Consider the following 72,089-nt stretch of genomic DNA (forward strand, 5'->3'; position numbering starts at 1 on the left):
GATATATTGAGAGACTTCCTCATCAATAGTTTATCCTTCTTCTGAACCACTCCCATCTGAAAGATCATCCAGCTGTTCCTCAAGACACTTTTCCCAGTTGAAGTCAAATTCAGACACAGAGGCAGAAACAAGAGATTTCTTAGATGTCTTAGGATTTTGAAACATCTATGGGGAACTCTGATCTGGTGTTGCGTTATCAGAGAGATTACTGTCCATATAGTCAGATCGCTATAATCACAGACTTATAAGGTATTTAGACGTATTTGCCGCTCTGATACCAATTGAAAAAGCGGGGGTCTAACAACCACACCCAATATTTCGCTTAGCAATCTGTACGGACAAACTCCAATATACTTTTGAGAGAATCAACTAGACAACCAGACTCAATCTTATTAAAAGTATATCAAAGAGTTATATCTCACTTTCTCGATTCAATACTTACTCAAGCAAATAGAAATCTGCGGGTCTAATTGAATACAAGACAAATCACTTGAACGGTACCAAAGACCAATGTTAAAGGATCAATCAATTTCAATCAACAACCAAAGGTTGGATTTCCCAATTGATCGATTCAACGCACAACCTGTGATATTTCAATTATATAACAAAATATAATGCGGAAAAGAAATAACACAGACACCAGAAGTTTTGTTAACGAGGAAACCGCAAATGCAGAAAAACCCCGAGACCTAGTCCATATTGAACACACATTGTATTAAGTCGCTACAGACACTAGCCTACTACAAACTAACTTCGGTATGGACTGTAGTTGAACCCCAATCAATCTCACACTGATCCAAGGTACAATTGCGCTTTTTACGTCTCTGATCCCAGCAGGATACTACGCACTTGATTCCCTTAGCTGATCTCTCCCACAACTAAGAGTTGCTACGACCCAAATTCGAAGACTTTAATAAACAAATCTGTATCACACATAAAAGTCTATGGTAATAGATATATCTTTCTCCCACAGAAATATCTACGAGTTTTTATTCCATCTTTTGATAAATCAAGGTGAACAAGAACCAATGGATAACCCGGGTTTATATTCCCGAATAACAACCTAGAAATAGCAATCACCTCACAATAATCTTAATCGACTAGCGAAACAAGATATTGTGGAATCACAAACGATGAGACGAAGGTGTTTGTGACTACTTTTTTATCTTGCCTATCGGAGAAATTAATCTCAAGCCAATCTTACGATTGTACTCAAATACGATAGAAACAGCAAGGTCATATCACACAACTACAAGGAAAATAGTTGGGTCTGGCTTCACAATCCCAATGAAGTCTTCAAGTCGTTAACCTACAGGGTCTCGATAGAAACCTAAGGTTAAAGGATAATCGACTCTAGCTAATACAACTAGTATCACACATGAGGTTTGGAGATTAGGTTTCCCAGTTGCTATAGTTTTCCTTATATAGTCTTTCAAATCAGGGTTCGCAATCAATGTTAGCTTAGTAACAGAGCATTCAATATTTATCGTTAAATGAAAACCTAATTAGATTCAAGCTAATATCTTTCAACCGTTAGATCGAACTTAGATTGTTACACACAAATGAAATGCATGTTTATTTAGGTTTCTTTAACCGTACCCAAACATGTACATTTAGTTGGTTCAACAATAGTTAACCAAATGGTTAGCCATATGAGCACTTTCATATCAACCATATTCATCTTAACCGTAACTAGTTCAAATGACTCAAGAGAACTAGTTAGAGATTTTTTCAATTGCTTAGATCTCATAGAAGTATATAAGACACAATCGAAGAAAAAACGATTTGATTCACTCGAATCAATTCATGAACTTTATAGCCACGGTTTGCAAGTATGCATTCCTTAGTTTATATAAGTTTAAGTTCACGAATAATCGCTTTTAGAAATTAACCCACTTAAGTACGCATACTGGTACACGGACTTAAGTACCCGGAATAAGCTTGTTTTCAGTTCACAAACTCCAGCAGAAATTCACGGTATGTGAACTTCCGACAGTGCGCGTACTGGTATGCGTACTTCAGTTCCGGTTTCCTGAGCAGTAAAGTACGCATACTTTGGTTCAAGGAATAAAGACTTACACACGTATGAGTTATCACACAATGTTTATATCCTTTCAAGGTTATATTCTAAAGACTTCACAAGCTATTTTTTCGTCAAAGCGATTTTCAAATAATTGAAACTAATATGACTTTCGTCACTAGTAAAGATGAACTTGGCCAAAGCGAAATCTTACCAACACATATTTCGAGAAATAGATAAGCGAGATAAACTCGGCTCGAAATAGCAAATGTGTATAATCATAGTCTATATAGAAATATGACTTTTGTCTCAAGATAGGAGATAAAGTAGATAGGATTTTGAGTGATAGATAAGTTCAAGTCTCCACATACCTTTTAGTCGATGAAGTTCCACCAATTCCTTGAGTATTTCTTCGTCTTTGTATGATGATCGCCATGGAGTCTAGAGCTCAACTACACTTTCGATCCTAGTCCGAGACTTAGCTAATAGTAGACTAGAAATCAAGACTTACAGTTTTGATCACTAATATTGACAAACATGCTTGAGATAGCAACGCATGTGAGTTTGACCGAGCAGTGCTCTAACAGGGTTTGACTGCCTAGTTGATTCTCTTGGAATTATATTAGAGTTGGTCCATACAGATTTCCTAACGAAATATTGGGTGTGGTTGTTAGACCCCCGTTTTTTCAAGCCTCAACTGATTAACTTAATAGTTGAAGTTCTGATGCATGCTGGAACAGAAACATTCTCTGTGGATCATAGACGTTGAAATTAGGTCATTGATAACTATGACATATATATCATTATGCTAGATAAAGCAGTAATGATAATTGAATGACTTGGATTGATAAGCATAGGTTAATGAGATTACTAAATCGAACATAAATCATCTTGCTGGTGCGTTGAGCACTTGACAGGAATTTGTAAAATAATCAATGTTGAATGACCATAGGAGGTTCGTCTAGATCCATGTGTCATGACTCAGTCAAATGACAAGGAGAGATTATAATATTAAAATAATGGTCGACTGATGAACGAAATGTTGGTTGATGGATCAATTGAGTATTGGTCGATGAACCAATAAAATATTGATATCTGAATCAATATAAAATACTGATAGATGAATCAATGTAAAATATTGTTTCTCAAATATTGATAGTTGCATCAATATTATGCAGGTGCGGTAGGTTCTGAACCTTATTGGTCGAGCCAACGCATTGCTAGTTGAAGCAATTAGGGTATTGATACATGGAGAATTGATAGTCAGAGCAAATACTGCTTGATCAATGAATAATTGGCAATACAACCAAATAAAATATTAATTAAAAAATACTGGTAGCTGGGCCGAGTATTATATAATTCATTAAAATATTGATTGTTGGATCAATACAAAAAATATTGTTGTTTGAACCTATTCATAATTATGCTAGACAAAGCATTAGGTGCAAAACTTTAATTTTGATCAATGGGCGATTAACTGAGAATTAACCAATGGACGATAGAGGGACATGTTACATGAGGTGATGAACCTACCATGTAGTGTATGTGCGCAACTAAGCATTCACCAAAGTCCTTTGCAGAGTAGTTGGAGAAAGGATGATTAATTGTTGTTTAATCATTATTAAAATAGTGCCTGACTAAGCATTAAGTAGTAAAACCTAATTATGGAGAGAGGAAGGACCGACCAAGGGGTGTAAAACCGGTCCTTGTTGGTCGTGGGACCATCCGATGATAAATGGATCTAGTTGCGAATGATTAATTAGGTCATTAATTACTGGAGGATTTGTGACCAGCTTCTGCAAGCCAAGGGGCCGATGATGGTGGCATGCCCGTGTCACCATGCTGTCAGTGGACCAATCCTGAGAAATTTGGTATTTTCTGATGGTCCATCGAGCATTATTTCATCCTTTTATGAAGAATTTGAGTTTGACGGAAACTCTTAATCTTGGTTGAAAGACCAACTATTAAATATTAAAATATTATTATTTAAATATTTTTTATGGTGTAAATTCATAATGGTTACAGGACCACTTGATTTGCTAACTATATGATACATGAAGCAGTATCTGGAAAGATATGGAAACTAGGAGTTTTGATCGAAAGAGGAAGTCCTTGAAAGAGAAAACTCTAAATAATAATAATAGGGTGGATATAACTATCCAAAAAGGTGTTGGAGCGCAACTTGTTGCTAGGCCCCCAACACTATCAATCCGGTGGAATATACTATTTGTGATTCAATAAAAGCCCTTGTTGGCAGTCTCCTTATCAGCGCGTGAATATACACCATGGCAATGCAACCGTGCAAAACATGTTATGGACTTTCTTAAGGAAATTCCTATACATGGGATTAATCAAACAGTTGGACCTAGGCAGTTCATCTCTATCCTGCAGTATCGTCTGGGAATACCTTTCTTTGCGAAAAAAAGCTTATTCTCTTGCTACAACAGACCCATGGATGTCTTTGGTGATCATGCCATCCATTTCACCAGTGAGGTCGGGCTGAAATTTCGATGTGACTTGGTCAAAGATGTCTTGACTGACATGTGTTTAAAGCAAGTGTCGCAGCTAGGAAGGAAGTTTCGTTGGGCTTCCTTTCGGAGAATGATAGTAATCTCAGGCCTGCAGATATTATGGTTTACAATTGGGAGGATGTAAGGATGTATGCATGGATGTTACCGGTGTCTCGCCTTTCACATGTGCTCATACCCGTAACTTTTCCCCGGGCCATGCTATCTCTGCTGCTATCATTCGTAAGAATGAGAAATACTTAAAAAAATGCTCTTCACATGGCTATGGTTTTGGTGTATTGGCCTTTTATACTTTAGGTGAGCTCAGAGTAGATACAATTTCTTTTCTTAAGAGATTAAGAAATTGCATGGCTAGACATGAAGCAAATTTCAAGTTAGGAAATGCTCTATTTCATAGACTAGGGATTGTTATTCAAAAAGGTGTTGGCGCCCCAGCTTGTTGCTAGGTTGCATGCCATTCCTTGTAATGTTGTTCCTTCTTTTTAATAAAAAGCACTTGGGGTGTGTTTTATTTTTTATTTTTTTTTGTAATAATAATAATAATATACTTTTTTGGGACGCAACTTGTTGCTAGGTTCTCAACAAACCATATATAATATACTTTGTTTTAATAAAAGCCCTAGTGGCATTTTTTTAATAATAATAATAATAATAATAAAATGTCAGCTTGTTGCTCGGTTGCCTTCTACCGACTTGTAATATACACACTGTCGTCTTGCTAATAAAATGTCCTGAGTGGCTCTTATAATAATAATAATAATAACAAAAAAAAAACCCAACATCTTTTCACTATACAAAGCTTTTGGTTGGTAACCTAGCAACAAGCTGGGCTCCAACACCTTTTTGAAAATAATAATAATAATAAGTCGCAAGAATAATAAATATTTGGACGTCTGCTCTTCACTCGGGTATGGCTTTGGGGTGCTGGCCTTTTCCACCTTTGGTGAGCTTGGTACGGATTTTGTTGTTTTTCTGAAGTGAATTAGGAATTGTATGGCACGACATGATGCCAATTTCAAAATGTGCAATTCTCTTTTTCATCGATTAGGAATCGTTATTCAAAAAGGTGTTGGCGCCCAACTTGTTGCTAGGTTGCCCACCATTCCTTGTAATGTTGATTTTGATATTGAATAATAATAATAATAATAATAATAATAATAATATGAACTACTATTCATAAAGATGTTGGAGTCCAACTTGTCGCTAGGTTTTCAACGAACTCATTGTAAGAACCTTCATTATTTGCTTTATAATAAAAGCTTTCAGTGGCAGTCATTATTATAATATAATAATAATAATAATAAAATAAAAGGAAAAAGAGGGGGCGAGCCAGCCAAAACCGTCGGCATGGCCGGCCGGCTAGCCGTGTGGACCCATCCTTCACAGTTTCCTATTTTATTATTATTTTATGGGCATTTTACAAATCTAGGCCTATTTTTTATGGTTCACAAAACTAAACCTCTTTTTTTATTTCTTACAAAACTAGGCAAGTCCTGACCAAAAACGGTGGATGGAAAGTTATCATCGTTAAGTGAAAGTAAAATGACATAATAGTCCCTTGATACTCTAATTCAAGTCTGTATCACCTTTTTTTTTTCAAATCATACTCAGTCAGCTAGTCTGGCTCAGCTGATTGGTCTTCGTTCACATCCAAGCCATCATTCATGGAGTAATATCTTTCATCTTCATGCATGTCTCAAGAACCGATTATACGACCGCCACCACCATTAGCAACCATTCTTCAACTGCTTCATCTGTTTAGTATATCTCACAAAATTCATTTCACAGATACTGCAGCAACATCATCAATCACATACAAATTAAATTTGTGGCTAATTGAGACACCACCAGCTGCAATCATTTATCAAGCACAGTCAGTACTCCATATCAATTCATCTTGAATTTCAGTCTTTATAATTTTTCTTTCAGGCAATTCTCTGAGCAATTGCAGCGCAGTTTCAGTATGTATAGAGGTAGCCTTCAACTGGTTGTATGAAGCTCCTCTTACAGCTTAGTTGCACCTGCAATTTTAAATTCACAAGAACACAAATTTTCTCAAGCATAACAGGACCCTAAAACAATCAAAATTCATGTCATTCATTCTCCCAATTAACTGAAGCAGCAGCTAGTATCCCTTCTCAATCTCTCGTAAACAACCACCAGAAATCCCTTAAATTCAGTACCAATAACCACTATTGCTATTGTTAGAAGAGGACCCGAACTCCATCGCAAAATAGTTGTATTAGCAGCTACTTGGTTAAGAAATAAAACCCCAAAACTTCACTAATTTAACCCCTAACTTGGTCACTATCGATCATTTCTCAATCAAATGCCGAGATGCTATATGAACTTGCACTTCACCCATATTGAATGATCCATGTATCATGTCTTCACTGCATCACCAGCTTGACAGAGAAACGAATCTTGATGTAGTGCTGATAAGAAATAAGATAGTGGAAAATCCCCATCTGTCTCCAAAGCATCGTCATTAGATTCAATCATCACTACATTTCTGTTTTTATTAAGAGTTGATCCCAGGACACCCAAAATAGCTAAACCTAAAAGTGGACTCACAAATAACTAGTTGCGACAATGTCACAAACAGTAGGGGGCGAGAACAATGTATCAATTTGTACTTATGCATTTTTTACGCAGTTGAATCACATACCTCAACTTGCCTTTGCAGTGACTGCACATAATTAATAATCTCATCAAGCATCGGTGCTTTGAGCATATTAACATTGGTTTCGCATTGAAAATAAGAAGCAAGTCTAAATTGATTCATCCAACTAACAACAAGAAGATTCATTTCTTCTTCTCTAATTCGAACTCTATCTCAATTTCAATTCCTGCGCATTCCCATAAATTTCTCCATCTTCAATCCATTGTTCTTCTTCATCTCCACTGAACCAAACCCATCTTCTATTTCATCAATTAAAACCAAAAATCAGCATCAATCTTCTTTTTGCTCTATCGGGTAGAACGAATCACCAGAGTTTGTTGACTGGTTCTAATCTCTCTTGTTTTTAGAAACGACTGGTGAAGAACGGAGATCGGAAGAAGAACAGATATGGAAGAGAAGAACTGAATGAATGGATTTTAGAGTAGCGATGTATATTGGATTAAGTCACAGCCGTCCAAAAATCTTCGAGATTTCCTGAGTTTGGATTAGGAGTTCAGGTTGAAACACGTGAGAAACAATACTATGCCACTAATACGCGTACAGGGCATTTAAGTAATCTCAGCCAGCTCATGAGATCTCCCTGTACGAGATTTTGACGATAAATTGATGGTCAACGCGATAAATTGATTGAGATGACAGATTTGGATGGAATCCGTCCTATTGGCTTAGATTTGTAAGAAATAAAAAAGAAGCTTAGATTTGAAAACGAGGTCCTAGAACAGACCTGTTTGTGTATATCTTATTTTATCTCTTTTCATTTTCGTTCTTTAATCAAACTTTCATGTCCTTGTTCTTCCATGTTTTGGATGCCCTTTGAGCGTTATTACTAAATACGCTCATGCCTTTTACTCGGGGGTGGTCCACATGTCCGAAAGGTAAATATCCATTACTGTTTCATGGAATTCAGCTGAGAAAAACCATGAATCCAGAGTAAGTGAATATTAGGGTTTAACAAGTGTATTTTTTTTCTAAGAATTCAAACGGTGAATACTGCAACTAGATTTAATTAAATAGTCGCTCTATACTAGCATGCAATATGTCTAAGAGCATTTAATTGATTTAGATAAGATGTGATCAGCATCATATTTGTTCTGAATATCATTCTATGTAAGTTGACACCAGAGATGAATCCCGAATTCAAAAGAGACGTCGAGTCTTTCAGCTTAATCTTGAAATATATGGAATATTAAAAGCTCTGCCTCGGAAACCCTAATATCGCCAACATATATTGCTCCTTTTGTCCTAAATTATTTGTCCTAATTTCTACTTTGGTATGTCCATTTTTATCTGTCCGCTCTGTTTATATACATACTTTTCCTTAAACTATCAAATATACCCTTTATTTTTAATAATTATAAAATCATTTTTAATATAAACTTAATTCAAAATCTTAAATATTATCACCATATATATATATTCAATATCTTTGTATTAATTGTCATTCCTATTTTATATAAAAACATTTATGGGTATGTATAAAATTCCTAATAAAACTTCTACTTATTCTTACGTAATTTTAGTTTTGATAATAATGTAACATTCAATAGGGCTAGTCAAGGGTTAGTCATGACATTTTATAGGATTTCCTTAATATTTTGACAAAGTCAATTAGGACGGAGGGAGTATTACTTTCATGAAGCTGCAGAACTGCAATTCACTTCTCTTGCGGAAGGTGAAGACATGGATTTCTTATGATTCCGGTGCTGATCAGAGATGCATATTTTCCGAGGTGATTTTAAGAATATAACCTTCGTCAAAAATCCACCATCAACACTTGTTTTACAAAGTTACTTCAGCTGCTTCTTTGTATGTTCCTATCTATGTAGATGACATTCTTGCCACAGGTAGTTTTGACTCAGCTATTCAACTGCTTATTTCTACTTTGGGATCAAATTTTGTTATTAAATACCTGGTCACCTTCATTTTTTCTTGGGCATTCAGGCTATGTATGACAATAATGGTCACTTAAGTCATAAACAATATGTTCTGACTCTTCTTGACAAGACTAATATGCTTAATGCTAAAACAGTGTTGACATCCATTATTGTTGCTAATGCTCATGATACATCTCCACCACCTGCTTTTGCTGATCATCGGCTCTACAGAATTACAGCTGGTGCTCTGCAATATGTGACCATCACCAGATCATATATAACTTTTGCTGTCAGTAAAGTTTGTCAGACTATGTGATAGACACATTTTTGTGTCTACGTTGTCCTTAATTTCATGTATTGTTGGTACTCGATTTTCTGTATTTATTATGGTATTTTTTGTGTTTTTAGGTATTTTTGGAAATAAACATTCTTGGAAAAATCGGCTCGAAAAGTCGTCTAAAGCACCGGAAGGAACGTGTTATTCAGACTCTCACTTGTGGATAAGGGGCGCCCAAATGATAAGGGGTACCCAAAGGATATTTGCACCCAAGCAGCTGATCAGAGATACCCCTCATGGAATCTACTATTCGCACCACAGGACCGGATAAGCGGCACCCATCTTCTTCTTCTTCACGGGAAAGATATTTGGCGGGAAAATAAATCTCAACTGTGTGAGATTCTGGTCATGATATTATGGGGATATTTGTGTCTTTAAGACATGATTATCTTCTTACCATGATAATAAGATTTTGTACGTGTCTTGAATGGAAGGAAATCGTATACTTTTGGATATTTTCGAAAACAGGGAAGGAATTATTCACGGAATTAATTGAAGATATTCTCTTCATTATTTGACTCTTTTAAATGAGAAGATTTGGATATACCATACAACTCAGAAGACGTGTGAAAATGGAGAGGAAATATTCCCGTGAAATACTTTCATTAACTGCAAAGATCTTTTGGAGTAATTGAGATGATTGTCGACCTAAGATTGACTTCACAGTATAAATAAGAGTGTCTTGGGTATCAGTGAGGGGATGGAGAGTTTGGGGATCGTTTAGAGCAAACCCGGTTTAATCATTATTTTCTCCCATTTCATCACTTGTAAACACTTTTGAGCAATGAAAAATTATTCTGAGTGTGTTTCCAATATGCAGAGCTAAACCCAATCCTTGGGGCTATGGAAGAAGCCGTTGTTTCGGTAAAAGTGATATATTTTTATTAATTAATTATAACAACTCTATTATGATTTTTGCATTGAACTAAAAATTGTTTATATGCTCTTGATAGAATATGCTTGCTTTAGGGTTTTGATATTCTATGCTTGGATTAACATCTATTCTTTTGGAAATCTACATGTCTAGGCAATACTATTAGAATCAATCTGAATGTTGAGTTGCATAATTATTGTTTTATTAAATCACTAATATCAACCATGGTGAAATCCTAGTCTTATTCTCTCCATAATTTTCACAACATCTTTTTAATTTAGTTCGCTATTTTTATTTATTAAAAAAAAATATCCAAAAATCCGCTTTCACAAATACTAGTACAACAACTTTGAAACCCCACCACTATGCATTCTTTTTTAGTAAAGAGGAGTAGTGGATTTCCCGTGCCATAATGGCACGGGGTGGAAGGGGTGCTGGTGTATGGCCTATGGGTTGATATTCACCGTAATGGCACAGAGTAATATGTATGGACACGTGCTTATGTTGGGAACAGACGTCCACATCCTAGTTAGTAATTAGCGAACCGAAGGAATCCGAACCAAACGGCTGAATTAATGAAACCCCGAACATAGTACGCGGATTTTATGGAGCGGCCGAATTAGCCGCGAATAATTCGGTATCGCAAATAGTTCCGACTTGAAATTCGGATGGCTTAGTTATAAATTCCAAAAACTGAATTAGATGGGGTTCGAAAGAGAGACCTCCAGCACCCAAGTCCGACGCTCAACCACTGTTCTGTGTGTTATTTTTTGGACATATTTTGTGTATATATTATACTTAACGATATGTTATTAGAATTTGTGTCTTTTATCCAACTAACCATTGTTTTTATGCTGGTTTTTGTTTAGCAGTCGACATGCTTGTTACACAACCATGCTAAAATGTTCTTTTTTCAACTAATAAGTCATATCATATATATATATTTCACCGCAGGATGACGTAATCGATATATAAATTAGTCATGTAAGGTCATAATACTTATCAATTTATTATGAACGCAAGCCGAAATTTGAGTACCGAACTCACATTTCTAAAACGAATTATACACGTATGTAAGCCGTTCCGAACTACCTACCGAACAACGAACCGTTGACCGACTTTTTGACCGAATCCGACCTATCCGAATCTGTATAATTTCCGAATGTATGCCGTCCCGAACTTGTCCCGGTACCCCGAATTACTAATTAGGGATCACATGATAAGGGTGATCTGGTACTTTGAAAATCACTTTGTTTTATGCGCATAAATTTAAAGTTCTTCTCTGCAAACTTTAGCTGTCCCCTGTGCTTGCAAGTTGCAACTCCATGGAACTTTTTTTTTTCATGAACTTATTTCCTAAATCAAAGTCTAATTAAAACCCACAAAAGAATTGCACTTCATCCATCGATTCTATTTTTTCTTCATCCAACTATTCCACTGCCAAAGTTTGTAAGGACCGATTTATCCTTCTTAACCAAACTTCTACTCCTACAAATTACCAGTTCTGAATTTCTTCGAATCATGTGTGAAGCCACAATCAAAGAAATTAAGACTTTTCGTTATTTTTATGCAAGAAGCTGACTTAAATTCTGTGATTATCTTAATAGGTTAATTTATCATTTTCAAATTGAGAAACAATTTTTTTTGAATTTGGAAAAATAAGTGATCTGTTTTCAAGAATTGGAACCTTACACTGTTGTTTGTAATCGTATGTGATAGAAATTAAAGAAGAAATAACTTTGATTAGCTTTATTTTATTGGAATTGGATCCAAAAATTGAATATGAAAAATATGGCGGTGGTGCCAGTGACAGTCGAAAATAAACGGTAGAGGAGGTTGTCGAAGGAGAATAGATTTCAGACTCAACTGTGGAAGAATTTTGATTGTGGTTTGTGCATGATGATTTGGTGGTGCTGCTGCTTATGATTTGGTGGTGGTGGTGCCGGTAATGGTGATGGTGGTGCTGGTTACGGCAGAGGTGGTGGTGAAGGAAGAGAGTAGCAAAGGTGGTGAGGGAAAACAGAATTTTAATTTTGAAGTTTCGTTCGAAGATTCCGGGGCAAAATTTTGGCTGGTGTATAATTTGGTGACGGTGTTGCTCGTTATTACGGTAGTGGTAGTGGTGAAGGTTTGGGGGAGGAGATGGCAACACGTTGAGTGAATGAGTCTCTCTCAGTTGAAAGAAAATTTTGTTTTACAAATCTATCCTTCTTAACTTTACGTTTTTTAGGAAGGCCCTGGCAAGATCCTTAAAAACACGGAGGGATATTCGGGTCATTCTTTCTATCCTGTAGTCTCTTTCAAGGTTTGAAAAACGGCCGTTTTTCCGAAAAAACGTCCGTTATAACGCTCACGCCCATATACCGTGCCCGTAAGGCTCACCAACACGCTTACCTAAATAACACCGATAAATAGAAAAAAATGGCGTTATTTAGACCCGTTATAACCGTTTTCACACCTGTGATTACCGTTTTTCTAAAATTAATATTTCAGTTTTTTTCTTCTAAATAACATTTTAACACACGATTTTTACACCGTATTTTCCGTTTTCATACCGGTTAAACCCGTTTTTAAGGAAAAAAAATTTGAGTTGGAGAAATTCTTATACAATTTTTAATTTCAAACTTACAACTAAAATTTCATAAATAACATTAAACACTTCAAATTTTATAAACTTACAATAAGTAACCTACTGACAGTAGTGCTTGAAATTTTAAACTTAGACAAACCAACTTGTACCGGCATTTTTTTCCGACTTATTCAAGTATTTTCTGTTTTCTCGACGATTCTCAGTTGATTCCTCCTCTTCCTCCGCCTCATATTGGTTCGCGTAATGCATTTGGCTGTCGTAATAAACAGTATCGTCATCTTCATAACCATAGTCTTCTTCCTCATTATCATTACGATTATCTACTTCATTATTGATATTAATATTGGAATTATACTCTTCATTAATTCCTCGGGTATCTTCTTCTGGACGATCTTCAGTGTAATGAGAATTGTATATGGGATTTTCATTTTCATGACCTTGTGTATTGTCTCCAAATGTTAGGTTACCAAAGTCATAAACAAAGTTACTCACTGGCAACCTTTGATATGAGATTTCAACTTCTGGATCATGCCATTCGTATGGTGGAGGGAGAGGCTCTGGATTATTAGCTGCCTCCTCTTCCAATTCATTTAACCAATGTTCTTCCTGAGGTAAAACTAGTGTTTCATCATCCCCTGCTATCCAATCAAGCATATTTTCATCTGTCAGCAGGCTATGAACATCGTGGACATCGATGTTATGTCGCTTTGCTTTACCTTGAACTCTTTGCTGCTCCAATCTTAAATTGTACTGAACATATACCAAATCGTTTATTCTTGACGAAACTAAACGGTTGCGTAGTTTGGTGTGAATTCTTTCAAACACACTCCAATTCCTCTCGGATCCAGACGATGTGTTTGTCTGGCTTAGTATCTTTACCGCGATCCTCTGGAGTGATAGAAACTGAGCACCGTATGACAACCACCAGCTTACAGGATCACCTTGCAGAGCAGCCAATCTTGCTGATGGTGATGCAAATTGGCCTTGCATCATTTGCATTCTTCCCGCCTAAAAATATCAAAAACTGTGAATAGAAATTCATATAATTATGAAATTAATTGTTAATAAAAATTCACACCTCTAGCATGCATGTCGCTTGTTCTTGAGGGCTACTAATCATTTTTGATATAACTTCACTGAGACAAATTTGGGGCTGAGAAATTTCATTGTTGGTGAGATTGGCTGCTGGGTTGTAGATATAATATGGATTCAGAAAATGCGTTGCAACATGAAGAGGAGAACTCAACTGATCTTTCCATCGTCGGTTAATCACACCTACAATAGAATTATTTCGAGTTTTACCCAAACCCCTTTCTATAGTTTCCACACATGTAGCAAGTGCATGAAACAAATAACCCATGGTAGGTTTATCTGAATCCAAGAAACGGATCATTTTCAATAAAGGACCAACCATCATGCATGCATTTTGGCATGTGTGCCAAAACATCTCATTCAAAATAATGTTTTTCACATCTTTAGCCGTACGAGTTTTTCCTTCTGGCGAGTTCACAAATTCTTGGTCTACAAAAAGACTCTCGATTGCATTACGTTGATCAATGATACTTTTGATTGCGATAAAATTTATCGCAAACCTTGTTAAGCCAGGGCGCAATAGATTGCGTCCCCCAGAATGTTGTCTGAATCTAGCAAGAACCCAACCATGATTATAAATAAATTTACTGATTCTTCTAGCTTCTGAAATCACACCTTTAACAAAGGGGAATTTTTCAGTATCTTCCAAAATTAAATCCAACACATGAGCTGCACAAGGTACCCAAAAAAATGTACCATACTCTATGGCCAATCTCATACCTATTAAAACAAAATGAGAAATGAATTAATAATATATAAAAATAAACAACTGTAATTAAATTAAGTTGTAATAGTTACCTGCGGCTTTGAATTGGGATCCTTGATCAGTTACTATTTGAACAATATTTTTCGGACCAATATCTTCTATAACCGGTCTGAACAAACTCATCAAATATTCTGCTGTCAACCGATTATGCTCGATGTCAACCCTTTTCAAAAATGATGTCCCATGACCACTGTAAACTAAGAAGTTTACAATCGTATGGTTATTTTTGTTTTTCCAACCATCTGACATGAGTGTACACCCATACTCTCTGCAATAATTTCGTTGGACCGACACCACATCCTTCTGAATCCTTTGTTTTTCCTGCCTTAATAATGGGTTCGACAACTTATAGGAAGACGGAGCTCTGTATGATTTTCCGAAATTTGCAACTGCATTGAATGCCTCGTGGTACTGAGTTGAGTTGGCCACATTGAAGGGAATATCATTAGCATAGAAAAAACGTCCAACAAAAGAATCAACTTTTTCCCGGCATGTTTTACTTCTCCCAAAATTCGCCATGCTAGGTTGAGAATCCCTATTAGTATTATATTGTCCTCCCATATCTACAGACATCCTAGGTGCTTGGTGTGGTGTACGCATTGAAGAACTAGGTATGTCCATAGAGGCATGTGGACGCTGTGATGTACCTTCTCCGGCATTAGTATTCTTACTTTTTCGTCCAAAAAGGTTCTTCAACTTCGATAACCCGCCCATTTTGTTTTGTGTTACCGGCGCTTGTTCTTCTTCATCTATATCATGCACAGGGTTCCACGGTTCATTTTCATACATATCTTGAATTTCTGTATCTTCATATTCAGTTTCTGGTACTCGTTGCCGTTTTTCTTTGTTTCTGTCTTGCACCCATACTTTTGCTAAATTTTTAATCTCAGGTGGCACATGCATGCAGGGAGTAATTGTACCTCTTTGTTGTGCCAAATGCATTTTGAAACGCGAAATTCCCGCAGACACTTCTTTTTCACAAAAATTACACTTCAACTTTTTACCATCACTCATTACAGTACAATATGCATGAAAAACATCTCGTTTTGCAGATGTTGATCCTTCCATTATGCATGAACCAGAGAACCAGAGGTATTGATTTCATTTCAATTCTCTTCTTGTCCTTTTAAAGCATTCCTTTGGGCAAGAAGACATAATAGCTAGCAAATCGAAATATTCTTGAAACATTTGGAATCTCGTTGCATGTGTATATAAGCACAGGTTAGCTATGTCTTTGATCATGAAACCAACTACTCTTTTTACTTTTTTTTTTTTTTTATTTCTTTAACTTTTGAGTCTGAACTCTAAAGTACAGACCACATGTAGCATATACTGTACAGACCTCCAAATGCAAAAGAAAAAGATAAATCGACTCCCTGACTTCCCTCTCTCACTCTCTTTTTCTCTAGCTAGTCTCTGACTCTCTTCCTGTTGCATTCCTTGTTGGTTAGTCTTGTAGCAAGTAGCTAAGAGCCTAGGAGTATTATTTGACAACAAAGTTTTGACTGCTTTTGAATCCGAATATGCATTATTGAAATATTGTGGAATGCATTGAACTATTCGAGTGACAACTTGAACATATCAAGTGGATAGTGATAGTATCCGTGTATAAATATTGTCGGTAGACGATAACTACAATGCATTGTTATAAGTCATAGACTTAGGGTTGTGAATTTTACTAGATATCCATAAATTTGTATGTTAAAAACCCATAAATAAATAAATAAATAAATTAAACCAAAAAAAAATGAAAAAACGTAGTAACAACGTTATTTAGACCCGTTGTAACCGTTTTCACAGCTATAATTACCGTTACATAGGAAATTCAGATCACAAATTATTTATTTTTCTTATTTAATCGTTATCACACCCGTTATTTAAAAAAAACGTCAAAAAAAACGCGTTTTATTCCTATATAACGCGTTTTTGACCCAAAACGTGCTCACACCCGTCAAAACACGTTATAACGGTCACGCCTAGTACCGGTGACCTGGGCCGTGACCCGTTTTTCGAACCTTGGTCTCGTTTTGCCCCTTGTTTTGTGAATATTTACGCAAATATCTCTAAGAAATAGAAATCAGAGGGATAATTTGGTAACTTAGGGGGGTCCGGACCAAAAATTGGTAGACACCAAACAAATCATTTTCTGTTATATTATAGATTCTTAGATATCTGAATGGGACCTTATCTCATGGTTTACAATTCGAAAAATCTATGTTTGCCCCTTCAGGTGTTTTTTTATGCTGGTTGGGCTGGTGATCTCACTGATAAAAGATCTACTAGTGGAATGACTCTCTATATGGGTCCTAATCTGATTTCTTGGTGTTCTAGGAAGGAAAAAAAAATCAGTCTCCAGGTCTAGCAATGAAGCTGAATACAGGGCAGTGGCAGAGGCTATTTCTGAAATTGTTTGGGTTCAATCTCTGCTACAGGTATTGCATTTTTCACCCTCGTCAGTTCCTTTGCTTTGGTGTGATAATATGGGTCCACTTATCATTCAGCAAACCCCATTTTCCATTATCGAATGAAGCATGTTGAAATTGCATTTCATTTTGTCGGAGGGTTGGTGACTGCCGCACTTCAAGTAAGACAAATATTAACTAAGGATCAAACTGCTGATACGTTAACCAACGCATTAACTGCTTCTAGATTTTTAGATCTATGTCTCAAGCTTAATGTCATTGTTCCAGTGAACAAGTCAATAAGTCTTGTAATAGCGAGTGACAGTGATAGTTAATTCTGTTAATGGATTGTGTGTCTATGTTTAGTTAAGGGGAAGACTCAGGTGTGTTTAGTGTGTCTGAGTCACATCTTCTTCTTTTGCTTTGTCTAAATAAAGACTCCCTTTCCTCCGATCTTCATAACAGAAGATCTGAGTCTTGTTCACCGACTTCAAACTCCTGACAACTATTAAATTACAGTGATATCGGAAGTATAATGCATATTTATATGTGAAACCTTTTTTCTTGGCATGTAATTCTTTAAAAAAAATTGATTTACTTAGTTAATTGGATGTTATGATTCTCTGCAGGATGTCATGTTTGGTGGTATAGAAATAGTTGCATGTGCAATTGAGTGGACCATGGCTGAGCTAATGAAATGCCCACAAGATCTATCAAAAGTCCAACAGGAACTAGAATCGTTGGTATTGACATATGTAAAATTTGCTGTTAGAGAGACACTTCGACTACACCCACCAATACCGTTACTCTTCCATGAAACATCCGAATATGCAGAGATTGATGGGTACAAGATCATGATGGGTTCTCGAGTTATGATAAATGTATGAGCAGTCGGGAGAGACCTGAATTCATGGGAAGATGCAGAAACATATAATCCATCAAGATTTTGTAAAGAAGGGGAAGCTGATTTGAAGGGTAATAATTTTGAGTTTCTTTCATTTGGATCCGGTCAACAATCATGCCCCCGTATGCAACTCGGACTTTATGCACTGAAATCTGCCGTAGCTCATTTGGTTCATTGTTTTCATGCGAGTTACCTAATGGAATGAAACATAGTGAGATGGATGTGTCTGGACTAGAGCTGGCAACCGAGCTGAAACCCGCGGGTTTATCCGTGCCCGGCCTGTGAAAACCCGAACCCGGCTCGGCTGGTTTCTAAACAAGCCGGGTTCGGGTTGGAGAAATGGTGGTCCGTCAAGAAACGGGTTAACCCGGACCGGACCGTAAAACAACGGGTTAACCCGTTAACCCGCACATTCACTTCTGCCGCGTGTCCCTCCTATTTACTATACGTGTCTCCTCTCCTGCCATGGGTATAAAAACAGAAAAAACCCTAATTATTTCGTCTTCTCCGTCCGCAGCGGCAACCTCAGTTCACAAACACAATTCTTTCGTCTTCTCCGTCTGCTTTCTAGGTCTTCGATCTTGATCTATATCTATAAACCCCTATTTCTCTTCGTATTCTATATCTATAAACCCCTTTTCTCAAACCCTATTTCTCTTCGTATCTTCAAAATCCCCTTTCTTCAAAAGTCAAAACCCTATTTTTGATTTCAATTCTCATCAGGTAATGTTATGGTTTTCGAAAGTTAATTTCTTTTTGTTTTGTTTTCAATTTTTTGGATGTTAGGGTTTGAATTTAATTTTTGTGTCTTTTTTTTTTAATGTAGAAGTCCTTCGGGTGCAGATTAATCTTCAGGTAATTTGCATTTCTCCATCACTTTGATTCTATTTGAATTGTTAGAGGTTAATTTCTTGATAGATTGTGCATCCTTTCTTCAATTTCTCTGTTAAGGTTTCTTGGTTGGTAAATTGTGTAGAAGACCTCCAAGTGCAGTAATTTCTCAAAAATCTTCAGGTATAACATCTCGATCAAAGATTGGTTTTAATTTAATATTTTCTATGGTTTTAGAATCTTGAATAGCTTTTCATACTTTACTTACATTCGTGGTTAGTGTGTTATCATGATGTTCTTATAGTTGAATTAGGATCTTTTTCATGTTCTTACAGTTGGCTTTTGATTTTGTGACGAAACCTTGTCCCTCTACTTTGATCTATTTTTTTGATCTATTTTTCGTGGTTAGTTGAATGTCTGAATTTCATATTAACTTTGATTGTTTTTATCCATGTAGGAAAAGCAGATTTGGATGAGGAAAATGAGATTATTGGAGAAGATGTATTAGGATTTGAAGTTGGTGCAGTGGAGGATGAGGCAGGGGAGGATGGCAAAGTAAGTTCTTATGCGTCTAATTAGTATGCGTAGTTGCATACTTCTTCAATATAAAGCAAGGTAAATATGCAAATTCCATGTTTTGATTTGTTTCTTTTCTTTTGTTTGATTTATTTTTGCTTGAAATGACAGATTCATTATGATTAGTTGGAGCAACTCAAATATAGACATGGAAAATGAGAATGTTTTTTGGACAGATTGTTTTTTGGACAGACAGTTATCACACGGTGTCTCCAAATTAATTATAGAAGAGAGATTGGAGATGTTTTTTTGGAAAGTTATCAGTTTTTGGTTTAACCACAATATATATTTTGTGCAGGAACTATGGTATGGTATTACTAGTTACTACGGTCTCGATTCTCAAAGGGTATTTTTCTTTGTTGAAATGTGCAAGTGTAATTGTGTTGTGTGTTCCTTTTAAGATACAACATTGCCACCGCCAAACTAATGAACTATTAAACTGTTGTTAAGTTTTTCAATTTTCTTGATCATTGATTCATTTTGTTTCATTAAATTTTTAAATTTTGGTAGTGCCAGAGTGTGAATCTGTTGATTGAAATGAATCTAAATATCAAATGAGCTAGATCAATGTTAGGTTGCAGTCTTGCAGAGAAGGGTCTTTAAATAGACCAAAAATCAGTGTAACCTCTGTCAGATAACTCAGAGCTGGTAAACGGACGGGCTAACCCGTGAACCCGCAAGTTTAGCCCGTTACGGGTACGGGTTGAAGAAACAACAACCCGTGAAGAATTTCCACCCGCGGTTTCGACCCGTATTAACCCGAACCCGTAGAACCCGCTGCGGGCGAGCCCCGACCCGCCCGGTTGCCAGCTCTAGTCTGGACTCACTGCACCTAGAGCAGTCCATCTTGTGGTAACCCCAAGCCAGCGTCTTTAAATAAATATGCAAAGTCAGATTGTATTCTTGTTTATAAGTAGTCATTTTTAAGAATGAAACAATAAGGAAAGGAAACAGAGTTTGATTTGGAATAAACTTTAGTGTCTGTAACTACTGCTGTTCATGCTTCACTTTTCTAAAGAGAGACATGTGAACTTAAAACGTTTGTTTCCTTCAAACTGTGAAGATTTTCTGATATCTTAACACGAAATGCTGATGGAACACATACGTAGAGAAAAAACTGCCATGGCCAGATGGGTCTCACTGTGAATATCAGGATGGGTCTCACTGTGAATATCAGGATGTGATTCCTTGGTCGGACGACTACAACTCAAACATTACTCGTGAATAACGTACCAAATTCAAGAAAAGACAAAGATCTTTTTACTGACATCCGTATGGTATTTTCGAGAAATCTAGAATTATCAGTCATAGGAAAATGACTAAGAAATAGTGATTTAAGAACACAATTTTTTTTTAACCATTTGAGAACACATGTTTCCCTTTTGAAACAGGGGTTGTTATTTCCTTATTCCAGGAAGAAAAAAAAAACCACTATAAAGTTTCAAGGTCAAAAAGGACAGAGGCCATACATATGGAAACTGTGAGACTTAGATTCAAACATGCCCACAACGAACTTCATTATTATGTGATCTACTTGTATACAATACTGGTGGCTTCCATGTTTTTACTTGGGAGGCCTTCGGTACGGATATAGCATGTCATCGAAACTGTCCTTGACGTAGTCCATCGCTTTATGCAAGTTCTTTGCCACTCCTGAAGCAACCAGACCTGCATTTCGAGCAAACCTGCAAATTACATGTTTTCTTAGTATGATCCAGTACAGGACCAAGAGACAAAGAAAGTAAGTACCGGCGTACTGCTCCATGTACGCCTGGTAACTTGTAAAAATAGGTTTCACATGGCGAGGAGAACATCCTCACCGCAGTCAGTTTTAATCTCATGTGAGCCACATGTTGCAATCAGAGTCATGAAAATGAATGATGTAGGCACATACTGCCGGCTAAGAATCCGACATTATTGTGCATAGTAAGCAATAAAACATTTAAGTTGAGATCTTGCCTGCCTAATAATTCTTCAGCTGTTGAATGTGGTGGTTTCACTGGCTTGTATGCCCGTGGCTGAGGAAGACCATGATCATCTTCAAGAAAAAGTAAGATCAGAAGAAGAGTGGTTCCAAGTTATGAGGTTGCGTTTAGAAAATATTCCGCAAACAAATTTTTTTTGGATCATTTATACCATAGAACAACAAATAAACAATGACTTATAAATTTTAATCACATCAAAACATCCAGATATACTTCTCCGCGCATATCAAAGAAATCCAAGCTAAGTGTATTTTGCCACATTAAGCTAGAAAGAAAGGCGGTTTTGAAGTTAGCGGATTAGGTATTCAAGCCTGTCGATTTCAGTTAAAGTTATTCCACTTTGACACTTGCGTTCTATGGCTGCTCTAGCCTTGCTCACAAAAGTTTTTTGCAGAAAACTAAAATTATGTTATCTTTCTAGTTTTAGTTAAAGGCTCAAACTTATATTAGCTCTAAAGCTTTGAGAAAACAAAGTTTCCAATGGCCAGTGTCCAAAAATACAGGCTAAGAATATTAACTAGGAGGAATTTCTTCTCTGATGTAAGTGCCCAAGTAAACTTTCACTTACAGATGAAGTGGGTGAATGCTTATTCATGGGGAACTTTTTCTGCACAAACCATGCAGGGCATTGGAACAAAATAATTCATCGAGGTAAACTAAAATGAAGACTTGGATCCGCATTTAAGTGAACGTGTTAGAAACCATGGTGGACCTTTTTAAAAAAAGGAAGAGGTGACGAAAAGATAACTATTCAACCATATAGCACAGCAACTAAAGTAGAAGAAAGAAGAAATTCAAGTAATACAATGCAAGAAACATCTTCCATAGAAAAAGTCCAGATAGTTTTCACTACCTTCTTTGTTGTGAACATGGCCAGAAACTTGCTCAGCAGCTGCAGGTTTTTTATCCAGCAAAAGCTGCAACAAGTATTGTTCTAGTAAGAGAAGAACCTAATAGAAATCTAAAGAGGAAGATAAGAATGTAAACACTTGAAGTGGGATAGTGGAAACAATGAAATACATGGGATTCTCATTGAAGAGCAAGCTTAAATGCAACACATATAGTTATACAACCCCCTTGCTCAGACGCCTAAATGGTGAACCATGAAAACTTTAAGCATATGTTAGTTTTCAGAAAATAACCTCAACACCAACACAGAAAGGCAATTCTGCTCGTTTATCTTTCGAGCCAGCTGAGTGATCCTTGCTGTGTGAATGCACTGAATAACCAACACAAGCATACTTGAATTCTGTAAGATTTCGAGCATCTTTAGAAGCGTCTGTATCAGAACCTCCAACTGTTGACTCAGGTACTGGTGATACATTTTAAAGGTCAGATAGTTTGTAATAGGTTAAATTAAAAACACATCATTACTAGATAAGCAAACTTAAAGGTACCCAAATCGATTTGCAGCAAATATTGCTATCAGATAGGTAAATGCCACAAGCCCACAACATCATGCTCTCCAAACACTACTAATTTAACATAATCAAAAAATTAAGAAAAGAAAAAGACAACGAGATACTATTAATTGAACTAAGAAATTATACACAAGCAAGTGACTCGATGAATAGATATGCTAAACAACAATCAAAACCAGCTGCTTTCAATCGTAAATCTTCAACTTCCATAGATGACATTTCCTTGAGATCATAAAAGATGCTGTTTTCTCCTATCTGTATCACCAATCTCTTGATGTTGCGGACTTGTCTTCATCATCACTATTATCACCGGCAAACAACACTTGATAAATCCATAATTTGAACATTCCCGCAAAAAGGTTCTAAATTGACGTGGTATTTTACTTTCCATCCTCCGTAATCTTTCTCCATTGCTAAGACATCGAGACTAGCAGGAATAATAACCATCAAATAAAATAAGATGCAGATGCCCATTGCACTCTCCAAAATAAGCAACCCTAACACCACAGCATTCAACTTCAACCTCATTATTCTTAGGTGGTTCCGGCATTGTCTTCAGCAATTCTCGATCCATGTCGATTATATTCTGTTAAGCTTATTATATACAGAGAAAATGAACAAATTCCTAATCTAGCAGAATTTTTTTTTTTTTTTTTTTTGCCTGTAACTTTCTAATCTTATTAATCATACTAGAAATCGAAGTAAGAAACTCTTACTTGTACAAGATTCCTAACTTCGTTAAAAAACTAATCATACTAAAACTCTTATTGAGTTGAACTAAAACCGTCTACTGATACATCAGAATACATACAACTCAGCAACTATGAAACGCATGTTAACTCGCTTGGGATGGTATGCTGCTTTCGTGCTAAGGGTATGAAAATATTATCAGCAACCTACTAGGATCACACTCTTCTGAAACCCTCAGAAAAGCCAAATCTATATAATGAATCACAATAAATTAAATTTTGTATATGAAATTATAGATCAAAATTACGACTTTTAAATGAAAAACAATTTGCAACAATTAATACGTAAATATTAGATCTTGATGAAAAATATAGATTGTTAGTGTTCAAAATGAGAGATATACCTTGTTGAAGAGCTCCAGTGATGCCAAGACATAAAGGGTTTCGAGATTTGGATTTGAGAATGGAAGAGTAATATAGACAACCTTTGCATGATTTTCCTTTCAATCCTCCTCCGTCATCTTTAGCTGAACTTTCTGAACCTTCCATCACTTTCGTCTATTTTTGATTTCTCTCGCTCTCCTGATCATTACAACAATCTCTCTCTCTCTCTTCTTGGTAGATGGAAATGAGGAAACGTCCCGTTGAAAGGGGCAGCCACAGAAACAGAGTTTTTTACTAATTCAGCCCAGCACTCTTTCCCTAAAGTCGAATGGGATTGATTTTATGTTTGATTGGCAAAATTAAACAAATAAAGATGCTCTAAATGTTATAAACTAAATCGAAAGATGAACTGTTGCACGAAAGAAATACAAAGAAAAGAAGAGAAATTTCTCATTCCTAGATATTGGTATCTATAATATAACACAAAATGATTTGTTTGGTGTCCCAAGAAATTGTGGTTACTTTTTCACTGGCCAAGATTGCCCTTCCGTGTTTTTGAGTTTAGCCTGCGTTTTCATGGATTTTGGGGAATTTCATAGATACCAGGGGCAGATACGTAGTCTTCTCTCCTCCTGTGTTCTTCACTTTCATTTCAGAAAAACAATTCTCTCTTTCATCAAAACAAATCTCTCCATCCAAATCTCTTCTTTCATCTTCATCACCTTTATCGATCGTGCTAGATCGGGTTTCGCACTCTATATTTCGAATTTAGAGTTCAGAGTTTTGATTTGATTGAATATTCAATCATCATCTAACCTGTAACCCTAAATTCGAAATAGGGTGAATAAATCGAACCACCAGCACCATCACCAACTTCGTTCTCTTCCTTGGGCAAATTATAAATTGGATTAGTTGATTTAAATTGGATTGATTGGATTATGAACTTTAATCCAACTGAACGCAACATCCGGAGGAAAAAAGATTTTTGCTCTACATCTCTGTAAGTTTTTTTTTTTTTTTACATTGGTTCTGTTTTTCATTTAGATTTTAGATATAATTGGTTTCTATGTAATTGGGTGTTTTACTGTTTCAATTGGTGAAAGTTTATAATCAATATGTCATAGTTAGGTTTTCGATATTTGGGTAAGCTTTAAGGATTCCCATCCAAGAGTATGGTATGCTGTCTAGAAGAAAATTCCTATGTACTTTGTGTGTTTGCTGAATTTCCTGAACCTTCAGGTTTATTGTGCTCATTCTTATTTCCCTATCTGTGTCTGAGTGTTTGTCCAATTTCCTGACTTCTGCCACATAAGATTGAAACATTAAATTGGGGTTGTTGATGCAGAATAGCTAAGAGACAATTAGGTGGTTTTTGTTGTAACAGGAGATGATCTTAAGTCTTCCAATTTCTCTCTTTTTCACACTTGAAAAGTGGAGTACTTAGGTCCTGATTCCGGGATGGAGCCATGATTTGAGAATGTCACATACGGTTCCTTTGGGAAGGGTGTTATTCCACCACCTATCAGGGATGACGAGTGGTAACAGGGCATGCATAATTTCTTTTGTGACTCAAGTACGATCGATGGATCTATATTGAATAACTATGTAGGTTTATTGTTTTTTGATATTGTGGGTTATGCATGATGCATGTGACCCAACAAATTCCAATGGTTGATCACAGTTCGGACGGAACATATCTGACATGTCTCAACACTTGCACAAACTTTAGTGTATAGTTAGACATACTAATGCCAGATGCTGGTCAAATGTTTTGGTTGTGATTAACCATATCTGACACGATGTCTTAACACTTGCATACACTTTAGTTTGCACATAATGACCTGAGATGTTTTTTTCCCTGCGTACTCTTTGTAACTAAATTATTTGACATGTTGTCTTGGCACTCAATGGATCTTCAGTGGATACTTGCATGTAATATGTAACTTTAGATGTTGATTGGTTTATGTCCTGGGTTCTAACTTTGTACTCTTTGTAACTTTATGCACATGATTCTGCTTAACAATAGCATAAGATAAAGGTTAGTGAATGTCTTGCATTATGCACCAACGTAGAGTTGTTCATTGGTGAATACAAATTGACTTGGTTTAATCAGTATTGATTAGCATAAGGGTCTGTGTTCAATGTTTGACGCAAAATATGTATAGTAAAATTGAAATGATTGTTTGTGTGCCACTGACAGTCAATTATGTAGTCTTGGCCATGTAATATGACCGAAATTTCATCGGTGTTGCTTGATGCAGATGGCAGAAACTTTAGATACGAGTAGGGCTAACATGAATTGGCAAAAGATTTATACCTAAGTATAAGAGATAACATCGTGTTTACTTTTCCATGAAAACAACATCTCTATGCTTACAAAGTTTTTCCTTTCCTAATTCTCCTCCCTTTTTTTTACCATTTGCCTCATCAATCACGCGTTTAATTTATAACTATATTGCAGAAAGTGGAGCATAGAACCAGTATAGAGGAAGTGATTCTAGCATCGTAGTCCAGGAAGGTCCATCAAAAGGAAGAACTGGACTGGAACTGGAAATGATACCAGAATATCAACTGACTGAATCAGTGGAAGAACTAGGCTGACGGTACGGCCTATCCAGTACCTTAAGATATCCGAGTCCTAGAGTTTGTTGTTTTAAACTTATATTTCACGGGTTTTTTTTTGTTCCTGCTGTTCCAATGTCCTAGGTGTCGTTTGGTTTTCCCATGATAGTTGAAAAATTAATCAACAGTGTCATGTTCAGTGTATTTTCTCTTTCTGAGCGGGGTAATACAGGTTTATGAAACCATTGCTTTATTGCGGGAAATCGTTGGGCAATTCATTTATCTACTGGCTCATTATTGTGATAGAATTTGAGCACCAGGAGTCCAGGATACATTAGAACAAAAATACCATGTCTGTGCCATTATGTCTGCCTTGGTGCAATTTTTATAAAGACAACATACAATGTATTGAAATGTTACTTGAAATCAATAGAACCAATTAAATCCAAAATAAACAAAGCTATCTGCTATGAAAGATATTCATCGCAAACTGGTGGATACAATCCATATACACCATTAGATCATCGGCACTGCCGCCCTTCCGCCCCGTGCCATTATGGCACGGGCAATCCACTAGTCCATTATAAAGAAATGCGCCTCAATTTATAGGCTAATATAAAAGAGGATAATATAAAAGAGGATAATAAAGGTAACATTAACATTAAGAAGTAATGTTATGCATTCTCATAATTAGGGTATTAAATCAAAGTTATTACACTAATTGTGGGGGTTACCAAGAAGTGGAGGATGTGAAGAGGTGGAAGGGGAGATGATAAGGTGGTGATGTAAAAGGGGTGTGAGAGTGGTGGAAAATCACCAAATAATTAATTTACAACCCTCCCCTTGGATGACACCACTCTATTATAATATTGTCTCTTTAAAAACTTGTCAAGGAAACCCTAAAGAGACGAAACCTAAATAAAGAAAAAAAATTGGTACAAATCATATTAGGCGTTTGATGCATGAATATTGCCTCATTAAAACGTTGCTAAGAAAACCAATTGGGACAAACGAAGAAAATGAAAAAGAGTACAACACACACCATTACACAATATTGATGTTCTCCCCCTGATGATGTGCACCCATAGATGTACGGCAAGACTAGTTACATAATGTTGGCCTTCAAGAAGAACCCGTATATCGACCATCCTTTTTGAAAACAACAAATATGTTGGTTTCAAATAATGTCTTTGAATATCTCTTTAAGCAATTCTCTTTATAACTTTTTTTAAGTTGGTGGCCTCATCAAAACCTTGTCATGAAAACCCAGAAGGAAAAAAATCTTGATTAAGGAAAAAGAATACAATTGCAGACAGATTAAGAAAAGGAGTCTTACACGCATATTACTCTAAATTTCTCCCCAAACTATCGATACTTTCTTGTGACACCAACCCAAGCTATGTATATACCACCAGACCCTAAAAAGCACGAATTAATCTCTTATTTCTTTCTCCCAAAGTCTCGAGATTTTTTCCTTTTCTTTTCTTCTCCTATGCGTCTTCCACTTCATCCAATTCTCTAAAATCTCTATATTTTGTAGATAAGAATCTTAGCCATGTTTATCTCCCATGTAGTTCCAAAGTTAACATAAAATCTCCGAGTATACACCTTCCCTGTACGCCAAGATAATTATGGGAAATTCCATTTTTAACGTACACGAAGCATTTACCAGCCCCCTATTTTATCATAACAACCCCGCACATATCTACTAAGTCCACGAATAAAACGAGTAAATCTCCCCCGAATCAAATCCCAGAAGTTCGCAGCTGCAACTGAATTTTCTCGCCGAAACCAAATTTGAAATGGTGAAGAAGGGGTGCACGTAGTAATCTGCTGGGTGCTATTAAAACTTTGGGGTGCCTTTATCCGGGGGTGGTTTTATCAATTTCCATGGGAATCTTTATAACTTTTCTTGAGTGCCAATAACACGTTTATAGGTTGCCTCCAACATATTTCTGGGGTACCTTTAACACATCTTCTAGGTGCCTTTACTACTATTGTGGGGGTGCAAATACCATTTTTCGAGCCAATATCTCCATGTAAGTTTATTTCTCCAAAAACACCTACAAAGACACAAAAAACAAAATAAGTACAAAATCGAGCACTAACAACATAGACAATTGAGATCAAATCAGTCGCAAAAATGTGTCTTGTTAGAGCATTGCTCGGTCAAACTCACAAGTGGTGCTATCTCAATCTTGTTGTCAAATTTAGTTTCCAAAAATATATCTTAATTTCTAGTCTACATTTAGTCAAGTCTCGGATTAGGATAAAAGTGTGTAATTGAGTATCGGATATCACCGAGTTCTACCGTCTGAAGGCGAAGATCAACAGGAGCTCTGGAAAACTTCTTCAACAAAAGGTAAGTGAAGACTGAACCACCTATTTCTCAAGTTTTCACCTTTCTATCTATGAGACATTATCGCATGACTAAATTAGACAATACACGCATAACAGAAATTTCGAGCCAAGTTTTTCTTGAATATCGTTCTCGAAATATGCTAAGTTTAAGAACATTTGTTCATACTTGATAAATTTTATTAGAGGAAATTTATTGTTTATGACTTAATTATGATTCAAGATTTAATCATTTGAAAATATCCTGGAACAGTGATATGCGTCATTGACGTTATTCGGGAATGCTTCACATTGATTATTAGAGAGATATAGAACTGTGATAAATCTCGATACATGACACTATGCATACCAGTTTCATACTGGGAGAATTGTTATAAGTCTAGAGCCGCAGTACATGTATCATGTATACGTACCGATGTAGTTATATTTCGGCAACGACTTTTTGGTACGCATATCCGGTATCCATACCATAATAAATATGTGGACTCGTGAACCAGGAAGGTATGCATACCTAATATGCAAACTGGAAAAGATATATTGGTTTCAAAACCGATAAGGTACACATACGCAGTATACAAACCATAAAATATATGCGAGTTCCTGAATTCGTTTTTGTCTTAAGGGTACACATACTATGACAGAAATATTCACGAACAGGTAGGGTACACGTACTTACCCTGTCGAATATTTTCAGATGCATCAGAATTATTTCCATGAGATAATCGGCATTTCAATAACTCTCTAAAAACACTATCTAGATATGATTCATCACATTTATGACTTAAGATTAAAGTCTTAAAGTGTTATATGAAAATGGTTAAGCTTATTGTTCAATTGACTAGTTTTGGCTAACCTTTCATGAACATGTCATTATACACGATTTGGTTATGGTTCATCCTAACTAGAGTGTATATTCTGCTATGTTAATCTAGTTTTTCATCTAACGGTGATTATCTATTGCTTGATTCCAAAGCTACTTCATCTTAGATCTAAAGCAACCTTGATCTTGAAAGTCTATATAAGGACAACCTCAAACAAATGGGATCTTTGAATCCCTGACACTATTCTTGTGTGTCCTAGTTGTAAACTAGAGTCATCCTCTCCTTCAAGCTCTTCTAGGGTTTAGCGACTAAAACACTTCACCTGGGGATTCGTGAAGCCAGGTCCAACTATCGTTATCTTGATAGTTTGTGTATCCTGATCTTGTTTTGATTGTCGAGCCTTGCTCCAACAAACAAGATAGATAGAGTTCACAAAGGTTCTTCGTCACAGACTTTGTGATTCCACAAGTTTATACTTGTGAGGTGAATAATTTTCTAGGCTGCTCCTCGGGAGTCATAAGATCGGATTTTGAGGTTTGCTAGACTTTGTCTATTGCAATCGATTTACTACCTCACCTTGATCTTTGATCAGCACAAAAATCACATATAGGCTTATATGTGGGGAGGCAAATTGGTTTAAAGTCTTCAATTAAGTTGAAGCAAATCTTAGGATGTAAAGGAATCAACTAAGGGTTCGGGGGGCACTTGAGTCAGCCGACGACGCCCGGTTGCGTCTTGACCCTATCCAATTTTTGGGCCAATTCCCCCTTCGTACTACCAAAAAATGAGATTCTTGACGAATCTGAGTTTGATGTTCCAACCATTACCAAACTAATACATATTCCGTTTAGTACTTCAGGGGCTTCTATAGCGTATAATGTCGATCCCGTATCGGATCAATTTTAAAGAGCATTTCAAAAAAGTACTTTTTGTAGGATTGCGCAGAGTCCTGGTGGGATTCAAGAGGCGTAAGAAGCGCAACTGTAACTGAATTTCTGTAATGTTTTAATTTGGTCTCAACTACATTCCAATCCGAAGTTCTGATAGTATGATACTGTCTATAGCGGCTTAATATAACTTGGTGTTTATGTCTGGACTAGCCCCGGGGTTCTTTTGCATTTGTGGTTTCCTCGTTAACAAAATTTTTGGTGTATGTGTTATTTCTTTTCCACATTATATCGTTTATCTTTATAAATGAAATATCACAGGTTGTACGTTAAATCAATTCAAGTAGGTAAGTCCATCGCAATGGTTGGATACGACTTGATTTATTCTTGGATATTGATCCTTGGAATCGTCCAAGTACTCTCACAGTATAATCAGGTTTACATACTTGTTTTTGTTTACATTCTGATTGTAAGATAAATAGATATAAGCTCTTCATATAATTCCTGATTGAGATTCATTAAGTTGAACTCTCGGAATTGTATTCGAGTTTAGTCCATACAAGTTGCCTAAGGAAAAGTTGGTGGTGTATTTTGGTACCCCCACGTTTTCAATTGGTATCAGAGCAGACAAACACGTGAAAGACCTAATAAGTATGTATTTGAAGCAATATGACTCTATGGATAGGAGTGCAGTCTCGATAAACGTACCGCCAGCCTTTGATGGCACAAATTACTTATGGTTGAAAATTGATATGCGTTCCTTTCTCTAAGCCCGTGACTTTGAGACATGGAAACTTGTGGTTATAGGATGCAATCCTCCGACAGTTGTTAGAGACGGAAACACTGCTGAGAAAGGTTTAACAGGATATAGTGAAGCCAATATAAGTATTGCAAAGCATAATTCTTTTGTGAATAAACAACGACTAAACAAGTAGATCGAAGAAATGAAGGGTTAAATGGTGATAAACACCTTTTGAATCGAAGATTCAGACCAAGATCTGTGCAAATATGCGTAGCCAAATAGTTGTTGTTTTCATTAGTTTTCAGATAATTCGATTTAGGGTTCTCTTACAGTATAAATACCCAATGATTAACCCTACTCGGCCAACAATGGATGAGAAACGCGTGTCTCAAATCTAACGGGAAAAACTACACCAATAACTAACAATAGAAAATGAATAAAGGCACCTAACTAAGTACTGAGAGCAGCCAAGGTGCCCAAAGTTACTCGTCACACCGTGACATTGCCTCCCCCATAACATTATCCTTGTACTCAAGGATAAACTTTGGGTAATGAGTCTTTATGTTAGACATATCCTTCCATGTAGTGTTCTCAGGTGACGAATTAGTCCATTGTAAAAGTATTTGTCTCACTAATCTGCGGCCTTGGAGAATGGTTCTGGTGTGAAGAATTTTCTCAGGCAACATTATAATTTGACACTCATGATCAACCACTGGTAAGTCTGGAGATGGAGTGTGTTTGAGGAAAATGTGCTTCTTCAGCTGGGACACATGAAAAACTGGGTGGATATGCGCATGGGAGGGCATCTGCAACTTGTAAGCCACGGTACCATCTTTCTGGATAACTGGGAAGGGACCATCGAACTTAGAAGAGAGTTTGAAGTTCATTCTGAGAGACACAGATGCTTGCCTATAGGGTTGCAGCTTAAGATATACCAAATCCCCCACCTCAAAGCTTCTATCTTTGCGGGACTTGTCAGCATATAGCTTCATTCTCTCTTGAGCTAAGTGAAGTGATTCTTTGAGAATATCAAGTAGAGAATCTCTATCTTTTAAATAAGTTCAACATCATCTACTGAAGTTGTAACAGTGGTAGGGAATGCTAAGTGAGGAGGAACATACCCATAAAGTGCTTGGAAGGGAAACATTTTCAGGCTAGTGTGAAAGCTTGTATTATACCACCATTCTTATAGAGCTAACCACTGGCTCCATTTGCTGGGTTTATGTCCAGTGAGACATTTCAAGTAAGTTTCCAAGCATGCATTGACTCTTTTAGTTTGGCCATCTGTTTGAGGATGATATGCAGTGCTTAAGTTCATATTGGTACCCAAAGCTTTTAAGAGATCCTGCCAAAAGTTGTTGGTGAAGACTTTGTCTCTATCTGACACTATGGAGGAAGGAAAGCCATGCAATTTGAACACTTGAGAAAGAAATGCATGAGCAACTGAGGAGAAGCTGTGTATGGATGAGACAGAGCTAAGAAATTAGCAAATTTAGTCAGCATGTCTACAATGACAAGTATGACACTCTTCTTGTTGCTGACAGGTAATCCCTCTATGAAGTCCATGGTGATATGCTGCCATGGTTGATCAGGTATAGGAAGAGGCTGGAGAAGACCTGCAGAGTTGGTTGTATCACCTTTGTTTCTTTGGCAGATATCACAGTGAGAGAAAAACATCACTATGTCTTTGTGCATACCCTTCCAGTAAAAATGACTTCTAGCCCTCACAGAAGTTGATTGAATGCCAGAACGGCCACCAATGGCAGAAGCATGTAGAGAAGTTAAGAGTGTTTGTCTTGTATTGCTTCCAGTGCCAATGTATAACTTGTGCTTGTATCTTAAGATACCATTCTCATAAGTATAATTAGGAATGCCGAGAGGGTTGAGGAGAAGGGCAGAGATAAGTTTGTTGGCTTGAGGGTCATTGATATAGCTATCTGTGACATATTGAACCCAACTTGGTCTGGAGATTGATAAGGAATTCCAAGTAGCAGGCTCCATTGGCCTTCCGGAGAGAGCATCAGCCACCATGTTCTCACTTCCTTTCTTGTACTGAATGTCATAGTTGAAACCCAATAATTTGATCAATCATTTTTGCTGGAATGATGTTGTAAGATTTTTCTCTAGGAAGTATTTGAAGCTTTGATGGTCAGTTCTAATGGTGAATCTTGTTCCTTGTAAGTAATGCCTCCATCTCTGAACAACCATAACTATGGCTAATAAATCATTTTCATAAGTTGAGAGAGCTGTTGTTCTTGGACCCAAGGGCTTACTATAATAATCAATAGGCCTGCCTACTTGAAGTAGAACTGCACCAAGACAAGAGTCACTAGCATCACTTTCTACTACAAAAGGTTTTGTAAAGTAAGGGAGAGCCATGACAGGAGTGTTGCACATAACAGTCTTGAGATGTTCAAAAGCAGTAGTAGCAGCTGAGCTCCAATGGAATGCATTATTCTTAAGCAATGCAGTGAGAGGTCTGTTGATTGAGATGTAACCTTGAACAAACTTTCTATAATATCCTGTGAGGCCAAGGAATCCTCTGAGCTCCTTGATATTTTTAGGAAGTGGCCAATTTTTCATGCACTCAATCTTGGCAGGATCATCAGTAACTCCCTCAGATGTGATGATGTGACCCGGATATTCCAATGAGGATTGCCCAAAACTGCATTTAGACATCTTAGCAAATAGTTGATGTTGTCTGAGTAAGAAGAAGACAACCTTGAGATGTTCCAAATGTTAAGTCATGCTAGAGCTATAAATCAGTATATCATCAAAGAAGACCAACACAAATTTCCTCAAATATGGTTGAAAATTTCATTCATTAAAGCTTGGAATGTAGTAGGTTCAATGGTTAGACCAAATGGCATGACTTTAAACTCATAGACCTTGATGAGTTCTTAATGTTGTTTTGAATATATCCAAATCATGGATTCTGATTTGATGATGACCAACTCTTAAATAAATCTTGGAGAAAATTGCATAGCCACATAACTCATCTAACAGTTCATCCACAATAGGAATTGGAAATTTATCTTTAATGGCGATGTTGCTTAATTTCCTATAATCAACACAAAATCTCCATGTGTTATCTTTCTTCTTAACAAGAATAATGGGAGATGCAAAAGGGCTGTGACTTGGCTGGATAATGCCAGAATGGAGCATTTCCTTGACAATATGTTCAACTGCATCTTTTTGAATATAAGGGCATTTGTAGGCTCTGAGGTTAACAGGTGTAGAATTAGGCTGAAGAGTGATTTTATGATCCAAACTTATTTTAGGTGGGAGCTGAGTAGGTTCATGAAATATGTCTTGGAATTCAGTCAGCAATGGTAGTAATATTGGAGGAGTGGTGGGTGTAGGGTCAAAAGAAATAGAGAATAAGTGGCCCACCAAGCCATGAGAAGAAGTAGAAAAAAAAAATCTAGCTGCTGAACTACTCATTTGAAGTAAAATAGGTTTAGGAGAAATACCTTGAAGTGTAATTTGCTTCTTGTGATGTGTGAAAGAAACACTTAGCTTAGCAAAATTGAAAAGAACATCACCCAAAGTCTTGAGCCAATATGCACCAAGGACAATGTCACAATCACCTAAAGGTAGAATCCTCAGGAAAGTGGTGGCCCTGCATGCTCCACTGCAGGTTTGAGCAAATGCCAGTACTGACTGTCTTCTCTCCATTGGCCACAATGACCATCATTGGTTTAGTTGGTTCAATGCAACATTGCAAGGAAGTAGCCAAAGAACTATCAATAAAAATTGTTGTGCTTCCAGTGTCAATGAGGATAGATACTTTTTGGTTGTGAAGAATGTCAGGAATTCTAATTGTCTCACCAGTTGCATTTCCTGTGAGAGCATGAAGTGAAATCTCAACCTCAGAGTGAACTGGAGGTTCTTGAGCTTCTTCAAATATGTCGTCATCTTCCTCAGTGTCATGAGTATCAACGGTATCCATATGTAGCATGTAAACTTTTTGTTTCCATTTACAGAAATTCCCTGGTTTGTAAACATCATCACAATTATATCATAACCCTTGAGCTCTTATTTTGTCAATATCCTTCTGAGAAAGTCTTTTGATAATTGGGTTTGGAGGGTTGGCCTTTGGTGGAGGGCTGAAGAAGGATTTTGGGGTTGCAGGTAGAGACTTAGGAGAAGTAATATTTGGTTTAGATGACAATAGTGTAGAAGGGTATTGTCTGTTGGAGGTAAAATTAGCTGAGAAGGATTTATTGAATGACTTAGAAGCTGTATTGGTCAAATGGAGTTTTTGTTCTTGTAATCTGGCCAAATTGAAAGCATCAACTAAAGTTTGGGATGAAACATGGATATAGACTTGCCTATTTCATCTTTGAGGCCACTAAGAAAGCTCATAGAAAAATATGCTTCAGTAAGAGATGGGTTCATATCAAGCATTAATGCCTTGAGGGATTCAAATTCTTCATAATAATCATCCACTGTGATGGTTTGAACTAGTTTATTAAAACTTCCCACAAAAATTGCATCCACAGTACTTTCAAATCTAGTACATATGCTTTTAGCTAAATCATGCCAAGTAATTCTATGTCTATAAAATTGGAAATTTAAAAACCACTTCTCGGCCTTACCCTCAAGGTAGATTACAGCGATATCCACCTTTTTGTGTTCTTCAATGTCATGTAGTAGAAAGTATATATCAGCTTTTTGGATCCAGCCGCGAGGATTTACACCATCAAATCTAGGGAAATCGAGCTTAGGAATTCGATGAGAAGGGATGTGTTGACGATGATAAGCAAAATCATTTTCCTCTGTATCATGATTATGAGATCCATTTGGATCTTCAAGACGAGTTTGATGTTGAGTGTTATAAGGTCAGCTGAATAATCTCACTAGATTTCGATTGTTCTCCTACAATGTGTTGTTAAGGTTGGTTTCTAGAGTATCAAACTTAGTAGAGAGTTCAGATGATAGGTTATTGAAATCTGCTTGAAGTTTAGATTGAGAAGCTTTCAATTGGGTTACTTCTTCTTCAACTGCTTTCAGTGTTATTGTAAAAAAAAATTGGTGGATTCGAACGGCTCTGAATACCAATTGTTGTGAATAAACAATGGCTAAACAAGTAGATCGAAGAAATGAAGGGATACATGGTGATAAACACCTTCTGAATTGAAGATTCAGACCAAGATCTGTGCACATAGGCGCAGCCAAATAGTTGTTGTTTTCATTAGTTTTCAGATAATTCGATTTAGGGTTCTCTTACAACATAAATACCCAATGATTAACCCTACTCGGCCAATAATTGATGAGAAACGCGTGTCTCAAATCCAACGCGCACAACTACACCAATAACTAACAACAGAAAATGAATAAAGGCACCTAACTAAGTACTGAGAGCAGCCAAGGTAGCCAAAGTTACTCGTCACATTGTGACAAATTCTGATGGATTAAATGCTGTTATTCACGTCATAAGCCAAGATCTTCAGCACCATGTGACTTCGTGCACTAAGTCTAAAGATGCTTGGGAGATCTTAGAAATCGTATTCGAAGGAGATACCTCAGAGAAAGAATCTAGGCTTCAAAACCTAAATTCTGATTGGGAAAATCTTCGTATGTCTGATGAAGATTTGTTTGATATGTTTAATCAAAAAGTGTCTAGAATTTTTAATGCTTGTTATGCATTAGGAAAGACTATTCCCCAACAGGTGTGATGAAAATTCTCCGATCTTTACCAGCAAGATTCAAGTCTAAGAAACGTGCCATCATGGAAGGAAATAACCATGAAACTCTTTCCAAAAATAGTCTCGTTGAGAAGTTAAAACTATTTGATCACGAGCACGGTATTGCTAAAGATAACACTTTTGCACTTGAAGCACAACCAAAGCAAGCTTAACTTCTTCGAAGGAAAGCTTATCTTTGGCTGAAGAATGTTGTGTTGATTACAATGAAGAAAACATATCTATGATCAAGCAACAAGTCAAAAATATGCTAAGTAGGAACAAACAATCTGGGAAATCAGACTCTTGAACCGAGACCCAAGATGATTTAATTATTCAAGACGGAAGTTTTCTTCAAATAAATAATTCTCTCATAGTTTCACTCGATAAACCTGATGAGCTTACTTATGAAAATCAGACAGAAAATTCAGGCCCATGTGCAGAAATATCTATTAATTCTGATTCGGCCTCTGATTCCGGTCGGAAAAGGATATTTTAGAATTCTTAAATAAAAGTGAAGATTTTCACCGAGAAAACCTTCTTTTGAAGAAAAACTTGGAAAAATCGAATCATCTCTTCATGTGAAAAATCTAGAGTTGAAAAAACTTAATGAAAATTTCACAAGAAAAATGTCTGTAAAAAATAATGATATTGATACTCTCAAGTGTGATCTACAAAGGCTTTCAGGAAGCTTAGATAAAATCTCAGCTATATTGTTTGGAAAAAAGTCCTTTGGTAACACTGATGGTATTGGGTTCACCAGCAAGACCTCAATCACCAACATCTGTTTTATCCTTGTCGGTTCATCTAAAGTGGAAATGGTTCGTTGTGATAAACATGTAGCTAAATCTTCTAAAGATGAGCCCCCTTTGCGTTGCTTCTTTTGCGTAAGTAAGAACCATGTTCAAGAAAAAGTTTGGAATATCAAGAAGAATAACAAGAAAATTGTTAAACTTCATAATGACATGCAGATAATGAGTCAGTTATTGAAGAAAAGTTTTGAAACCTCAATTCTAAAGAAAGACAAACAAAGAAGAAGAAGAACCAGGAAAGGTAAGTTTCCTACATACACAAATAACCTTGTTAAGTCACCTAGTGACATAAGAGGTGAGTTTTCTACTCACCCCATCACTACTTAACTGTAGTAATGAGTGCAACCTCAATATTTTAACTTGAGAAAATGAGGCTTGCACAAAAACTCATCGCAATACTCTTTCTGATGACAAGGTTACTCAGATCGACTCGAACCTTTTTAAGTTTGCTAATTTTACACGTAAAACACTTCATAATAATCTCATAGAGATATCGGTGTATGTAATCTTGAAGAGCCAGCACCAAAATCTTTTTTTTTTTTGCTGAATCCAGCACCAAAATCTAGAACGCATATTTTTGTTTCTTCGCTTATCTATAAGTCTGTAATTTTTGAACTGTTAACTTTTGTGCTCTAAACTCTGTTTATTTGAGCTAAGAATATGTTTCAATCTTATGTTGACATAACTATGATTTTCGTGAGGATAAGTAACTAATAATTAATATAATTAAAAATATAAAAGGTTCTCAAAATCTATGTATCATGGATCAAAGACGACAAAGTTATACTAATGCCGAACTGGTTCGCGGACCCTCTTAAGGATGGTCAGTTCTCTTATTCAGGGTTACTTCCCTATTCTTTCTTCTTGAGGAAATACGATTTAATGTCTATTATAACTAGAGGTATCACCAAAAAGGATACAGTATAAGCTGTTAACGTTTACCTATGTGAAGGAATCAAATCATCAAGGATCAGAAAGGAGAAATCGTCTGGAGAAGAAACAAGTTCTATCTCAAGTTATCTTTTATCTATATATCATCAGGATAATGATTTCAGGGTTACAATGAAGAACTTTGTGTCTAAGAGGAATAATTTGAAATTTCAAATCAATCTTTCCTTGGATAAAAATAACTCACTATGAACACATGTTGGATCAGTCAAAAACTACCCTATGTAAACTGAGAACAAAATTTAGTGAGTTGACTTACATTTCTGGAGACGTGGAAGAACTGAATGATCCCATCATCAACGAATTCTTCAACAATGAGAAGGAATTCTACGGTCAGGCTATTAGAAATAACCTGATACGTTACTAGGAAACTTCTTGTGAGAATTTATTCTTGTGTTCAAGAAGAATAACTAAGGTTTAGTATAACAAATATTGTGAGTACACAATCTATTTCCAACGATTTTCATCATGCATGTTTCTAGAGTTATTTACTTAAATTTTAGAGTTTTTGAAAAATGAACTTGCAGTATATAATCATTATTGGTTTAATGTAATGCAAAGTATTATGAGAAATATGTGTCATTTATTTTTTATGAATTGAACTGATACCTCATATATGCTCAAAAGTTAAATCTATTAAGTATTATGAACTGAAAATAGAACAATCTTTGCGAGAATTTTTCGCAGTATTGATCTATTCGTGATCACACTCTTGTGAAATTACTACACTATCTACTCCGTAATATTTTCTTATGTTGAGTCATATCGAATAAAATTGTCTCTTTGTTCGTAACTGGCATTGAAATTGATTTATGTCGATGTTTAGGATACAAATCCATGTAATTTGTTAATGACCGACAAAATCCTTATTTTTCATTAAAGTAAGGTCACTCATGTTGTTATCTTGGGAATGACATCAAATCGGGGAGAGTTCTTAACTGGACTTGTGCTTAATTGCTATATCTTTGTGGAGAGAGTGAATGTGTAATATAAAGGGGATGCTTGTATCTTAGATCTCCCAGATGAGACATTAAATATTTCATACTCTGTGATATCATCTAAATTAAAGTTGCTATGTATTCCTTTTGGTTGAACTAATTAAGATCCCATAGTTTTCGTACATTTTCCAATTTTTGTTCAAAAAAAGGGGGAGAATCAATTAGTAGCTTCGCTCTACATAAATATGGTTTACGATTCATTATGTAAGCGGTAGTGAATCAATATCTATAGGTTTCACCTATTATGCAAAATATGTAAGGGGGAAAACATATCACCGTAGTATTACTTCGAAGTTGTAATACGAATGAACTTTGGAGAATATAATTGTTAGAGCACTTCTCGGTCGAACTCGCAAGCGTTGATATCTCAATCTTGTTTGTCAAGGTTAGTTGTCAAAACTATAAGTATTGATTTCTAGTCTACTTGTAGCTATGTCTCGGATTATCAATTAATCTAGAAGTGTTAAGATGAACAAGGTTAAGAGAAAAGTGTTCATATGGCTAACTTTGGTTAACTGTTATTGAGCCAACTCAATATACACGTTTAGGTATGGTTACCCATATCTAAATGAAGTTATATTTCATTTGTGTGTAACAAGCTAAAGACCATCTAACAGCGGAAAGATATTAGCTTGAATCTTAAATCAGGTTTCATCTAACGGTGAATATTGAATGCTTTGTGACCAAGGTAACATTGACTGCAAACCCTGATTTGAAGAATATATAATAGGAAACTCTAGCAACTGGGAAACCTAATCCCCACACCTCATGTGTGATACTAGTGGCGACTAGAGTCGATTCTCCTTTAACCTAGGTTTTTCCTAAAAGCATTATAGGTTAACGACTTAAAGACTTTATTGTGATTCTGAAGCCAGACCCAACTATTTTCGCTGTAGTTGCGTGTTCTGATCTTACTTTTTTCTATCGTATTGAGTACTATCTTCTCTAAGATTTTCTCGAGATTTATCTCCGATAGGTAAGATATGAAAAGTAATCACAAAGATCTTCGTCTCATTATTTGTAATTCCACAATAACTTGTTTTACTACCATATAGTTAAGTTATTGTGAAGTGATCGATATTACTAGGTTGTTCTTAGGGAATATAAGACCGGTGTATCAATTGGTTCATGTTCACCTTGATTTATCAAAAGACGTAACAAAAACTTCGTAGGTATTTCTGTGGGAGACATATTTATCTATTCTAATAGACTTTTCTACGTGAGACATATTTGTTTATCAAGTCTTAGACTTTGGGTCGTAGCAACTCTTAGTTGTAGGTGAGATCAACTAAGAGAATCAAGTGCATGGAGTTCTGCTGGGATTCAGAGACGTAAGGAACGCGACCGTACCTTAATCAGTGTGAGATTGGTTAGGGCTCAACTACATTCCAGTTTGAAGTTAACTTGTAGTAGTCTAGAGTCTGTAGCGGCTTAATATAGTGTGGGGTTTAAATCTGGACTAGGTCCCGGGGTTTTTCTGCATTTGCGGTTTCCTCGTTAACAAAACTTCTGGTGTTTGTGTTATTTCTTTTCCGCATTATATTTTCTATATAATTGAAATATCACAGGTTGTGTGTAGTTCAATCAATTGGTAAATCCAACCTTTGGTTGTTGATTGAAATTGATTTACGCTTGGATGTTGGTCTTTGGTACCATCCAAGTTATTTCTCATATTGATCCGTCTCATAGATTCCTACCTGTTCGATTGCAGATTGATTTGAAAAATAGAGATATAACTCTTGGATATATTTTCCTTGATTGAGTCTGACTGTCTAGTTGATTCTCTTGGAACTATATTGATGTTAGTCCATACAGATTTCCTAAACGAAATGTTGGGTGTGGTTGTTAGACCTTCACTTTTTCAATTGGTATCAGAGCAGGCAAACACGATAAACCTAATAAGTTTGTGTTTGTTTGATCCTAAAGACTGTTCCTATGGGAAATCACTTTGGGAAACTTGTTCAAGGCATCTGTAACGCATACCAGAATTCCTCAAAGATTGTTTAGAGTTTATTCTTCTCAAGACTGTTGATCTCTCAAGATAATCTCTCATCATCTAAGACGTTAGAAATCCTAGATGATAGAAAATAATCTAAAGGAAAAATTAATGATTCCTTCAAAAAGATTCATTGCAGGAAACGTGTAAATAAAAGCTCAAGGATATGGAACCTCACTAGACTTCTTATTAATCTTTTTAGTAATACTATCTTGATGGATCAATTTATGGCTTTTGAAAACGTTTTAAAATCTCTGGAACGACTTGTCTTGATTAAGGAAAATGCTTGTACTGGAAAAAATTCTGATTCTATCATTCGTGACATACGTTCGAGTTTTCGCAACAACTCAGTCAAAATCGATAAAAAGATTTTTACTGGTGGTGTTGCGAGTTCTAGTTATTGGAAAAATCGTTCCTTTAATCATAAGAAAAATGAGTTAAGAATTTCAAATAACCCTGAGTATCATCATTACTATGATTATACTTCTGGTACATTTCACAAATATCGACTGGAGAAGGTGCAGGAGGTTTCCTCTGCTCATCTTGCCTCTTCGTAACAATATTGACTCCACCCTATTTGTATATAACTTGAAGTTGGGCAAGTAACGGTCTGATTTGTTTTGTATTAAGGGTTAGTTTTTGGAATTGATTTTTTTTTTCTTTCTTTTTGAGGAAAAACTCTTTCAATGGATTCCTCCCGCCCACCTGAAGTTAATTGATGTTTTGCAGTTATGCAATTTGTTCATCATCACACTGGTTCCTCTCCGTATGTAAACCTCTTGGTTCTGGTAATTGGAATCCTATTTCCCTTTATGGGTTCCCAAACCAGTATGGGTCCTGGCCCACTACCGGGTTATTTTAAAGGTTCTCGTACGCGTACCCTTCATCTTCATCTCTTTGTCCGAGTTCGTGAGCAAGGGCGTTTCTAGGGTTCACGAGTTTACTCCATTAAATTCCTTGTGGAGGTCAATAAAGGACAAAGGCTTGTCATCATTCTCAAGGAGCATATCAAGTAAGATTTTTTGTGTTTTATTACTCTCAGTTTTAGGGTTCATGGGGAAAATCAATAATGATGATAAAGTTTCTAAAAATATATCAAAAAATCATGTTTCTTCCTCTCTTAGGAGTATGAATGTACCAAGTGACCAAGATTCTATTAGAATTATATTCATCACTAATTCTAGTAGTAAGATCTTTGAAAATATTTCTTCTAATGATTTCATTCTAGAGAAGAAATTGGAAGACTTGATTTGTCTTGAGAAATATAATCTTGGTAACATCTTTAATGGTTTTGGTGAAGGTTTTGACACTCTCAAAAGAATCTTTTATGCTAACATCCATGATATTAATCTTGATGACTTAGAATTCAAGACTATGATAAACAGAAAGAGGATTCTTGTTGATAGAGAATTGATTTCAAGGATTACTAAAATTACTTTGGGAAATTTTCGCCTTCTTAGACCAAGAGGAGAAAGACGATCTTATGAAATCATATCTAATGGTCTTTGTGGCAAGAATGTTGATTGGTTTGAAGGGAAACTTCCTACAAAAGATCTTAGTCTTACTTTGATGATTTTCGGAAAACTTAGCATTCCTAATCGTTGTCCATCCACAATTGAGAACTCTCGGTGCAGTCGTGATTTTGCGGAGTTAGTCTATTTCCTTGAATTGGGTGCTCAAGGTCTTGATATTTGTGGATTTATCGTTCGTCAAATGATCTCAATGATGTCATCTAAAAACAAGTTAGGCTTTCCATGCTTAATTGAGCGAATATGTCATCACATTCCATTGCTCCCATTGGAAATTCTATTGGAACTCCCAAAATTGTTCGTTCGATTACTTTCAAACGTATGAAGATGAATGCTTGCAAGAGATAAAGATGTGATTCCCTTGACGGTTCTTGTGATCCTACAGCCTTGAGTCTTCTTCATCAAAATCGCAATGGTGTGTGTAAGATCAATTCCAAGGTAAAATGTGTGCAAGAATAATTACATGTTGTTAGAGAATTGCTCGGTCGAACTCGCATGCATTGCTATCTCAAGCATGTCTGTCAATGTTAGTGATCAAACTATAAGTCTTGATTTCTAGTCTATTATAGCTAAGTCTCGGACTAGGATAGAAAGTGTAGTTGAGTTCAAGGACTTCATGGCGATTCATCATACAAGTAGAATAACTACTCAAGGAACCGGTGGAACTTCTCGACAAAAAGGTATGTGAAGACTTGAAATTATCTATCACTCAAAAGTCTATCTACTCTATCTCCTACTCTTTGAGACAAGAAGTCGTATGCTATATATATAGACTTTGATTATACACATTTGGTATTTAGATCCGAGTATACCTCGCCTATCTATATCTCGAAATATGAGTTGGTAAGATTTTCGCTTTAACCAAGTTTATATTTACCATGTGACGAAAGTCATGATATGTTTCAATCATCTTGAAAATTACTTTGACTAGAAATGGTGTAACAACTACATAACGTCCTCTAATAATGCTTCAATGATTGAAATGGGAGTTTAGATTACATAACCAATGGTGGACATAAGCATTGTTGTGGATACACATTTATGTATAAGTCCTATTCCTTGAACCAAAGTTTGTGAACTTTGTTGATCAAGACAACCAGAAGAATAACGTGACCCAAGTCCGCAAACTCATTCCACGAACTGCCGAAGTTCTCAAACCTGCTGGAGTTGACAAACTACTTGCGTGAAAATAAGTCCGCGAACCCAGTCTGCGAACCGGCGAAGTTCTCATACCCGAGAATTTCTGCTGGAGTTTGTAAACTCTGCCCGGTAACTTCAGTTCCCGAACCTAGTCTGCGAACTTTAGAAGGTTATATATCTGAAGATGATTTCTGAACTTAAACTTTAAAAGACTAAGGAATGCAGTTTGCAAACCATGGCTATAAAAGTTCATGAACCAATTCGAGTGAATCAAATTATCTTTGCTTCAATTTTGTCTTGCGTAGTACATGAGATTTCCTTGCAATTGAACAACTCTCTAACTAGTTCATTTGAAATCATTTGAACTAGTTGTGGTGAAGAAGAACATGGTTGATATGGAATGCTCATATGGCTAACCATTTGGTTAACTATTGTTGAACCAACAAGTGCATATGTTTGGGTACGATTAACAAACCTAGAAGCGTGCATTGTCAAGTGTGTGTAACAAGCTAAGTTTTCGATCTAACGGTTGAAAAATATTAGCTTGAATCTAAATCAGGTTTTCATCTAACGGTGGATATTGATTGCTTTGTTACCAAGGTAACTTAATTGCGAACCCTGATTTGAAAGACTATATAAGGGGAAATCTAGTATCTGTGAAAAACTAATACCCACACCTCACGTGTGATACTATTTTTCATACTAGAGTCGGTTATCCTTTAACCTTTGGTTTTCTTCTTCTAAAACCAGGTTAACGACTTAAAGACTTCATTGGGATTGTGAAGCCAGACCGATACTACTTTTGTCGTAGTTGTGTGATCTGATCTTGCATCTTCTATCGTACGAGTACAATCAGATTGATTGGCTTGAGATTAATATCTCCGATAGGCAAGATATAAAAATTAATCACAAACATCTTCGTATCATTGTTTGTGATTCCGCAACATCTTGTTTCGCTACCATACGATTAAGATCGTTGTGAGGTGATTGATAACTCTAGGCTGTTCTTCGGGAATATAAAACCGGATTATCAATTGGTTCCTGTTCACCTTGATTATTATTAAAAGACGGAACAAAACCTTTTAGGGTTTATCTGTGGGAGACAGATTGATCCTTTGATAGACTTGTATGTATGAGACAAATTTTTTTATTGTCAAGTCTTCGACTTTGGGTCGTAGCAACTTTTAGTTTTGGGTGAGATCATCTAAGGGAATCAAGTGCGCAGTATCCTGCTGGGATCAGAGGCGTAGGGAGTACAACTGTACCTTGGATCAGTGGGAGACTGAATGGGGTTCAACTACAGTCCATTCCGAAGTTAGCTTGGAGTAGGCTAGTGTCTTTAGCGGCTTAATACAGTGTGTGTTCAATCTGTACTAGGTCCCGGGATTTTTCTGCATTTGCGGTTTCCTCGTTAACAAAATTTCTGGTGTCTGTGTTATTTCTATTTCCGTATTATATTTGTTTATATAATTGAAATAATACATGTTGTGCGTTTGAATCAATCAATTGGAAATCCGATCTTTGGTTGTTGATTCATATTGATTAATCCTTGGATATTGGTCTTTGGTACCATCCAAGTTCGTTGAGACTTGTGAAAGCAAAAGATTTTAGACTTATAAAACTTAAAAATAGAAAACTTATTGCAAAATTGATTTCAAGATATTAAAAGTAACCAAGACACTAGATTCCACTATTACACATGAATGAACGATACCAAATATGTTTCAAAACTCTAACTATCCTTTAAGTCCTTTATTTCTTAATTCACACATAATCAAACATATTCCAAAATATTAATTGTATTCCCTAAGAATAGACTATCAATCAATTAAACAAAGTATAATCTATCAAATTGAATCACAAGTAATTAAGAAAATTATGTGAATATTTAGAACTCCGCAAAAGCGGTGATTGACTGAATTATAAATTGTAAATTAGAGAAAATAAAATTGTTACCAATCATTAATGCATAGATAGCTTCATCCATTGCCTTGGTTGCGCGAGAATTAGATCATCATCATGGAAACACGCTCAAAATTCATTTTTATTGCTCAAAGGGTATTTACAAAGATGAAATGGGAGAAACAATGATAAAACAGTGATTTTCTTTTCGCTCCCAAAAAACTCTCCAAATGTGGTCTCTAGCTCTCTATTTATACACACAAATACACATCACTTAAATATATTCTTCCATAACTCCAAAATCTTCTTTTTTTTAATTAAAAATATCTTCAGAATTTTTCTTTCTCTTTATTCTATATATTTCTTTACTAAACCCATATCATCTTTATTTCGCAGAATAAAATCCAAGATAAAATCTTATAAGGATATCTTTCTTGTTTAATACAAGATAACTTTATTTTTCTTTAAAACTTCATGTTTGTAAGGCAAGAAGATATTCTTATCTTAAAGATAATAAATCCTTTACCGTTGAAACCAAATTTTCCGCAAATGTTTTCTTTTCAAATCAAGGAAGAAGATGGATCCCCCTTAACCAGTAATGGGGTGCGATTAGCAGTTGGTTTCCTGGGGTTCCCCTTATCCAGAACTGAGAGTCTGAATAACATGTGTCCTCCGGGTGCCTATACCAACTTTTCGAGCCGAATTTTTCAAAAATGTTTATTTTCCAAAAATACTTACAAACACATAAAACACCATAATAAGTAGAAAATCGAGTACCAACAATACTGAAAATTGAGGACAATTTGGTCACAAAAATGTGTCTATCAAATACCCCAAACTTATTATTTGCTAGTCCTCGAGCAAATCTAATCTAGAAAAATAAAAATGATTACACTTAGTACGTGCAGCAAGCCGTTAAACCGCTAGGTGGCCCTAGCGGCGGAGTGTTGTCTCCGGAGGGTTTACCAGAGGTGTACCCACAAAACCTTTACTCAAGAACCTAGATATATACGCAGAACCTTGGATGGCACTAAAGAATCTCCTTGGTTGGCATACAATCATTGACTATAGGAGGAAGTACCCTGACGCGAAATTCCAATTGTTGTACACGAGTTTGCAATCAGCATACTAAAATTCATATATAAGTGACAGAGCTCTACTCAGATAGTTTCTAGACATCATAACCGGAGTCAACCAATCACATGGAAATATTAAGAGGATGGATAAAGAGAAAAATAAATGGTTCAAAGTGAACGGTGTTTCCCATATCTGTCTGAAGGCCTCTGCCAAGATGAACCTATCCTAATGGACTGAGATACCGGTCTGAGTAATATCAACACAACTGGCATATACAAGGGGACCAGTGGTCGATAAACCTAACTCTAGGTCAACACAACTGGCATATACAAGGGCACCATTGGTCGACTTTATTGATTTTCCGGTTGGTATGATGGTCTGGTCTCAAACTTTTTATTTTTTATTTTTTTTAGGTATCTCAATCACCCTATTTCACTCTAGCAATGGTAACAACTTGAGTCGTGTGTCCCGCCAAATCACTTAAGAAATAAAAACAGAAGGGATTAGGATTCAACGAGTTATGGCGAAACTACTATGTTTTTTTTAATTCTAACACCTGAGCTCTGTGCTTTTATGAATAGACTCTTTAGATGTTTCCATCTAATCAGATTGGTTCCTCAACTCCTATAACCAAGATGTTCCCATACACTTAGATTGGTTAGTGCCAACCTTAAGAAGCATAAATTTCTAGGCTCGGGAGTTTATTAATTGCAACTAAAAGCAAACAAAAAGTTTCTTCCCCTCCCCCAAACTTAAATCTAACATTGTCCTCAATGTTTCTAATGAAAGAGCAATACCAAAAAGTAAGGTAACACAAGGAATCATTAAAGAGAGAAGTCGGAAAGATAGTACCTGGGTGAAGAGAGAAATCAAAAACTAATATACAACATACAATCGCCTCGATGGTCAATCAAGGGTAAACAGGGTCCTCCAGAGGGACCTCCTCAACATCACCTGTAGGAAAGGGCTCTAAAAAGGGTTTCAATCTCTGACCGTTAACCTTCGAAGAACTACTACCATCTGGTGTCTCGATCTCAACAGCTCCATGAGGAAAGACAGTGCGAACAATAAAAGGACCCGTCCACCGAGAACGTAACTTCCCAGGGAAAAGATGCAAGCGGGTATCATACAGAAGAACTTTTTGACCTGGAGAAAATGACTTTCTTAAAATATTCTTATCATGCACAAGTTTCATTTTGTTCTTATACTCCTTCGCACTATCGTAAGCATCTATACGAATCTCTTCCAACTCATTGAGCTGGAGTTTCCTATGGGCTCCTGCCTTGTCAAGTGAAAAATTTAGCTGCTTAACAGCCCAATAAGCTCTATGTTCTAACTCAACAGGTAAATGACATGCCTTCCATACACAAGCCGATAAGGCGACATTCCAATGGGGGTCTTAAACGCAGTACGGTAAGCCCATAAGGCATCAGTAAGCCTAGACGACCAGTCTTTCCGATTAGGATTAACTGTTTTCTCTAATATACGCTTTATCTCCCTATTGGAAACCTCTACCTGACCACTAGTCTGTGGATGATATGGGGTAGCTACCTTATGTGTAATACCATATTTCTTCATCAAAAGCCTAAAAGGTCCATTACAAAAGTGCGACCCTCCATCACTAATTATAGCTCGCGGTGTACCAAAACGTGTAAGTATATTTTTTTCAAGAACTCAATCACAACCCTATGGTCATTGGTTTTACACGCAACCGCCTCAATCCACTTAGAGACATAGTCTACAGCGACAAGGATGTATAAGTTACCAAAAGAATTAGGAAACGGACCCATAAAGTCAATACCCCACACATCAAAGACCTCAACAACTAAAATAGGGTTCAAGGGCATCATGTTCCTACGGGAAATGGTTCCTAATTTCTGGCAACGTTCACAAGTAACACAGTAACTGTGGGAGTCTTTAAACAACGAAGGCCAATAGAATCCACACTGCAAATTTTAGCAGCAGTCTTCTTAGCACTAAAGTGACCCCCACAAGCATGATCATGACAAAAGGAAATAATACTGGACTGGTCATTCTCAGGTATACATCTCCTAATAATCTGGTCTGGACAATACTTAAACAAATAAGGATCATCCCAAAAGAAGTGCTTCACCTCGGCTAAAAACCTAGAACGATCTTGTTTACCCCAATGTTGGGGCATTCGACCAGTAACAAGATAATTCACTATATTCGCATACCAAGGTGCTTGGGTAACAAAGAACAGTTGTTCATCAGGAAAACTATCCCTAACAGGAGGAGAATCATTAAGGGTATCCACAACAAGCCTAGACAAGTGGTCTGCTACTACATTTTCTGCACCTTTTTTATCTCTAATGTCTAAGGAAAATTCCTGCAACAATAGGATCCATCTAATCAATCTAGGTTTAGTATCCTTCTTGGAAAGAAGATACTTCAAAGCAGCATGATCAGTAAAGATTATGACCTTAGAACCTAAGAGGTAGGATCTAAACTTGTCTAAGGCAAACACAATAGCTAATAGTTCCTTCTCCGTAGTGGTATAGTTCAACTGGGCATCATTCAGAGTTTTGCTAGCATAGTAAATCACATGAAGTAACTTATTTTCTCGCTGACCTAGCACAACACCAATAGCATAATCTGAAGCATCACACATGATCTCAAAGGGTAGGTTCCAGTTGGGTGCCTGGACTATGGGGGCGGTAGTGAGTAAATTCTTAAGCTTCTCAAAAGCCTCTAAACAAGCATCATCAAAGACAAACTTAACGTCTTTTGCAAGCAAATTGCAAAGAGGTCTAGAAATTAAGCTAAAATCCTTAATGAATCGACGATAAAAACCTGCATGCCCTAAGAATGACCTAATATCTCTTACGGTTTTTGGGACCTGTAAAGTTTTAATAAGGTCAACTTTGGCTCTATCTACCTCTATACCCTTCGAAGATACGATATGCCCTAGAACAATTCCTGAACGAACCATGAAGTGACATTTCTCCCAATTAAGCACTAAATTCTTTTCCTTACACCTAGTCAAAACTAATGACAAATGATGCAAGCACTCATCGAAAGACGAACCAAACACTGAAAAATCATCCATAAAGACCTCTAAGAACCGTTCTACCATGTCAGAAAATATGCTCAACATACAACGCTGAAAGGTCGCAGGGGCATTACATAGCCCGAAAGGCATGCGTCTATACGCAAAGGTACCAAAGGGACAGGTAAAAGTGGTTTTCTCTTGGTCTTCTGGGGCTATAACAACCTGATTATAACCGCAGTATCCATCTAAAAAGCAATAATGGCTACGTCCAGCTAATCTCTCTAGCATTTGGTCGATGAAGGGAAGGGGAAAGTGGTCCTTCCTAGTGACCTTGTTCAATTTCCTATAGTCAATACAGACACGCCAACCCGTGGTCACCCGGGTTGGGATTAACTCATTGTTATCATTATGGACTACAGTGATACCATATTTCTTGGGAACAACCTGAACGGGGCTGACCCACTTACTGTCTGAAATGGGTAGATAATGCCTGCATCTAACAGCTTAAGAACCTCGTTTCGAACTACTTCTTTCATATTAGGGTTCAGTCGACGTTGCATCTCCCTAGAAGGTTTGGTGTCACTCTCTAAATAGATATGATGCATACAATCAGTATGACTTATACCCTTAATGTTTGCTATGGTTCACCCTAAAGCTTCCTTGTTATTCTGAAGGACAGTCACTAGCCTATTTTCCTGATCATTATCCAAGTCGGATTCTATCATCGCAGGTAAATTTTCAGATGGGCCTAAAAACACATACTTCAGGGAATCTGGTAATGGTTTAAGGTCCAACTTATGAGGCTTTTCTAACGAAGGAACTAGGGTAGACTCAGAAACGGGTAGAGGTTCGAACTTAGGTTTCCATCCATTACTAGTGTCTACAAAGGGGTTGATCAACAAAGCATTCACCTCATTAATCACATATCATCATCAAAATCAATCCCAAAGTGGCTAGGCATTTCTCTAATGGATCTTCTAACAAAGTGTTTTGTAATGACTCCTCGACTAATGTTCCTATCATGTTCACCTCTTCTATGCTCGAGTCATCTAGTTCAGAGGGTAGCTTACTAATATTTAAAATGTTCAGCTCAATAGTCATATTACCAAAAGACAAATTCATAATACCATTTCGACAGTTAATGATCGCATTGGATGTATCTAAAAACGGGCGACCTAAAATCACTGGTATTTGGTTCTGTGGGTCAGGGACAGGTTTGGTATCTAGGATAACAAAATCCACTGGATAAATAAACTTGTCGACCTCAATAAGAACGTCCTCGATCACACCACGAGGAATTTTAACGGACCTATCAGCTAACTAAAGTGTCATCTGGGTAGGTTCCATCTCACCAAGTCCTAGCTTAAGGTACACATGGTATGGAAGTAATTTCACACTGGCTCCTAAGTCAAGCAAAGATTTCTCGACACGGTGTTTAACTATTGTGCAAGAAATAGTAGGGGACCCTGGGTCTTTATACTTAGGAGTAGTGGTATTCTGAACAATAGAACTCACATGACTAGCCAGGAAGGCTTTCTCCTGGACACTAATTTTTCGCTTTCGCATAAACATATCCTTAAGAAACTTGGCATAAGCGGGAATCTGCTTAATCGCATCTAACAATGGGAGGTTGATAGTAACCTGCTTAAAAACCTCCAATATATCATTAAAGTTGGACTCCCTCTTAGTTGGAACTAGAAGCTGGGGGAACGGGGTTCTGGGAACAAATCCGGGCTCAGCAGGACCCTCATTGGTCTCTTTGGAGACTCTATCAGTCTCCTCATTTTCTGGCTCAGAAGGGTGAACTACAACATGTTCACTATCAGGCATGGCAACCTTATTGTCAACTTCCTTTCCACTCCTAAGGGTTGTTATAGAATTCACATGATTGTACGATTTCTCTCCTTTAGGTTTAGGATTAGTTTGACTAGGGAACCTTCCATCTTCTCTTTCACTATAAAACTTAGCTATTTGGTCGACTTGAAGTTCTAAGTTAGCAAGAGACTGGGAATTATTTTTAAAATTCTGCCTGGTTTCTTCTTGAAAACCACAGTGGTTCTTTGATAACATCTCATGGTTCTTTGCTAACATAGTAAGGGTTTCTTCTAAGGTGGAGATCTTTTTCTCATTCTGAAACTGGGGTTGACCTGAAGAGTTCTTAGCATAACCAAAACCTAGGGGAGTATGAGAATTACTAGACTGTCCTTGATTCTGATCCTTAGACCAAGAAAAATTAGCATGGTTTCTCCAACCAGGGTTGTAAGTCTCTGAGTATGGGTCAAACTTCTGACGGTTCTCAAACCTAGCATTGTTATAGACATCATGGGCTTGCTCTTCACTAACCTGACCTTCCCAAAATAAGTTATTGGGTTCTACTCCACAACTAGACACTTGAGAGGCTCTAAACCTATCATCAGGTTCAACAAGAGACCTATGTTTAAGATGATTCAATTCCAAAGCTTCTAACCTTCTAGACAAAGCAGCAAACTTAGCATCAGACCCGAAGCTTGTATGTACCACAGTGGTGTTACTTCTATTGACCAAGAGTCTTTTGGGGGGTTCAACACAAGATTCCCACTGTTTGGATTTTTTAGCGACAGCTCCTAAGAAGGTGAAAGCATCATCAACACTTTTACTAGTGAACTCACCAGCACACATAGGCTCAACCATGGCTTTGGTTGAATAGTCTAAACCATCATAAGTAATCTCTACGAGTTTCATCTTATCAAATTCATGGTGAGGGCACTGGTATAGGAGATCATTGAATCTCTCTAAGAACCTATAAAAAGACTCTCCCTCTTGTTGCACACTAGCACTAATTTTCCGCCTAACAGACGCAGTTTTATGCTTAGGGTAGAATTTCATATAGAAAGCAGCAATAAGTTCCTACCATTTTTCAATGAATTCAGATGGTAGGTTTTTCAGCCAGGTCTTGGCTTTATCTCTCAAGGAAAAGGGAAACATCTTAAGTTTCAAGACTTCATCAGTAAGGTCTTTTATTCTAATTTTCCCACAAATTTCCTCAAAGTCCCTAATATGAAAATAAGGGTTCTCATCGTCTTTCCCTAAGAATATAGGGATCATCTGAATAATACTAGGTTTTATCTCGAAATTAGCCGTAGTGGCTGGCAATTTAATGCACGAAGCTCGGGTGGACCTAGTTGGGAACATGTAATCTTTCAAAGTTGCCATCGCTGGCACAACTGAAGTACTAGGGGTATTTTCCTCACGAAGAGACAGATTCTCAAAACTGAAGTTTCCAAAAACAGGGCTCTCAAAAGAAGAGTCTTCGAGCTCCCCGCCTTCACAAGAAGAACTACTAGGTTTATCACTAATCAAATGACCTAGAGTGTTTCTTTTCCAAGCCCGCTCTTTAATAACCTTGGGCATACACTAGAAAAACAAAAGAAAAAGAAAGAAATCCTAAAAGGAAGGGAAGTTCTATGAAAACACAAACAAGGCTGACTCCACCAAAGCAAACCTAAAGATTTCTAGCAAACAAAAAGTATGATGTATCCACTTAGATTGTTTCTAGACCAGCTTCTAATCCTTCGAAATGGAATTCGTTACAATTTAAGCAAACCCCTCTGGAATCAATCCGAGTTTAAGTAAGTTGAATCGAGACGAGGGAAGCTCAATGGAGCTTTGATACCCAAGGCCTCACCGGCGTTACAAGGCGGCGTATTCAACTCACAGAAACCATCATGAACTTTGAAGCATGCTTAAAAGAGTAATCAATATTTTTCGAATGACTTTCCTATTAAGCTCGTTACCCTAAAGGTCTCGTTCTAGTCAAATTTTAGGCTTAGGTTCGCGTTTGGTTTCGTTTTCCTAAGGAGGGCAAGAAGGGAACGGTGATGAAATCCGAACCCTTATCTTGTATGGCCAGTCTTTTCCCTTTACTAGGAAATTAAAGCAGCCGTTTTCAAATCCTCAGCATATATGCAAACGAAGGAATACAGTAACTCGCTGAAAGGAGATTCACGAGTGTTTCGACAAACTTACCTCCCGTACCAGACGGGGGATGAACCGCTGAAGTCGACTCGGGCCACGACTCCTATGTCATGTACGAACCCGAGGGGCCGAGGCGATATCGTAATCGCCGTCCTTCTCTGCAAACAGTTTATATTTAAACTACCCTTCCGTAGGGTTTAAAAAAATAATGTCCAAAGTCCACAGTCCAAAGTCCAAAATAAAGTGCAAAAGAAAAAGATAATCTAAAAAAAAATCTAAAATAAATAAATAAATTGTCTCTCTCTCTTTTTAATTAATTTTTATTCTCCTTTTCTTTCGCTCCTTTCACGTTGCTTTTACTCCAAATCTTTAAGTATTCACCAAAAGCTTTGGCAAATTTTCTTTCGCACCAAATTCCAAAATCTGTAAGGAAAAGACAAAAACCCAGAAACGTAAAGAAGAACAAATAAAATAAAAATGAAAAACAAATAAAAACCTAAAAAAAATCTAAAAACTCTAGCCTAAAGACAAGTCCGCGTCGGCAGCGCCAAAAATTGATGTGATTTCAAATTGAGTTGTAGTAATAAGTTTGTTGAGACTTGTGAAAGCAAAAGATTTTAGACTTATAAAACTTAAAAATAGAAAACTTATTGCAAAATTGATTTCAAGATATTAAAAGTAACCAAGACACTAGATTCCACTATTACACATGAATGAACGATACCAAATATGTTTCAAAACTTTAACTATCCTTTAAGTCCTTTATTTCTTAATTCACACATAATCAAACATATTCCCAAATATTAATTGTATTCCCTAAGAATAGACTATCAATCAATTAAACAAAGTATAATCTATCAAATTGAATCACAAGTAATTAAGAAAATTATGTGAACATTTAGAACTCCGCAAAAGCGGTGATTGAATGAATTATAAATTGTAAATTAGAGAAAATAAAATTGTTACCAATCATTCATGCATAGATAGCTTCATCCATTGCCTTGGTTGCGCGAGAATTAGCTCATCATCATGGAAACACGCTCAAAATTCATTTTTATTGCTCAAAGGGTGTTTACAAAGATGAAATGGGAGAAACAATGATAAAACAGTGATTTTCTTTTCTCTCCAAAAAAAACTCTCCAAATGTACTCTCTAGCTCTCTATTTATACACACAAATACACATCACTCAAATATATTCTTCCATAACTCCAAAATCTTCTTCTTTTTAATTAAAAATATCTTCAGAATTTTTCCTTCTCTTTATTCTATATATTCCTTTACTAAACCCATATCTTCTTTAATTCGCAGAATAAAATCCAAGATAAAATCTTCTAAGGATATCTTTCTTGTTTAATACAAGATAACTTTCTTTTTCTTCAAAACTTCATGTTTGTAAGGCAAGAAGATATTCTTATCTTAAAGATAATAAATCCTTTACCGTTGAAACCAAATTTCCCGCCAATTTTTTCTTTTCAAATCAAGGAAGAAGATGGATCCCCCTTAACCAGTAATGGGGTGCGATTAGCAGTTGGTTCCATGGGGTGCCCCTTATCAGTTAGGTGCCCCTTATCCAGAACTGAGAGTCCGAATAACATGTGTCCTCCGGGTGCCTATACCAACTTTTCGAGCCGAATTTTCCAAAAATATCTATAAACACATAAAACACCATAATAAGTAGAAAAACGAGTACCAACAATACTGAAAGTTGAGGACAATTTGGTCACAAAAATGTGTCTATCAACTATAAGTCTCAATTGGCGCTTCACCAGGTTTAAAAGCCAACTGTAGAAAAAGGTCTGATAAACTGGTTACTCTTCAAAGGGGTTGGATGAACAAATCCGGATCAACTTTGGTCTTGTTGCAGAAATTGCAATTCTTAAGGATTTGATATTTGGTAATTGTCCCTTGGTGAATCTAAGGAACTCCAATTGTTCCTTTTTAAATAGTCATAAATCAGATGGTAATCTACAAACAGTAGTTGTGAAAACTGATATGACTAGGAACCACTGAGACAAACTTCAAAGTTTTGGCCCACGTTGTTGTGATTCCATTCACCTCCAACAAGTTTGTATGTCTTTTCAAAAGATTATGAATGTTGCAAGTAATCTTTGTAAGAAAATAAAAAAACGTTTTGATACTCTGAAAGGTCATACTAAACTATCAGGAAACTCTAAACAGAGAAGTACTAATAGTATGGGTGCCTTTGCTTTAAGATCTACGTCTCCTTTTCAATGGTTTCTTGATAGTGGATGTAGCAGACATATGACAAGTGATCTCACATGGTTTGTTTCGTCTATTGACTATGAAGGTGGCCCTGTAACGTTTGGAGATGGGATTTGTTGCTACATCAGCAAGAAGGGAACGATCAAACTTCCCGGTGTTCCAGAAATTCATGATGTAGTATACGTAAAAGGTATGACTGCTAATCTTCTTTCTATTAGTCAAATTTGTGACAAAGACCATCGAGTTGTCTTAAATGCAAATGGATGTGACATTGTAGACAAAACCAGGAAAGTAATTTTTTCAAGGAACTCGTGGTAAAAACAAATGTTATCTACTTGATACTCAGTTTAGCAACCATTGTAATTTGACTAAGGTGAAATCTACACATCTTTGGCATGAGCGTTTTGGTCACATCAATTATCGTCTTCTAACTAAGATCATTAACAAAGAACTTGTTAGAGGCATTCCCAAAATCAATCCAAAGATTGAAGGTGTGTGTGGTGCCTGTCAAAAGGGTAAGCAAACAAGAGTTCACCACAAATCATCTCGAGATATTCTCACTAAAGCTTCACTTGATTTAATTCATATGGATCTCTTCGGACCAATTCAACAACCTACTGTTTCTGGTAAGAAGTATGCCTTAGTTATGGTAGATGATTACACCAGATTCACTTGGGTTGCATTTCTATATCATAAGAATGAAACTCTTGGTGAATTCAAGATTATTGTTAAAAGGATCCAGAATGAACAAGGTCGCAAACTAAAGAAAATTAGAAGCGATCGTGGAGCTGAATTCAAAGATACCAAGGTATTGGAATTATGTGACGAACTGGGGATCATTCAACAATACTCTCCACCTATCACTCCTCAAGCTAATGGAGTTGCTGAAAGAAAGAATAAGAATATTCAGGAAATGGCCAGGGTAATGCTCCACAACAAAAACTTACCATTAAGGTTTTGGGGAGAGGCTATTTTTACAGCATGTTACTTGATCAATCGTGTGTATTTACGGTCTAAAACCCTTAACACTCCTTATGAGTTGTGGTACGGAAGGAAACCCAACCTACATTATCTCAGGGTGTTTGGAAGTAAGTGCTATATTCTGAAAGATCGAGAACAGAAAGGGAAATTCGACATCAAAAGTGATGAAGGTATCTTTCTTGGCTAGGCTTCTGATAGTCGTGGTTTTCGAGTGTTTAATCTATGAACACAAATCATGATGGAATCTGCTAATGTTATCATCTACGACATTAGTAACTTTCGTTATGATAATCCTCCTGCTAAATTTCCTCCAACAGAGACGATTGAGAAAGTCAAATAAATCCCAGAATCAGCTGAAGTTATTCCAACTGTTATTGATCCTGACATTTCTAGTGACGAGGAAAAGAGCATTGATCAAGCCATTCCTAACGAACAAGAACGTGTCCCTCCACGACATCTCTGGGTTCAAAGGAATCATGATCCTAACAGTATTATTGGAGGAAGAGATTCTACAGCTAAAACAAGAGGACAACTTCAAAATTTGTTCAATCTTGGTTGTTATCTTTCGCAAGTAGAACCAAGGAATATTGATGAAGATTTGAACGATCCCCTTTGGCTGAATGCAATGCATGAAGAGTTAAATCAATTTGAAAGACAAGATGTGTGGGAACTGGTACCTTGTCCCTCCAATATCAATATTGTTGGTACCAAATGGATATTCAAGAATAAGTCTGATGAATTTGGTACGATTTTCAGAAACAAAACTAGACTGGTCGCTCAAGGATATTCACAGATTGAAGAAATTGACTTTGACGAGACCTATGCTCCTGTGGAAAGCGTTGAGTCCATTCTACTTTTGTTAGCTCATGCTTGTTTTATTAAAGTTAAGCTATTTCAAATGGATATAAAATCCGCGTTCCTAAACGGAATTTTAAAGGAGGAAGTGTACGTTGCTCAACCAAAGGGATTTGAAAATCCTGATTTCCCAGATCATATGCTAAAACTCAAAAAGGCATTGTACGGGTTGAAACAAGCACCTAGGGCTTGGTTTGAAAAACTTACCACTTCTCTCATTAGAAAAGGTTTTTTAAGAGGCGGAGCTGATAAAACCTTGTTTTCCAAATGGAGTGGGAAAGATGTGGTTATTGCTCAAGTCTATGTAGATGATATCATCTATGGATCAACTTCTGAAAATTTTGCAAAGGACTTCCAAGTCTCTCTTGCAAACGAATTTGAAACGAGAAATGTTGGTGAATTAAAATTCTTCTTAGGATTACAAATTCAACAACATAAGGATGGAATTTACTTATCCCAAGAGAAGTATGCTCGAGACCTTGTGATAAGGTTCAGCCTGGATAAGTCGTCCCCAAAATTGACACTTATGCCCACTACTAGTAAACTACATAGAGATGAGAAAGGAGCAAAAGTAGATCAAAAGATGTATCGATCTATTATTGGTAGCCTCTTGTATCTTACAGCTACTAGACCTGATATTTCTTTCAGTGTTGTTTGTTGTGCTAGGTTTCAGGAAAATCCAAAGGAATCTCATCTTGCAGCTGCAAAAAGTATTATTCGATATATTAATCACACTGTCGGTTATGGTTTATGTTATACTTTTGATACTAACACTGATCTTTCTGCTTATTCAGACCCAGATTGGCATAGCAAGAAACAAAATTCTCAATCCCTGGCTACATGTGAGGCAGAATATATTGCTGCTAGATCATGTTGTACTCAACTCCTATGGATGAAACAAATGTTAGCTGATTATGGAGTTGATACTGGAATAATGAAAACCTTTTGTGATAACTCTAGCGCGATTCGAATCACTGAGAATCCCGTTGAGTACTCAAGAACAAAGCACATTGATATAAGGTACCATTTTATTCGTGATCTCTATGAAAATGGTATCATAAGCATGGAATTTGTGCCTTCCGAACAACAATTGGCTGATATTCTTACCAAACCATTAGACACTGCTACATTTCAACACTTGCGGCAGTCTATTGGTGTTGTTTTGGTACATTAAAACGTTTCTATCTTTTGGGCAATTGAGTTTGAAACTCCAGTAGGGTTACTCCAGATCAGTTTCTGTAGAGTTGTTGTTTTTTTTTTTGTCATGTTAGTGTCATTTTTATCTCAAAATCCTTCTTTTTTTTCGAAATTAAGGTCACTCTTGTTGTTCTTTCGGGAATGACATCAAATGGGGGAGAGTTCTTTTGAACTTGTGCTTAATGGTCATATTTTGACGGGTGTGCAGATGTGGAATTTTAGAGGGGTTATCTTGTATCTTTAAACTCCTTGATGAATGCATTTAGCTTCGGATTTACGATTGCATCTAAATTAGTTGGTATGTAATTTTTTCATTTTTTCATGAAATGTCTCTCTCGGAAATTTCATTATGATCCCGTTCTTGTACCTTTTCCAATTTTATTGACAAAAAGGGGGAGAATTAATATGTAGTTCACACTACAAATACATATGGTTTTCGGATCATTGTGTAAGGGAGAGTGGTTTCCATGTGAGATAGAGTATTGACTAAAAGGGAGTGATACATATCACCATAGTATTATTGTTGAAGTTGTGATATAATTGAACTTTGACGCTGTGTAATAATACTATGACAATGTATAACAATGATCGAGAACTATGTTTTCTCATTGTTATATCTACGGATCTTCAACCACGGTGATGCTAAAATTACAACCTTTGGGATCATTGGATTACTTGGAAGTGACGAAGATTTCGAGGAATGTTGAAGATTAGACATGTGGAATAGGAGCTACTAAAGTTTCTTTATCTTTTTTGTATTCCATATGTATTAATAGTTTTGTCGCTAAAATTGACAAAGGGGGAGATTGTTAGAGCATTGCTCGGTCGAACTGGCATGCGTTGCTATCTCAAGCATGTTTGTCAATGTTAATGATCAAAACTATAAGTCTTGATTTCTAGTCTATTATAGCTAAGTCTCGGACTAGGATAGAAAGTGTAGTTGAGGTCAAGGACTTCATGGCGATTCATCATACAAGTAGAAGAACTACTCAAGGAACCGGTGAAAATTCTCGACAAAAAGGTATGTGAAGACTTGAACTTATCTATCACTCAAAAGTCTATCTACTCTATCTCCTACTCTTTGAGACAAGAAGTCGTATGCTATATATATATATTTTGATTATACACATTTGGTATTTCGAGCCGAGTATACCTCTCCTATCTATATCTCGAAATATGAGTTGGTAAGCTTTTCGCTTTAACCAAGTTTATCTTTACCATGTGACGAAAGTCATGATATATTTCAATCATCTTGAAAATTACTTTGACGAGAAATGGTGTAACAACTACATAACGTCCTCTAAGAATGTTTCAATGATTGAAATGGGAGTTTAGATTACATAACCAATGGTGGACATAAGCATTGTTGTGGATACACATTTATGTATAAGTCCTATTCCTTGAACCAAAGTTTGCGAACTTTGTTGATCAAGAGAACCGGAAGAATGGCATGAGCCAAGTCCGCAAACTCAGTCCGCGAACTGCAGAAGTTCTCAAACCTGCTGGAGATGACAAACTACTTGCGTGAAACTAAGTCCGTGAACTCAGTCCGCGAACCAGCGGAGTTCTCATACCCGAGAATTTCTGCTGGAATTTGTAAACTCTGCCCGGTAACTTAAGTCCGCGAACCTAGTCTGCGAACTTGAAAAGTTTATATATTAAAGATGATTTCTGAACTTAAACTTAAAAAGACTAAGGAATGCATTTTGCAAACCGTGGCTATAAAAGTTCATGAACCGATTCGAGTGAATCAAATCATCTTTGCTTCAATTGTGTCTTGTGTAGTACATGAGATTTCCTTGCAATTGAACAACTCTCTAACTAGTTCATTTGAAATTATTTGAACTAGTTATGGTGAAGAAGAACATGGTTGATATGGAATGCTCATATGGGTAACCATTTGTTTAACCATTGTTGAACCAACAAGTGCATACGTTTGGGTACGATTAACAAACCTAGAAGCGTGCATTGTCAAGTGTGTGTAACAAGCTAAGTTTTCGATCTAACGGTTGAAAAATATTAGCTTGAATCTAAATCAGGTTTTCATCTAACGGTGGATATTGATTGCTTTGTTACCAAGGTAACTTAATTTCAAACCCTGATTTGAAATACTATATAAGGGGAACTCTAGTATCTGTGCAAAATTAATCCCCACACCTCTCTTGTGATACTAGTTTGCATACTAGAGTCGGTTCTCCTTTAACCTTTGGTTTTCTTCTTCTAAAATCAGGTTAACGACTTAAAGACTTCATTGGGATGTGAAGCCATACCAATACTACTTTTATCGTAGTTGTGTGATCTGATCTTGCATCTTCTATCGTACGAGTACAATCAGATTGATTGTCTTGAGATTAATATCTCCGATAGGCAGGATATAAAAAGTAATCACAAACATCTTCGTCTCATTGTTTGTGATTCCGCAACATCTTATTTCGCTACCATACGATTAAGATTGTTGTGAGGTGATTGATAACTCTAGGATGTTCTTCGGGAATATAAGACCGGATTATCAATTGGTTCCTGTTCACCTTGATTATTATCAATATACGAAAAAAAACCTTTTAGGGTTTGTCTGTGGGAGACAGATTGAACCTTTGATAGACTTGTCTGTGTGAGACAAATTTGTTTATTGTTAAGTCTTCGGCTTTGGGTCGTAGAAACTCTTAGTTGTGGGTGAGATCAGCTAAGGGAATCAAGTGCGCAGTATCCTGCTGAGATCAGAGGCGTAGGGAGTACAATTGTACCTTGGATCATTGGGAGACTGATTGGGGTTCAACTACAGTCCAGTCCGAAGTTAGCTTGGAGTAGTCTAGTGTCTTTAGCGACTTAATACAGTCTGTGTTCAATCTGGACTAGGTCCCAGGGTTTTTCTGCATTTGCGGTTTCCTTGTTAACAAAATTTCTGGTGTCTATGTTATTTATATCTACTTTATCTCCTATCTTGAGATAAAGGTCGTTTTGCTATATAGACTTTGATTATACACATTTGCTATTTCGAGCTGAGTTTATCTCGCTTATCTATTTCTCTAAATATGTGTTGGTAAACTTCCGCTTTGGCCAAGTTCATCTTTACCTAGTGACGAAAGTCATGTTATGTTTCAATCACTTGAAAATGGCTTTGACGAAAAACGGTTTGTGAATAACAACTATATAACGTCCTCTAAGAATGTTTCAATGATTGAAATGAGAGTTTAGATTATATAATTATTGTTGGATATAAGCATTGTGTGGTAACACATACATGTATAAGTCCTTATTCCTCGAACCAAAGTATGCGTACTTTGATGCTCAGGAAAATCGGAACAGAGTCCGCGAACCCAGTCTGCGTACTGTCGGAGGTTCTCTTCCCGAGAAAAACTGCTGGAGTTTGTGAACTATTTACAAACTTATTTCGGGTACTTAAGTCCACGTACCTAGTCCGCGTACTTAGGTTGGTTATTTTCTAAAAACGATTATTCGTGAACTTATACTTATATTAACTAAGGAATGCAAGTTTGCAAACCGTGGCTATAGAGTTCATGAATCGATTCGAGTGAATCAAATCTTTTTTGCTTTGATTGTGTCTTGTCTTGTATAATTTTATAAGATCTAAGCAATTGAAAAACTCTCTAACTAGTTTATTTGAGTCATTTGTCTAACCATTTAGTTAACTACTGTTGTACCAACGAATGTACATGTTTGGGTACGGTTACAAAAACCTAAAACGTGCATTTCATTTGTGTGTAACAATCTAAGTTTTCGATCTAACGGTTGAAAGATATTATCTTGAATCTAATCAGGTTTTCATCTAACGGTGAATATTGAATGCTTTTTTACTAAGCTAACATTGATTGCAAACCCTGATTTAAAAGACTATATGAAGGAGAACTCTAGCAACTAGGAAATTTAATCCCCACACTTCATGTGTGATACTAGTTGTATAAGCTAGAGTCGGTTATCCTTTAAACTTAGGTTTCTACCGAGACCCTGTAGGTTAACGACTTGAAGACTTCATTGGGATTGTGAAGACAGACCGATACTACTTTCTTGTAGTTGTGTGATCTGATCTTGTTGTTTCTGTCGTATTGAGTACAATCGTAACGATTGGCTTGAGATTTATATCTCCGATAGGCAAGATATAAAAGTAATCACAAACATCTTCGTCTCATCGTTTGTGATTCCACAATATATTCTTTCGCCGCGTCGATTAAGATTATTGTGAGGTGATTGATAATACTAGGTTGTTCTTCGGGAATATAAGTCTGGGTTATCAATTGTTTCCAGTTCACCTTGATTTATCAAAAGACGGAACAAAACTCGTAGGTATTTCTGTGGAAGACAGATTTATCTATTACCGTAGACTTTTTTGTGTGATACAAATTTGTTTATTAAAGTCTTCGACTTTGGGTCGTAGCAACTCTTAGTTGTGGGTGAGATCAGCTAAGGGAATCAAGTGCGTAGTATCCTGATGGGATCAGAGACGTAAGGAGCGGAACTGTACCTTGGATCAGTGTGAGATTGATTGGGGTTCAACTAAAGTCCAGACCGAAGTTAGTTTGTAGTAGGCTAGTGTCTGTATCAGCTTAATATAGTGTGTGTTCAATCTGTACTAGGTCCCGAGGTTTTTATGCATTTGCGGTCTCCTCGTTAACAAAACTTCTGGTGTCTGTGTTATTTATTTTCCGCATTATATTTTGTTATATAATTGAAATATCACAGGTTGTGCGTTTGATCAATCAATTGGGAAATCCGACCTTTGGTTGTTGATTAATCCTTGAACATTGGTCTTTGGTACCGTTCAAGTGATTTCTCTTGTATTCAATTAGATTCGCATATTTCTATTTGGTTGAGTAAGAATTGAATCGAGAAAGAGAGATATAACTCTTTGATATACTTTATTAAGATTGAGTTTAGTTGATTCTCTTGAAAGTATATTGGAGTTAGTCCATACAGATTGCTAATTGAAATATTGGGTGTGGTTGTTGTACCCCCGCTTTTTAAAGACCTTACAAGTCTGTGTTTGTGGCAATCTGAGTCTGAGGACAGAATCTCTTCTCTGGCATATACGCAAACCGAGATGTCTTCTAAAGCTTTTAACGAAGCCAAATGTCTTGGGAATGCCTCAAAGGATACTCCTTAGATGATTCTTCCGAATCCCGAGGTAGGGAGGTTGTTCCATCAAATGTTGACATCTCTACCTCCAATGAGACATTTGAAACTATGGAAAAAGCTGAAATGGAGCTCACTAGAATCTCAAAAAATTCTACTGAGGCTATTGATTTTCAGGATCATGCTCCGCTTATTGATGAATTTGAAAAGTCTCTTGGTTGAGAACGTGAACTCTATAACATCATTGAGTCCTTCTCTAACAATATTAAAAAACTTCTCCAAGAAACTACTCTACAGCGTGGAAAGATTAGTTTCTTGAGGATATTGTCAAGGAAGACTCAATTAGAGAAAACCGTTTGATCGAGACGCATTCATCAGATCTAAACAAACTTCTTGTCGAAAAAGATAAACTAGGTGCATCTCTTATTCTAGCCCATGAACAGTGCAAATCCTTGGAAAAGGAAAACTCTGTCTTAAGGAGAAATTCTTCTGTACCTACTAATTCTCATGAATTATAACACATGAAGACATGTCCTCCAGAAGAAGGTTGTGTCAAGAAAGGTTTACGAGACTTACAATCTTCTCATATGGCTATGGATTTAAAAACAGGTGCCAGTTATTGCTTCTCCTCCACGAACCTGTACATTCTATGGGAAAAGGAATCACTATGCTATTCATTGTTTTGCCAGGAGGAAACAAATCTCGAGTCTTCATAATTTGCTTCTTTCCACTATCAATGGAGTAAATAATCTGTCGACTTCTGCAGTGAATCTCGTGCCCATAGAAAACCAGAAATCTTATAAAAGTGATCTCTTTTCTAGAAGTCATCACAGGGTACAAGTTCATCCCAATGGTATAAATTCTTGTGCCACTAATGAACACATTTCCTGTGTTTATAAGAATGAATCTGGTAAATCTAAGTCTACAAAACGGATTTCTCTCAATCCTGATCGTCTTGAACCAATCTCAAGAGAAAAGCTTCTGAAGGATATGTTAAACAAGCTGTGTCTTACTTTTCTGGGATGAAAGTCAACCGAAGAAAGGTGAAGAACACAAAGATCAAACTGTTAGATGATATGTACAACTCCTTTCTCAATGATCATAATGGGATTATTTCTCACTCTACCACCTGATTCCATGTATTCTTTTCCTTGTTTCTAACTTGAGAGGTGTAAGGACAATTATTGAGAAATGCTCAAGTATGTTGTATATTATTTTTTTCTGTTTGAGTATTTGTGCTGACGGTCCACAAACGTTCGCGTCCTCCTCTTGCGAGTTCATAGGATTTCCAGAAAAAGAGTTCCCTTCTCCTGTTTACAAACACATACTCCCTCCATCCTAAATTAAGAGTCCGGTTTGACTTTTTCAAGATATTAAGGAAATCCTATGAAATGTCATGACTAGCCCTTGACTAGCCTATTTAATATTACGTTATTACCAAAATTAAATAGAAGTATTAGGAATTTTTTAACTACCCATAAATATTTTTATTTAAAAAAGAAATGGCAATTAATATAAAAAAATGTTGAATGGATTTTTTCCTTATATATGGTGATGATATTTATGATTTGAATTAAGTTTATATTAAAAATGATTTTATAATTATAAAAAAGAAATGGTATATTTGATAGCTTAAGGGAAAAGTATGTCTATAAACAGAGCGGACAGATAAAAATGGACAGACCAAAGTAGAAATTAGGACAGATAAAAATGGACAGAGGGAGTATATATTTACTCTATATTGTGTTTTTCCATCCCTAACAAAAAATTATATGGAGAACTCTGCAAAATCTCAAGAGATTTTGCACCTTGATATGGAGGATGACACTCAAGGACGTGAATCAATTCAAGAGCTGGTTCTAAAGAATATGCTTGAAAGAAAGGGTCACAACTCCTGGATTGATGATTTTGTCAAGGATTTAATGCGTCTTCAGAACGACTCAAAGGTCGAGTTTGCAAATCTTCAACTGCAAATAAACCAACTCTTAGATGGTCAGGCCATAATCCTTGCTAATCAGAATATTTTGATATAGAATCAAAAGAAGCTCATCATGGACTGCGTCAAGGCTAGACAACTTGCTCGGATTGTTGATCGTAAAGTTAGTGTTCTAACTCACGAACATGGTGTGTCTACGGTCAATAGAATAAAGGAAATCAGTGATACCTTCTTTGATGAATTCATTGAAAGGTATGAGGTTCTCAATGAACTTTGATTTTATTTGCCTAGTAAATCTTCTATTAAGAATAATATTTTCTTGTTTTGTTTAGAAGAATAACTAGAGTTTGGAATAGCCATTATTGTGATTATACATAGCTATGTCCAACGTTTTCATCTTCATGTTTTTAGGTTTATTTGTTTAAATTCTAAAAAATTATTTGGAAGATGATTTTTGTAGTATTAATCTTTATATATTGCAATTTGTTATGGGATATGTGTGTTTGCGTCCATGAACTATGATTGTCCCATACCTTATCAAAAGTTAAGTCTTTCGTATGTCTATATGCATGTATTGATAAAGGAATGAATGAACTTTTGACATTACAAAAGTTTGAATCCTATTATGTCATTATGCAAATATTGATGGACGATAGGATGAACTTTTGTTTTCAAGGATTATGTCTATTGTATGTCATTGTGCAAATAGTGATGGATAATAGAATGAATCCTTGTCTATTCCGAAATATTGATCTTCCCTGATCTATATTTTATGTATATACTATGAGGCTCCATAATTCTCTTATGTTGAGAATTTCCGATTAGATTAATCATGGGTTTTCTTGTGGTTAATTTAATTGCGTATTTTTGGATTCAAATTCATATTCATATGTGATTTTTTATGTCTAAAGAAATTCTTATTTTCTTATGAAATTAAGGTCGCTCTTGTTGTTTTTTCGGGAATGACATATTATGGGGGAGAGTTCTTAATTGAACTTGTGCTTAATTGCCAAATCTTTGTGGGGAGTGCGGCTGTGGAATATTTAGGAGTTATCTTGTATCTTTATAAACTCCTTGATGAAAGCATTTAGCTTCGGCTATATGATTGCATCTAAATAAGTTGATATGTGTTTACTTTTGGTCATGAAATGTCTCTATGGAAATTGTCATTAGGATCTCGTTTCAATACATTTGCCAATTTTATTGACAAAAAGGGGGAGAATTAATGTGTAGTTCACACTACTAATACATATGGTTTTCAGATCATTATGTAAGGGGGAGTGGTTTCCATGTGATATGGAGTATTGACTAAGGGGGAGTGATACATATCACCATAGTATTGTTGTCGAAGTTGTGATAGAATTGAACTTTGATGCTGTATAATAATACTATGACACTGTATAACAATGACTGAGAATTCTTGTTTTCTCATTGTTATAGCTACGGATTTTCAACAACGATGATGCTAAACTTACAACCTTTGGAATCATTGGAGTACTTGGAAGTGACTAATATTTCGATTAATGTTGAAGATTAGGCATGTGGAAGAAGAGCTACAAAAGTTTATTTATCTATTTTTGTATTCCATATGTGTTGATAGTTTTGTTACTAAAATTGACAAAGGGGGAGATTGTTAGAGCACTGCTCGGTCGAACTCACATGCGTTGTTATCTCAAGCAAGTTTGTCAATGTTAGTGATCAAAACTATAAGTCTTGATTTCTAGTCTACTATAGCTAAGTCTCGGACAAGGATAAAAAGTGTAGTTAAGCTCAAGAACTCCATGGCATCATATAAGAAAAAGAACTACTCAAGGAACTGGTGGAAATTCATCGGCTAAAAGGTATGTGGGGAATTGAACTTACCTATCACTCAAAAGTATATCTACTTTATCTCCTATCTTGAGACAAAAGTCGTTTTGCTATATAGACTTTGATTATACATATTTGCTATTTCGAGCCGAGTTTATCTCGCTTATCTATTTCTCGAAATATGTGTTGGTAAGCTTTCGCTTTGGACAAGTTCATCTTTACCTAGTGACGAAAGTCATGTTATGTTTCAATCACTTGAAAATGGCTTTGACGAAAAATGGTTTGCGAATAACAACTATATAACGTCCTCTAAGAATGTTTCAATGATTGAAATGAGAGTTTAGATTATATAACCATTGTTGGATATAAGCATTGTGTGGTAACACATACATGTATAAGTCCTTATTCCTCGAACCAAAGTATGCGTACTTTGCTGCTCAGGAAAACCGGAACAGAGTCCGCGAACCCAGTCCGCGTACTGTCGTAGGTTCTCTTCCCGAGAAAATCTGCTGGAGTTTGTGAACTATTTACAAACTTATTCCGGGTACTTAAGTCCGCGTACCTAGTCCGCGTACTTAGGTTGGTTATTTTCTAAAAACGATTATTCGTGAATTTATACTTATATTAACTAAGGAATGCAAGTTTGGAAATCGTGGCTATAAAGTTCATGAATCGATTCGAGTGAATCAAATTGTTTTTGCTTCGATTTAGTCTTGTATACTTCTATAAGATCTAAGCAATTGAACAACTCTCTAACTAGTTCATTTGAGTCATTTGAACTAGTTATGGTAGAAGAATATGGTTGATATGAAAGTACTCAAATGGCTAACCATTTGGTTAACTACTGATGAACCAATGAATGTACATGTTTAGGTACAGTTACACAAACCTAAAACGTGCATTTCATTTGTGTGTAACAAGCTAAATTTTCGATCTAACGGTTGAAATATATTAGCTTGAATCTATTTAGGTTTTCATCTAACGATGAGTATTGAATGATTTGTTACTAAGATAACATTGATTGCAAACCCTGATTTGAAAGGCTATATAAAGGAGAACTCTAGCAACTGGGAAACCTAATCTCCACACCTCATGTGTGATACTAGTTGTATAAGCTAGAGTCGGTTCTCCTTTAATCTTAGGTTTCTACCGAGACCCTGTAGGTTAACGACTTGAAGACTTCATTGGGATTGTGAAGCCAGACCGATACTACTTTCTTGTAGTGGTGTGATCTGATCTTGTTGTTTCTATCGTATTGAGTACAATCGTAATGATTGGCTTGAGATTGATATCTCCGATAGGCAAGATATAAAAGTTATCACAAACATCTTCGTCTCATCGTTTGTGATTCCACAATATCTTCTTTCTCCGCATCGATTAAGATTATTGTGAGGTGATTCATAATACTAGGTTGTTCTTCGGGAATATAAGTCCGGGTTTTTAATTGGTTCATGTTCACCTTGATTTATGAAAAGACGGAACAAAACTCGTAGGTATTTCTGTGGGAGACAGATTTATCTATTACCGTAGACTTTTCTGTGTGATACAGATTTGTTTATTAAAGTCTTCGACTTTGGGTCGTAGCAACTCTTAGTTGTGGGTGAGATCAGCTAACGGAATCAAGTGCGTAGTATCCTGCTGGGATCAGAGACGTAAGGAGCGAAACTGTACCTTGGATCAGTATGAGATTTATTGGGGTTCAACTACACTCCAGATCGAAGTTAGTTTGTAGTAGGCTAGTGTCTGTAGCGGCTTAATATAGTGTGTGTTCAATCTGGACTAGGTCCCGAGGTTTTTCTGCATTTGCGGTTTCCTCGTTAACAAAACTTCTGGTGTCTGTGTTATTTATTTTCCGCATTATATTTTGTTATATAATAGAAATATCATAGGTTGTGCGTTTGAATTAATCAATTTGGAAATCTGACCTTTGGTTGTTGATTTAAATTGATTGATCCTTGAACATTGATCTTTTGTACCGTTCAAGTGATTTCTCTTGTATTCAACTAGACTCGCAGATTTCTATTTGCTTGAGTAAGAATTGAATCGAGAAAGAGAGATATAACTCTTTGATATACTTTATTAAGATTGAGTCTAGTTGATTCTCTTGAAAGTATATTGGAGTTAGTCCATACAGATTGCTAATCGAAATATTGGGTGTGGTTGTTGTACCACCGCTTTTTCAGTATTATTATTGTCAAAGTTGTGATACAATTGAACTTTGATGATGTGTAATAATAATATGACACTGTAAAACAATTTTTTTCTTATTGTTATGGCTACGGATCTTCAACAACTATGATGCTGAGTTGAACACGTTCAGATTCACATGAGTACTTGGAGTGACGAAGAATTCAAGGAATGTTGAAGAACCAAGGAAATCAAGCATTTGGATGAGATGCTACAAAGTTTATTTATTTTGTGATCCATATGTATTGATAGTTTTGTCACAAAAATTGACAAAGGGGGAGATTGTTAGAGCACTGCTCGGTCGAACTCGCAAGCGTTGCTATCTCAAGCTTGTTTGTCAAGTTTAGTTGTCAAAACTATAATTCTTGATGTCTAGTCTACTTATAGATATGTCTCGGATTAAGATATAATGTGTAGTTGAAGACGAAGAACTACTAAGGGGAGATAAGTTTAACTCGCTTATATCTTTCTTGAAATATGTGTTGGTAATTTTTTTGTTTTAAGCACGTTCATCATTATTCTTGACGAAAGTCAAAATATGATCATGCGAAAATCACCTGGTAACATCTTACATGACTTGTGTCATTTGATGTAGTCTCAAATATTTCGTATTGATCAATATACACGTTTAGGTATAGTTTACCCATATCTAAATGAAGGTATATTTCATTTGTGTGTAACAAGCTAAAGACCGTCTAACGATGGAAAGATATTAGCTTGAATCTTAAATCAGGTTTCATCTAACGGTGAATATTGAATGCTTTGTTACCAAAGTAACATTGATTACAAACCTTGATTTGAAAACTATATAAGGGAGAATTCTAGCAACTGGGAAACCTAATCTCTACACCTCATGTGTGATACTAGTTGCGACTATAATTGATTCTCCTTTAACCTAGGTTTTTCCTAAAAGCATTATAGGTTAAAGACTTCATTGGGATTCTGAAGCCAGACCCAACTATTTCCTATGTAGTTATGTGTTCTGATATTACTTTGTTCTATCGCATTGAGTACTATCTTCTCTAATATTTTCTCGAGATTTATATCTGATACGTAAGATATAAAAAGTAATCACAAAGCTCTTCATCTCATTCTTTGTGATTCCACAATAACTTTTTCTACTACCATATAGTTAAGTTATTGTGTGAGGTGATTGATATTACTAGGTTGTTCTTCGGGAATATAAGACCGGTGTATCAATTGGTTTATGTTCACCTTGATTTTTCAAAAGACGGAACAAAAACTTCGTAAGTATTTCTGTGGGAGACAGATTATCTATTATAATAGACTTTTATGTGCGAGACAAATTTGTGTATCAAGTCTTCGACTTTGGGTCGTAGCAACTCTTAGTTGTGGGTGAGATCAACTAAGAGAATCAAGTGCGTAGAGTCTTGCTGGGATTCAGAGACGTAAGGAACGTGACTGTACCT

The 72,089-nt window shown here is 36.4% G+C and overlaps 2 protein-coding genes and 1 long non-coding RNA gene across 3 annotated transcripts; 2 read left to right on the forward strand and 1 right to left on the reverse strand.

Annotated features, from left to right (window-relative positions):
* Positions 1 to 8,864: 8,864 nt before the first annotated feature.
* Positions 8,865 to 19,603, forward strand: LOC113352421 (cytochrome P450 71A14-like). The gene is made up of 10 exons (XM_026596241.1): positions 8,865 to 8,960; positions 9,058 to 9,075; positions 9,173 to 9,347; positions 17,096 to 17,196; positions 17,295 to 17,474; positions 17,796 to 18,047; positions 18,897 to 18,925; positions 19,047 to 19,084; positions 19,359 to 19,456; positions 19,589 to 19,603. Exons 1-10 carry the CDS (start codon positions 8,865 to 8,867, stop codon positions 19,601 to 19,603), a joined length of 1,002 nt encoding a protein of 333 aa, XP_026452026.1.
* A 1,158-nt stretch (positions 19,604 to 20,761) lies between these two features.
* On the reverse strand, positions 20,762 to 24,260 carry LOC113349796. The gene is made up of 5 exons (XM_026593835.1): positions 23,977 to 24,260; positions 22,605 to 22,774; positions 22,316 to 22,379; positions 21,437 to 21,515; positions 20,762 to 21,162 (listed from the first exon to the last, which is right to left on the reverse strand). The coding sequence occupies exons 1-5, from the start codon at positions 24,119 to 24,121 to the stop codon at positions 21,042 to 21,044; spliced, it is 579 nt and encodes a 192-aa protein (XP_026449620.1). The 5' UTR covers positions 24,122 to 24,260; the 3' UTR covers positions 20,762 to 21,041.
* A 105-nt stretch (positions 24,261 to 24,365) lies between these two features.
* LOC113349797 lies at positions 24,366 to 26,767 on the forward strand. The gene is made up of 2 exons (XR_003360379.1): positions 24,366 to 24,956; positions 26,418 to 26,767. It is a non-coding gene; the product is annotated as an uncharacterized LOC113349797 (long non-coding RNA).
* The last annotated feature ends 45,322 nt before the right edge of the window (positions 26,768 to 72,089 follow it).

The sequence above is a fragment of the Papaver somniferum genome, chromosome 2 (genome assembly GCF_003573695.1).
Source record: "Papaver somniferum cultivar HN1 chromosome 2, ASM357369v1, whole genome shotgun sequence".
NCBI classification, from domain to species: Eukaryota; Viridiplantae; Streptophyta; class Magnoliopsida; order Ranunculales; family Papaveraceae; genus Papaver; species Papaver somniferum.

Bases quoted from the DNA above. Each gene is read 5' to 3' on its own strand.
- LOC113352421 (XM_026596241.1), top strand. From the start codon at position 8,865: ATGAAGCTGCAGAACTGCAATTCACTTCTCTTGCGGAAGGTGAAGACA. The intron at 17,475-17,795 runs GTAATAGCGAGT...GATTCTCTGCAG, and splicing joins TGAACAAGTCAATAAGTCTT to GATGTCATGTTTGGTGGTAT. The intron at 19,085-19,358 runs GTATAACATCTC...TTATCCATGTAG, and splicing joins AATTTCTCAAAAATCTTCAG to GAAAAGCAGATTTGGATGAG.
- LOC113349796 (XM_026593835.1), bottom strand. From the start codon at position 24,121: ATGGAAGGTTCAGAAAGTTCAGCTAAAGATGACGGAGGAGGATTGAAA. The intron at 22,775-23,976 runs GTATATCTCTCA...ATGTATCACCAG, and splicing joins CACTGGAGCTCTTCAACAAG to TACCTGAGTCAACAGTTGGA. The intron at 21,163-21,436 runs GCAAGATCTCAA...TGTAATTTGCAG, and splicing joins GCTGAAGAATTATTAGGCAG to GTTTGCTCGAAATGCAGGTC.